Source organism: Paramisgurnus dabryanus, chromosome 24, assembly GCF_030506205.2.
Source record: "Paramisgurnus dabryanus chromosome 24, PD_genome_1.1, whole genome shotgun sequence".
Taxonomy (NCBI): Eukaryota; Metazoa; Chordata; class Actinopteri; order Cypriniformes; family Cobitidae; genus Paramisgurnus; species Paramisgurnus dabryanus.
Window position 1 is genome coordinate 24,947,268 of NC_133360.1, and position 62,935 is coordinate 25,010,202.

General features: G+C 38.7%; 1 protein-coding gene and 1 long non-coding RNA gene across 2 annotated transcripts; one reads left to right on the plus strand and one right to left on the minus strand.

Annotated features, from left to right (window-relative positions):
- Window positions 1-18,650: 18,650 nt before the first annotated feature.
- Window positions 18,651-45,134, plus strand: LOC135741008 (calpain-2 catalytic subunit-like). Its single transcript, XM_065259615.2, has 21 exons — window positions 18,651-19,556; window positions 20,060-20,129; window positions 27,391-27,509; window positions 28,113-28,246; window positions 30,415-30,583; window positions 30,722-30,805; window positions 30,904-30,989; window positions 38,211-38,285; window positions 38,852-39,012; window positions 39,091-39,260; window positions 39,435-39,446; window positions 39,575-39,783; window positions 41,340-41,376; window positions 43,261-43,326; window positions 43,421-43,478; window positions 43,563-43,627; window positions 43,771-43,839; window positions 43,945-44,023; window positions 44,122-44,238; window positions 44,341-44,396; window positions 44,487-45,134. Exons 1-21 carry the CDS (start codon window positions 19,320-19,322, stop codon window positions 44,508-44,510), a joined length of 2,097 nt encoding a protein of 698 aa, XP_065115687.1. The 5' UTR covers window positions 18,651-19,319; the 3' UTR covers window positions 44,511-45,134.
- Window positions 35,311-36,312, minus strand: LOC141281580 (uncharacterized). The gene is made up of 2 exons (XR_012335918.1): window positions 35,775-36,312; window positions 35,311-35,569 (listed from the first exon to the last, which is right to left on the minus strand). It is a non-coding gene; the product is annotated as an uncharacterized lncRNA (long non-coding RNA).
- Window positions 45,135-62,935: the final 17,801 nt, after the last annotated feature.

Below are 62,935 nucleotides of genomic sequence, written 5' to 3' on the forward strand. Positions count from 1 at the left end.
GCTTGAGAAAACAAGAGCAAACACGTTATAATCATTTTTAAGAAGGCTGATGGGTCTCCAGTTATCTAAGGAAAGTGTGTCTTTTTTAGGCTTAGGTATTAAGCAAATGACACCCTGTTTCATAAGCTCAGATCAGTTTAAGCTCTCTACAGGGCTCCAGACTAACTTTTTCACTAGGAGCACAGTGGTCCCCAACTGAAAATTTTAGGGGCGCAACCAGAAAATTTAGGGGCACACAATGTAAATGTAAAATGCTAAGTTGCTAACCAAATATTCACATTTCTACTAATTTCCACTGTACTTTTACTAATAAATGCTTTAATGATAGATGCAGAAAGTACAATGTGCTGTTTCAAATTCAGTGTCACATCACAAAAAAAAGGGTCAAATTTACTGGTCTCAAATGCGACAAAATTTGGTGGCAGTCTGGAGCCCTGCTCTATATACACTTCAAGGAGGAACGGGGAAATGATCTCAGAATAAGACTTAAGACTGAAAGACGTAAAATTCAGCCGTTATACTGTCATTACCAGGTGACTTGTTACATTTTAGTTGAGAAATTCCTTCCTTAAACTCATCGACACTAATTGGTGAATCACAACTATAGAGTTTTGAGTAAAATTTGTAACAATATTGGGAAATTTCTTACAAATATTTTCCTATTTCAAACTTTAGCAGTTCCCAATTGGTACCAAATTCATTTTCTTTTTTAGCTTTACTCCAATAATGATTATTTCCAGCTCTGACTTAACCTCATTATGGCTTAATGAGCTATTCATCTTCCAATAAGAAGAACCCCTAAGAACTAGCTTCAGAAGAAAGCAAAATTTTATTACAAACAGCCTTATGATCTGTTAGTGGAGTCGCCAAGATATCCACACAAATATTGTCCTTGTCGAGACTTCTGGAGATGAACCAATAATCAATTTGCGAAAGTCTGGATTAATTTTTATTGCTCCATGTGTACACTCATTTATGTTCTTAACCCTCCATATATCTATAAGATCAAACCTATTCATAAATGCTATCAAAGCAGAGTTTGAATTTGTTGGTCGACCAGGTGGCCACCTATCAAGGGTTTAATTTAAATCAACTTTAAAATCACCACCAATCAAGTAGGCGTTTGGAAATTTTGACTGCCAATAAGCAAGTTTATCTTCCATAACAAATAATAACTGATCATTCTCAGGTCTAGAATTATACCCATAATAATTAACAATGATAAGATTCACATTATAACACTTTAAAACTAACAAAATAAAGTGCCCATGCTCATCACAGTATGTATGTAAAACATCCCCTGCAAAATTATTTTTTAAACAAGAAACTCCTGCTGAATGCTCCGAACCATGAGAGAACCATATCTCGCTACCCCACTGAGATTTCCAAAAAGCTATATCAGTATCTTTAGAATGTGACTCTTGAAAAAATACAAAGTCAGAACCAAACTGTCTGGTAAACAAAAATAAGGCTTTACACTTAACAGCCTCTCTTACCCCGGATTTCCACCGACTGCGGAGCGGCTGCAGATCTGCTCCGCTGCGTTACGGCTCCGCACTCCGCCGTCCGCCAATACCCAACAGATCCGTATTTGTTGCAGAGCGGCTGCGTGCTGAAGTGACGAGGACCCATGAGGTCTCGCAAATTCACGTGATGATCGCGCGATACCTAGTTCTGTCTCTGCCCATTATTCCGTTGAATTATGACGTTTTTACAAACCAGCCCAGATCACAACACGAGAACTCACGTAGACAGAGCAGTACATCATATCCATCCAAAATTCAAAAAATAAGAAGGCTGCTAAAACATTTATTTATGCTCTATCTTTAATGTATTTATTTGAAACTCCCCCTGGCTCTGTTCTTGTCTATTATTTGTTGTTTCTGTATTAATGACTTTATTTGTGTGTGTTTATAATGTTTGTATTGCAAATATTTAATAAAAAAAACACGAGTTCTCGCGTATTCAGGTATGATCACGCGATAAAGTCATGGCTCCGCCCTGCGGAGCTGTCCGGCATTCGTCAAAAATAGAAGCTCTGCGTATTTGTGCCGGAGGGCTGCGGATGGCCGGAGCTGTGACGGATTCGGAGCGCAGTCAGTGGAAATACACACATTGACTTGAATGGAAACCGATTGACTCCGCCGCCGTTCCGCAGCGGATCCGCAGCTGTTCCGCAGTCAGTGGAAATCCGGGGTTAAACCCCTGGGGCCGTATTCACAAAGGATTTTAAGGCTAAAAGTAGCTCCTAACTGGCGAATTTAGGAGCAACTCCTAAAAATACTGGGTGTGTCACTCCTAAATTTAGGACTCCTAATTTTTTTCACTAAGAGTAATTCACAAAGCATTTTAGCCCTAAAAGTAGCACCTAAGTCTGGGACAGCTTAAAAGAAGTCGAGAGGACTCCTAACTCACTAAGACCTATTCACAAAGGATCTTAAATGTCTTAGGTGCTGATCCTCCTTAACATGGACAGTTTCACCAACTCAAAAGCATTGCACATACTTAAAAGCACACTTTAATGTAAGCATAGGCCTATTGTTTTTAACATTTGTTTCATAATTCATTAAATTCATGGCAAGTAGGTAGTTTTTTATAATTACATGAAAAAATAATGAAATTAAATATTTAATATTATAGGCATACCTGTTGCCATGCTAGTCTGTTTAAAGGCTGAAATCTCAACCCTCTACTGCGATTGTAATGCATACCACCGCCTCTCGCAGTCGTCCGGGGTCCGCGACACAAGCGGGAATGCTGCATTGATCTGCAACAAATCCTCTCCCATCAGTAATGCGCGGGTTGATCCGAAATGAGCGGATGCCTGAGGTCACCCGCGGATTTTTTGCGGTCCGACTTGCGGGCGGGTTATTTGAAAACGTTGGTCGGGTGCCGGTTGTTTTGTACATTGACCCGCGCATCATTGTCTCGCATGTCTCACGCTTAGTTTTGCTTGATATATCAGTGCCGAATTTCACTTTTATTACGTTTCTTTTTTCCAGCACCAACTGGAACAGCAGCAGTATCTGATCCTGCATCAAGTTGGGCTTTTCTTTTCCGGTTTGGCGAGTTCATAATCCACCGTCATTTATTTATTACATTAGGATTCTTCAATATGGGCAACATTTACTTGCTTTAAGTAGTCTATTTAGGCTAATAGGATGTCAATTAATCAAGCAAGTGTTAATGTAATGTCGTTTTTTATTATTAGGCAATTGGCGGTTTTCATTTGGGTATTAGGCTACCTTGATTTAATTTAATTTCATTCACGACTTTTCTTTAATATATGCATTTTGATGGCATTACTATTATTATTTTGTGTAGGACACAGACATATTTCAATGTTGTAATTCCATGATTTGGTGCGTCTGTGTTATGTTACGCATGACAGCTGTCATCTAACAACCAATCACCGTGGTCATTGCGAGGCAGCTCGTGCATGAGAACTGACGTCATCCGTAGCAACGAAGACTCACTCTTAGTTTAGGAGTTATCATTTTTCCTTACTAAAAGTAGGTCTGAAAGGCGTTGTGAATAACTTTTAAGAGAAAACTCTTAGCTAAAATCTTTTAGTGCGATTTAGGAGTACTCTTAGTGGTAAGATAAAATGCTTTGTGAATACGGCCCCTGGCGTTTAAAGTAGGGATGGGCATTTTCCAGTAATTTACTATTCGAATATTTAAGCTCATAAAGAACGAATATTCGAATATTCGTTTATTTAAATTATGTTAATTAAGACATGCGTGTTTTGTATTTTTCATTTTGTCATAATTATACAGAATGCTTATAATTAGGAAATACCCACAACAAGCTAAACTTATATTCTGTATGTATATATATGTATGTATTTTTAAGTTGAAAACAATGTAAAAAAAATATATATTTTCTTAAATTCTGCTTCAAAATAAAGGCGTTAAAACCCCAAGCGGAGCGAAGTCTGAGTCAAATCCTTAGTTTCAAAGTCGGTCAGTATGAATTAATTACTGTTTGATCTTACATACATTATATTATACCAAATATTATATACTAACCCCAAATCTAAGCGAAGTTTTAGGACTTGCGAAGTTTAAAGTTTGAGGACTTGACAAAGTAGGCTATCATCATTTAAACAGACTCAAAACACCAAAGAGCCCGGAGCAAACGAAAAAAACACATCTACATAACCGACTGCTCAGTCGCCATATAAATATCTTCTCAGTTTAGTTTTACGTATTTGTGAATAAAAAAACCATATTTATCCTACCTTTTTCGGTGAAAGCCCGTTCTTCTGACTAGATACAATAATGACGGTGCTGCGGAGAAAACTCTTACTTGTGATGATGGTTATCCGATAAAAACAACAGATGGATTGAACAAGATTGAATATCTGTTTTTAACATTATTTTACAAATAACGTAAGCGGATCGATACCTTATTGTTGACTGTGCAAAGTTACTAACATAAGCTTAATTTAACAACATTTCTCAAAGACAGAGCTTTGCTTTCAAACTGCCATGTGCAGTTATCCGCTTCATTTTCGAAAGAGCACCACATATAATAAATGTTCTCCGTTTCATTTCGTTCTCCGTGTCTGTCTCGTTATTAACAAAATAAAGTAGACTTTATAACAGAAAGCTTACAAATCTCTCATGATGTGTTGACGCGGGCGGCGGAGAAGCACGTTTAATAACACGTTTGTTTATGATCAAAGTTACACAGCTCCAATTTAAGTTATTTTTTGGTGCAATACATTTTACATTGAATGTCAAGTCTGTATTTTAGCAAGAAAAGGGTATGTGTCTAAAAACCAACATGATCTCACAAAGTTCCGTGGGATAGTCACGGAATTTTGTGCTCATTTTTCCGTGGCATTCTCACGGATCTCCGCATTTTTCCGTGGCCCTGCTACGGACTGTCTTTTTCCGTGGCATTCTCACGGATTGGTTACTCAACTGCTTTTTCCTATTTTCAAACCATTTTCGCTTCGGTTTAGGGTTAGATTTGGTGTTTGCGTTAATATGTCACTTTAACTATTGGTTTATACAATTTTTTCTAAATTATTATTTTATTTTTTCTAAACTTTAAACAATTGTCGCCTGGCGTTGGGGTTAGAGTTGGGTTTGGGTAGGGATGTCATTTCATGTAAATCTAACCCTAAACCGAAGCGAAAATGGTAAGAAAATAGGACAAAACAGTTGAGTAACCAATCCGTGAGAATGCCACGGAAAAAGACAGTCCGTAGCAGGACCACGGAAAAATGCGGAGATCCGTGAGAATGACACGGAAAAATTAGCACAAAATTCCGTGACTATGCCACGGAAATTCGTGAGATCAGGTTGCTAAAAACACATATTGAGTAGGAGTTACATGGCATAGGCTAAATTGTTTACATCTCTGGTTCACCCCAAACAAAGATAAAACCTTACAGTAATCTCACAAAATCACGTATTCCATAAGTATGTAATCATGTCAGTGCAATTTAGACAAGTCCAATGGATTCATAGACCCATAAATCATGGGGTAAGACACCAAGATTACTTGGCTAGGTCAAATAATGAAGGAATTAGGGTATTTTAAGGGCTTCCTGCCTGTCTTGGAAGCCATCTTTAAAAATTACACCTTTCTAGTGGTCAAACTTTGGTAAACTTGTCCTAAATGTTATTAAGGACACCTAATACTACAAAAAAACAGCTGTGAAACCTTTTGTTAGAATGTTTTTAGGGTTAGGTGTATTTTTTTTTATATTTGCAGCCGCCTAGTTAGCCAGACTTGCCCTGTGAATCTGATGGGGAGAGACCTCATGTGTAAAATGAATGTTCAGTTAAACTGCAGCAAGGGAGGGGTAAAGATTTCGTGCTGGGAAATGACAATGTGTGAAACCATGGTACCGAAATGGCTGTATGTATACGAGTGGGCATGCCACTAGCAACTCAAAAATGCATGTTTCATGATGGCTACAGATTTACACTGCACTTTACACATTTCTGTGGGTTGAGAGAAGGGTTTATTATGGGGAATGAGGAACTGAAACTAAGAAATTGGGATGACTAAGAATATGCGTGTAGCTCTCGTACAACTAAACAAAACCCAAAAGATGATGTAATGTACAATGTTTAAGGAGCTGTCCCACTAAACACAGGATCATGTCTATATTGGGTCCGTTGGTCCATGACCAATTGTGGACATCTATTCGAACCATGACCCTACTTGGATGTCATATTTACGGGCAACATTTGACGTTTGAACTGGGTAATTTGGACGTCATTTGGACGTCTATGACAGGCCTATGTCTATATTACATGATTAGGCCTATAAAAATGTGTTTATTTACAAATATCAGCATTTTTGTACCAACGTGATTAATACATACGAATAGTCTATATTATTTTTACAGACGTCGCCTGGCGTTACAAAACAACCCCTTTTATGGACCGGATTCGGACGTCCAAAAATTAAATAAAAAAGACGTCATTCCAACTTCACTTTGGGCAGTGGGGTTGCACACTGTCAGGTTTAAAATACTTATGAACCTTAACAAAAATAAGACACACTCAGACCACGAATGGGGTAGCATATATTCTGCAGGGAGAACCCAGATTGAGATGTCTCATCAGGAAACACTCAACTGTCTTTCGACTTGAGTCTCTTTGCGGACTGTATTTTTTTAGGTTTTAATCACTGGTTCACTTGGTTCATTCAGAAGGTCGAACCTCACAGACTTTCACAATTGTAAGAACATCACACATTTTGCTAAGTCTAGAAAAATAGGATTGACTACATTTTACCAAAACTAGTAACTTGATGATGCAGCTTGATGATGCAGTTACCAAAGGTCATATGATAACAAAATAACATTGTACGCACTATTTTACCTTGGCAGTTTTTCTAAGCTTAATATGATTCTAAGCAAATTATTATACATTCATAAATGGTAACATAACATAAAACATTTCAAATATGTAATAAGAAATACATTTTCTCCAACATTCCCTCCTGTTTATCATTTATAATGTCTTTTACTTCTGGGGCCGTATTCACAAAGAATTTTAAGGCTAAAAGTAGCTCCTAACTGGCGAATTTAGAAGCAACTCCTAAAAATAATAGGCGTGTCACTCCTAAATTTAGGAATCCTAATTTTTTTCACTAAGAGTAATTCACAAAGCATTTTAGCCCTAAAAGTAGCACCTAAGTCTGGGACAGCTTAAAAGAAGTCGAGAGGACTCCTAACTCACTAAGACCTATTCACAAAGGATCTTAAAATGTCTTAGGTGCTGATCCTCCTTAAAATGGACAGTTTCACCAACTCAAAAGCATTGCACATACTTAAAAGCACACTTTAATGTAAGCATATTGTTTATGACATTTGTTTCATAATTCATTACATTCATGACAAGCAGGAAGTTTTTTAGAATTACATGAAACAATAATGATATTAAATATTTAATATTATAGGCATACCTGTTGCCATGCTAGTCTGTTTAAAGGCTGCAATCTCAACCCTCTACTACGATTGTAATGCATATACCACCGCCTCTCGCATTCGTCCGGGGTCCGCGACATAAGCGGGAATGTTGCATTGATCTGCAACAAATCCTCTCCCCAGTGATGCGCGGGTTGATCGGAAATGAGCGGATGCATGTGGTCACCCGCGGTCACGAGTCATCCAAAAATATTTTTTATGATATTCGGGTCGCGTTCGGTCGGGTCGTTTGAAATAAAGACGGCAATTAACTATTAAACAATTACTACTTAAAAAAAAATGCTGGCCAGGGAGCGGGTCGGGTAGGCCTACACTATTTATTTTTTATTTTTTGCGGTCCGAGTTGGTCGGGTGCCAGTTGTTTTGTACATTGACCCGCGCATCACTTTCTCGCATGTCTCACGCTTAGTTTTGCTTGATATCTCAGTGCCGAATTTCCCTTTTATTACGTTTCTTTTTTCCAGCACCAACTGGGCCAGCAGCAGTAACTGATCCTGCATCCATTTGGACTTTCTTTTGGCGAGTTCCACCATCATTTATTTATTACATTAGGCAGGCTTCTTTAATATGGGCAACATTTCCTTGCTTTAAGTAGTCTATTTAGGCTAATAGGATGTACATTAATCAAGCAAGTAATGCAAAGTCGTTTTATTATTAGGCAATTGGCGGTTTTCATTTGTATTAGGCTTGATTTAATTTAATTTAATTCACGACTTTTCTTTTATATGTGCATTTCGATGGCATTACTATTATTATTTTGTATAGGACACAGACATATTTTGATATTGTAATTCCATGATTTGGTGCGTCTGTGTTATGTTCCGCATGACAGCCCTGTCATCTAACAACCAATCACCGTGGTCATTGCGAGGCAGCTCGTGCATGAGAATTGACGTCATCCGTAGCAACGAAGACTCACTCTTAGTTTAGGAGTTATCATTTTTCCTTACTAAAAGTAGGTCTGAAAGGCGTTGTGAATAACTTTTAAGAGAAAACTCCTAGCTAAAATCTTTTAGTGCGATTTAGGAGTACTCTTAGTGATAAGATAAAATGCTTTGTGAATACGGCCCCTGGTTGTTACCCGTTACCTGCTTAGGCACTTTAGGATTTAACCTTCATCAATAGACAAAATAAAATTTCTTCTACACAGTATCATCATAGGCTTTAGTAGTTTTTCGAACAACAAATTTATAGTCTTCTCCATCTGCAATATTACCCAAGAAATATTCATCAGTAAGTACAGATTGAATCATTTTCTTTGTCATTTATGACACACATTGTATCACACAAGTCAAACACATGCATATCAGCAAGAGAGCAGATAATATTGGAACAAATATTATCAACAGTTTTTTCCCACCAAGACCCTCCAAACAACCATTGCGTCATATCCTCAGTTGTAACATAGTCTTTTTTCATTGCGTTACTCTTAAACTGGCGTTCAGGAGTCCTGGTGTGTATGCAGATGTAGATGTTTGAAGAAAATATTGACATACCCAACAATTGGAAATATTAGGCATCTTATCGTATGTATGAGCTAAAGTTACTGCCTCATTAAAAATACTTTGATGTTCTAAGCATGGATGGAATAATGGATCTGAATTTTATATCAGAATAGAAATCAACACAGAAAATAACATTGTGTTTTGTGTTAGTTTTGCTCATACCCTTCAGTGTAATAAAAAAACTACCATTAAAAATAAAATGTTATATAAAATAGTGTTATAAAAAATAACTTTTATATTAAAACCATTTGCCCTGGCACAATATTATGTTGTCATATTAGCCATAAAGGCAGCAAAGCCTTTCTTTGTGGGGAAAAACTTTACACCAAATGAAAAAAACTATTAGTTAAAACATCTTGATAACCCTTATATTTAGGTTTAAGGTTATAAAGTCACACTGCAATTCACAAATTCACAAAACAGCCCTGTGGTGTTCTGCTTACAACTCATATAATTTGGGGTTCCAAACTGTGTTTTTGACAAGTTACGTATCCACAAACAATTTCTTTTGCATGTTTCCTAAAACCCCCTCGCCCAACAATTTGCATTAAAATGTAAAAAAAACGTCTAAGCGTCCAACACTGTGTATCTGTGTGACCAAATAAGGAAAAGGCTTTTGGAGTTATGAATCAGTGTTAAAATTACTATTTTCAATCCGTTCTCATTTCTCCTTTCTGGAGCATTACATTTGAAAATCAGCTATGTCTGTGAGCTGTGAGTAGTTTGTCACCATAGATGACACATTTCAGCTGTAAGAGTCTCTCTGCCGTTTATGCGGCTGGCAACCGTAGCTGCCTGGTCAGCAAGGGTATTCCCTTCAATCTCACTAGAATCTCCCATCAGGTGGGCTTTTACCGCAACCTGTTCCCGGGACATCTCAGGAAACCTCTCTGCTGCCAACCTGCTCGAGAGTTATGCACAGCTCCGCAGACATAACAAAAAAATTAAAGATAAATGTTAGGTTTTCTGTTACTAGTCAATTCACATGTTTTTTTGTGATTTTGCCGTTTATTTCCCTTTTTGTCCACAAAAGATAAACATTATTGTAACAATCAAATTGGAATTTTTAAGTGACAGATTGTCTAAGCATTCATCAACACTTAATGTTTGTATAATATCTACACAGTCACAATCATTGCTTCAGACAAACCAAGTAATTTAGCTGGATATGTTTTATACAAATGGTACATGCCTTACAAACATTTTTTAAGTAAATATTGAATCCATAGGCAATGAAATGCTCTTCTATTAACTTAACCATAACCATCCCCGCTGTTGAGACATGACAAAGTCAATGGCTCAAAATCGCTGCATTAAGTGCTTATCTGGCAGGGTCATATAGACCATGATAAAGGGTTTGGGCAGTGATATGGGCAGTGATATCAAGGGCTGTTGCAGGTACATTAGAGGCTGCTATGGGAACTACAGGAATTAATTCTGGGCTTTCGTTTTGTGGCAGGGGAAGTAAAGGAGGGGTTTGGCCTTGCTCCTAGAGTAGTTTCATTATAGCCATTATTTATCCTTCTTTCTTTTCCTCTCTTTTCTACCTTCCTTGTTGCCTTCTCACACTTAAATCAAACCATTCTCTAGCACTTACTATTTCTTTCTCTGCCTTCTTTCTTCTCTTTCCTGTTTTGAAAGCTGCTTTCATTTCTAACTTTTCCACCAATTACTTACTTTCATTTACATTCAATTTCCCTGACCACTGATATTTCTTTTCCCATTTCTTACCATACTTCACATTTTCACTTTCTTTACCACACACATATACTTCTCATCTCCCTCTAAATCCTTCTTAGCACAAACACTACTACAATTTCTCATCTTTAAAGGTGCCCTTCCTCTGGCGTTTTTATTGTTTTAGACTGTTGTCTGAGGTCTACTCATGACGTTTGCATGGTTTTTACATCCAAAAACATCAAAAGCAATAAGTAATAGGCTATTTTGTACCCTGATTTTGAGGCTGGTTAGAGAAGTGATCCGTTTTAATGGGCGGGCTGCATTGACGACTTGGAAGTAAACGCCCACTGCTATGATTGGATAACAGTTTTTCGTTCAAAGTACCTTTCAATTTAATCTCATGTGTAATCAGTTTAATGTTAAGTGAGTGTCTTAAGACACAGTGTCTTTCTTACACACGCATATTTTATCATAGACCCTTTTGACACACACACGCCTGTCTTTTATCGTAAACCCACGCACAAAAACACACACACAAACACAAACGTACACGTGTCTTTTATCGTAAACCCTTTCGTTGTGCGTGTAGCAGCACACGCACGCACGCACGCGCACACACACACACACACACATAAATCCTTTTACATAAACTCTTCGACGCGTGTGTAACGAATGCACAAACACACACATGTGTTTTTTTATCACATTTAATAACTCACACAAACACGAGTGTCTTTTATCATAAACCCTTTCAAAGAGTGTGCAGCATGAATTCGCGTCCCTCGGAAGAGAAAACACTGGCCGCCACAGTGACAGTACTAAAGCGTTTTACTCTCACACACTCGCGTGTCTTTTATCATAAACCCTTTCAAAGAGTGTGCAGCATGAATTCGCGTCCCTCGGAAGAGAAAACACCGGCCACCACAGTGACACATAGTACTAAAGCATTTTACTCACATAAGCTGTGCCACCATTACGTCCGGATCCAATATTGATAGAGGAGCATTGCTTTTTAATCGCAGTCTCTCTTCAAATCCAGCGTTCTTCTGAACATCCAAACATGTAGAAACTGGTATGATTACCTCGTTTAATAGGAATGATGTCTCTTGACGAAAAACAATGGCCCGAATATGGTACGGTTAACGTTTAGCCATCCTTGCAGTAACTTGTTATGAAAACTAACTCAACTACACGTAATATGTGGGCGCGGTCTCAAGTTGAAGAGCTCATGAATATTAATGACCTCGATCAGTTCCACGTCACACTGATAAGCTTTTTAAACTGACCTGATTTCTCCGCTTATTTCTTTTCAGTGGCTAGAGCTGACAGAGGAGGTGGAAGTTAATTTTCACATTCACGACACAACACAAACACATATGGACCTAACACATATCCAAAAATACAAGTAAAAACGGTTTTATGTGGAAGGGCCTCTTTAAAAACAAAAATTAAACAACATCCCCTTCAGCTACTGGGGGACTCGAAACCTCCATTCGGCTGACTGACAGTTACTGGGGGACTCGAACCCTCTCAATTCAACTGTCCAACAGATATTGGGGACTCTAACTCACAATTCTGTTCTTGGGCGACACTGTAGGGTCTTAGTTACCCATATTGGACTCAAACCAATTCAGCTGTCCCCTTTTCTTACGGTAAATATCAATTTAAATTACCAATCAGAAACTCACCTGATTCACTCCGTCTGAGTTGTCTTCTTAGCTTCGGATTCCGTCATTTCCAAGATCACCAGCCGAGGAGACCTAAATGCCGGCCTGGCGAGGAATTTTCACCACCCAGGACTTTCTTCGAATTCCTAGAACTCGTCTACGGGCTTCGGCATGTCTCCTCCACTGTTGATCACTGGATGTGTTGGAATGTGTTGAACATAACATTTTCCCAACACAACATAATGTCACATCCTCCCCCCACCACGCCTCTTCCCGAGACGTCACCTCTGTTACTTCCATTATACCACATCTCCCTTTTTTTGAGAACAAAGGGTGGACTACATTTGTCTCTGCAGGTCTTAAGGGGTTTATTCTGCCCTTTTGCTGAAAGACCTGTCCCTGATCTGTCCCTGTTTCACACACACAAAACAGAAACAAATAACTTACACATAACCATACTCTGAACTATTACTTTAGCAGGCTGTGTTCTTCGAAACTTAACTCTCAGGTTCCCGGCAAGTGTAAACAGTAAAGCAGAACAATTTCACACTTTTTTTTTACAAATAAAATCACAAATCAAGTCTCTGCTGCTTTCTAACCTCTCTCCTACACCTGGTCCGCACAGTCTTTGTGGTGGCACCCTCTGTTGGAGCTGGCTCTGGTGATGTTGTCACTGATGGATTTTCTCCCACCAGTGGCTCGTCAGCGTCGATAACCCCACTTTTGGTCTGCAGTGGCACCAAGTGATGCCGGTTCCTCCTCAGTGTCCCCTGAGGCGTCTGGACAATATAAGAGCGAGGGGTGTTGTGTGTATCTAGCACAGTGCCCTGGACTCATGCGGTGATCCACACATCCTCCCCAGGTACGAGAGGCTCTAGATTTCTCGCACCATGTCTCTTGTTGAAGAATTTTGTGTCGTTCCTCCCTTTCTTTGGCCTCCAGCACGTTGTAGTCAGGCAGAACTGGATTAAGCAGGGTTGGAAGGGCGGAGCCGCCCCATCAACAGCTCGGCTATAGCGGTTCTGAAGAGGGGTTGCTCTGTAGGCCAGCAAAGCAAGATATGGGTTTGATGCCTTTGTTAGCAGGTTTTTTATAGTCTGTACAGCGCGTTCCGCCTCCCAATTGCTTTGGGGAAACTTGGGGCTGCTCTTGATGTGCACAAAACCATACTCTGCTGCAAAGGCTTTAAAGTTGCTACCAGAGAACTGGGGGCCATTGTCACTTTTAAGGAATTCACAAATCCCACAATGAGAAAATATGGATTTCAGGTGCATCACCACATCTGTGGACCTTGTGGGTGACAGCAGGGCAGTTTCCACATACCTTGAGAAGTAATCTACTACTAGTAGATAGATCTTGCCTTTTAGCCTGAATAGGTCAGCTCCCAAAGTTTGCCAAGGCCTGTCCGGCATCTCCGTTGGCATCAGCGGCTCTTTGACGTTCTTTCTCTCCTGAATGCAGGTTCTACATTTCAGTACCATGTCATTCAGCTGGCTGCTGAGCCCTGGCCACCATACAGTCTGTTTGGCTCACCCTCTGCATTTTGTGACCCCCAGGTGTTCCTCCTGCAGTATCTGCAGCACATCTCCTTGTAACACGAATGGGATGACAAGCCTTGTGCCCGGCAGCAGCAGTCCATCATGCACGGTCAGCACTGCTCTGTCAGGCCAGTAATGTCTCAGCGCTCCCTGTAATTGGCTTTTGTCAGGCCAGCCGTTTGTGCAGTACTCCATCAGTGCAGAGCATGTGCTGTCTGCCTTTAGGTGCTCGTGTAAGCTGCTTAGATAATCTCCACTGACAGGAATGTTGCTGATGACAGAGTCAACATAGATGTTGGTGTCCTCAAGTAGGCTTGTATCTGTGTGTGCTCTTGCGGTTCTTAGGGGAGCATGCAACAAGGTGTCGGCTGTCCACAGGTTCATGCAAGGGACATGATTGACTGTAAAATTGTACCTGGTGGTGGTTCTTTTTGGATAGCAGGTCTCTTAGCACCTTGTCACCTTGGAATTTGACTGTATGGCGTGTGAGCTCACATTTGTCCATGTTGAGCGTAATGCCGGCCTTTTGTGCCTTCTCTAACACCTTATGTAGCCGCCTATCATGCTCCTCTTGCCTCTGTCCCCAGACCAAGATGTCATCCATATGACAAACAGAAGGCAGGATAAACTTTTCTCTGCAAACTGATTCATTCATCCTTGTGAAATCCACACAAATACAGTACCTGCTTTTTTCGGCATCACCACCATCCCGGCGCACCAATCAGTCGGCTCCTCAATCTTTGTGTTTACGCCCATCCTTTACATACGGGCGATCTCCTCTTTCACTTTACCCATAAGCGGCAGAGGGACTCTGCGTGGTGCATGGAGAGAGAAGGGCACAGCCTCTGGCTTTAATTTGATTGAGTTTGGCCTCCGAACAAGACCAAGGCCACTACACAACTCCGGATACTGTTGTTTCACTGATTCCAAAGTGATGCTGTCAACCCTGCGCACAAGCTGGAGCTGTTCTATAGCCGGCCTTCCCAGCAGTGCAGTGTGTAGGTTTTTTACAACATAAATGTCCTCTGTGGATGTTCTTTTGCCTCTGCGCAGCGTTTCCCTGGCTACACCTAGGACAGAGAGCACATTGCCACCTGGCCCAAATAATGGGCGTGTCGACACTGCCGTCACATCAGGTCCCCCCTGTAATGTCATGGTACACCTCGGCTGACAGGGCGGTGAAATCCGCACCAGTGTTAATTTTAAAGCACACTTTTTTGCTTACTTGTAGCTGCACTGTCAACGGGTCTTTTCCAGCGTCCACGGCTCCCAAAAATAAACTCTTCATCTTCTGTAGTGACAGCATTCAGAGATTTTGCAGAGTTTCTTCACACTTTGCTAAAATGTCCCATTTTGCCACAGTTGTGACACAAAGCATCTGCAGCAGGGCATTCTGATTTTCCATGTGGCGGCATTTTCCCACATCTATAACAGGCCTTTGAACTTTTCTGTGACCGGGTATTAGGTTTATATTTGCCTGGTGTTTGTGCTTGCGGCCGAGGCTTTGAGGGAAATTTGGGTTTTCTGTAATTTTCAGCATGCACAGCATCAACATTGGAGCATTTGCTAGCACCACCATTTTCTCCTCTTAAGTCACACTGCTGTCGTCTAACTTCTTCAAACTGCCTTGTCTTTGTTAGAGACTTAAGACTTTAAATTGCTATGTCTTAGCTGTAGCTTTTCTGACAATGAGACGTTTCTCAGCCCGACCACTAACCTGTCGCGTATCAGCTCCTTTTGTAACTCCCCATAATTGCAATGTTCAGCTTATCCATATAGAGCAGTGATAAAGGAATCCACCATTTCTCCCGGCAGTTGCACACGCTGATTGAACTTGGCTCTTTCATATATTACATTCTTTTTTGGCACAAAAATGCATAAAAGCCCACCTTAACATCCGTATACTTCTTTCTCTGATCAGTTAGCGTAAGCCCTTTAAGCACATCTTCGGCTTCATCGCCCATACAATACACTAACGTGTTTACCTGGTTTTCTTCTTGTGTTTGTTAGTTCAGTTTGTTAGATCAGTCTGAATCATAATCTAATGCTTCCTCATTTTCCTCATTTAGTTTTTTTAGTAAGATGTCAGACACTGAAGTTGCAGTATTAATTAAATTGTTTTAAATACATCCTATAAGACATTTGCAAGCAAAATATATATCTGAGGGGGGCGTGAAACATTTTTTGAAACCAAGAATTTTTGTCATACCGAGCTGTAACAATTTAGTGTTATTTTAATCAGTGTAAAACAAAATAAACACGCTTTATATATATCTGTCAGGATCCTGTCTTGTCATAGTTTCTAGCTCCTTGTAACAGGGTTCTGGCAGTACCATGTTTTATGTTAAGGCACTTGGCTTTGTTTATCTGGCCATGTGCCTTGCCTGTCTTGTCTAACCCCGCCCCCTTGTCTCCTTGTTAATCACCTAATTATTGTTTGATTCATGTCACCTGTTCCCTCTTGATTTGCTCCCCCATTTAAGGCCCTTGTGTTTGCTGTCCTGTGCTCGTTCGTTTTGTACTTATCCTGTGTGTTGATTCTTATTAAATCTAGTCTAGTATTCTGTCAAGTAAGTGTAGTTCCTTGTGAAGTTTATTGTTTAGTCTAGTTTGTTTGGTGTTTTGTTTCCCTAGTGTGTTTTGCCCCCTCGTGGGTTTTGTTTTCTCATTTCTGTTATAATAAAGGTTTCTGTTATACTGTCTGCGCCTGGGTTCGTCTCCTGTTCCTGACAGAACGAACGAGCCACTAAGAACCCAGCAGACAGTATGGACCCAGCTGAGCGAGCCCACCACGCTCACCGCTTATTCGGTCTCCGCCAGAGGGAGGCCGATGTCTTGAGTTTTGCGGAGGATTTCAGGCGGGCAGCGAAAGACACTCTCTTCACCCAGGATGAGCTAAAGGTAATCCTCAATCGATGTCTCGACGAGCCTCTTAAGCCGAGTGAGATGAGGATGCTGAAACCCCTGGAACTGGAGGACATGATCCGCTTCGTCGGAAACCGGCCGAAGTCTAGGGTCTCGGGCCAAGGCTGCACCGCCTCCACCCCTGCCTCCTATTCCGGAGGGTCTTGCGGTAGGGGTTCTGATGTTTGAGGACCCGGTGGTCGCCACTCCGGCGCCGGAGAGCCCCGCGCAGTCCGCCGACATCCGAGGGAAGCGCGAGCGGAGAACATCCTGGGAGTCGGCATCCGAGGGGTCCTCTACTGAGCTTGCCACTCCCACCACAGCGCTCACCCCACCTGGCCCGCTCACCGCACCATGCCCGTGCAAGAAGAAGAGGAGGAAAGGGGTTGTGGCATCCCAGCCTCAGTCTCCACCAGGGCTCACACCACACCTCCAGCCCGCTGCGGCGCCCCCTGTCTGGGCTGTCCAGCCCGCTGCGGCGCCCCCTGTCTGGGCTGTCCAGCCCGCTGCGGCGCCCCCTGTCTGGGCTGTCCAGCCCGCTGCGCCGCCCCCTGTCTGGGCTGTCCAGCCCGCTGCGGCGCCCCCTGTCTGGGCTGTCCAGCCCGCTGCGGCGCCCCCTGTCTCGGCTGTCCAGCCCGCTGCGGCGCCCCCTGTCTCGGCTGTCCAGCCCGCTGCGGCGCCCCCTGTCTCGCCTCCATTGTCTATTGCTGCATCTCCTGCACCCTCATCACCCTGCCACTCAACCTGGTCCTCAGCTTCTATGTCCTCCCTGAACTCTTTTCCCTACCCATTCAGCCCTGGACTTTTCCTGCCTGTTTCTTCTCTGACTCCTCCTCTGCCCTGGAACCCCGCCTTGTTTCCTTCTATTCCCCCCATTATTTCAGGTCCTGCCCTACCACAACCTGCTATCCCTGTCATGCCCTGGCCCCAGATGGTGGCCCCCCCTGAGACTATCCCATCTCGTTTACCCTCCACCAAGCCTGCCCGGACTCCTCGCCCCAAGTCCTCAACACCCCCTGGACCTAAGACTGTCCAGCCCATTCCCACCCTGTCTGGACCTCCCCCCATGAACTCTGTTCCCCCTCCCCCCCTCCCCTGTTTGTTGTTTTTATTATGTAACCCCAACCCATTTGTTCTGTTGTATTGTTTACCATTGTTGTTAGTTGTCATGTTTTGTTGGTTCTTGTCTCTGTCTCAATCTTGTCTTATGTCTAGGGTGTTCCCTTGAGGGACGCCAGGTGGCGTCCCTTGGGGGAGGGGTACTGTCAGGATCCTGTCTTGTCATAGTTTCTAGCTCCTTGTGACAGGGTTCTGGCAGTACCATGTTTTATGTTAAGGCACTTGGCTTTGTTTATCCGGCCATGTGCCTTGCCTGTCTTGTCTAACCCCGCCCCCTTGTCTCCTTGTTAATCACCTAATGATTGTTTGATTCATGTCACCTGTTCCCTCTTGATTTGCTCCCCCATTTAAGGCCCTTGTGTTTGCTGTCCTGTGCTCGTTCGTTTTGTACTTATCCTGTGTGTTGATTCTTATTAAATCTAGTCTAGTATTCTGTCAAGTAAGTGTAGTTCCTTGTGAAGTTTATTGTTTAGTCTAGTTTGTTTGGTGTTTTGTTTCCCTAGTGTGTTTTGCGCCCTCGTGGGTTTTGTTTTCTCATTTCTGTTATAATAAAGGTTTCTGTTATACTGTCTGCGCCTGGGTTCGTCTCCTGTTCCTGACAATATCTCACTTAATTCTATATACTGAATATTATTGTTGCGGAATTCAATTGAAAAACCTTGGCCAATGCTGGGGCAAGGGGGGCCCTGGTTCTTGGACTTTGCATAGGGCCCCAAAAAGGGTAAACACGTCACTGCTTCCGAGGTTGCGTTTAAATTGCTTGCAAGCCGAAAGCGGTCAAATCTCCTAATCCAACGCTCCCATTCTTGAGGCTTGGTAAAATCGAATGGCTCTGGAGGTTGTATTGTGAATGCAGCAGTTGTGGGTTGCCCCACATCTGCCGGCTCGTCTCCCATTCTTCGCCAAACGATACGCTTTGTTTTCCTCTTCCGCCTAAGATATCCCACTTCTGAAACCATGTCACGTTTCTCACGTCCGAGGACTGGAATTGAGAACCACTGCTGTAGTTAAAAAACAGTTGCAGACTGTTCTTGAAAACATGAGAGATGAGCTGAGCCAGAAAGCAAATGCATGGTTGGAGGAAGAGAGAAACCAGGCAGTCAAACAAAGAAAGTTATTTTCAGATGCAAAGGAAATAAAGCTTGTGCATAAGCCTTAATACAGAAAGAGGAAATACATGTTTAATGTTTGCAGATGTCACATGAATAAAAGGTATCCCAAGTAAAATGAGCTGATGTTTTACATTGCTCAACTGTGAGATGGAGAGAAAATTTTAAATGTTTAAAAGGGAGAATTGTCATGAAAATTTGACCCCGCCCCCTCACCACTCCTATGGCAGACCTCACACTTAAAAACCAGCAATCTGTCCCCATGTTACCACTCACACACTATACAGAACTGAAGAACACACTGCGCTTGAATTGAATCAAACACATAAATAGGCAGAATGAGCAGCACTGCAAAGTTTCTTGCTAAAAGACAGGATAGAGAAGAAGGTATTGGGACGAACAAGAAGGCGATACCATTCCACAAGCAGGACTATCAGAGTCTGAAACGTCAATGTTTGGAGAAAAATACATTGTTTTGTGATCCGACCTTCCCTGCGGGTTCTGAGTCTCTGGGCTACAAAGAACTGGGACCGAATTCCCCCAAGGCACAAGGAGTGGAGTGGAAAAGATCAAAGGTAATAAAATGTTTGTGTATTTACATGTTTGGATATAAAGGATTTTTGGAAACGGTCCTCAAAGCAGACTTACACATCATCTAACACTGCAAGAAAAGCACATCTATAATTACACCTCCAGCATTATGCTGTCTTGTGCTATATCTGCCAATCAGCAGCTGTCATTTACCGTCATCCATTTTGCTGTTATCTCAGTAACTTACCCATTGTTGTTATTTACCACCTGCTTTCGGTCTTGTTGTGGCTGAATCAGTGACCTGAAAACAGTGCGGTTGAGAATCATTTGAATTTTATTAATTTTGATTTTTTTTTATCAATTTCCCAGTTTCGATTCTTATGTTGTAAAAATAGTTGAATAGATACCATATGGTGTGAATTTGAGTTTGACCAAAGAAAATGTGTTTAACCATTTATGTATGTTTGATAAAAACAAAGATTGTTATTCATGTTTGCCATTAGGCACAAAAAGTTGTAATTGTGTTTTAATCTTTCCTCGTTTAAAGGAGCTGTGTGCAAACCCTCAGTTTATTGTGGATGGCGCCAAGCGGACTGACATCTGCCAGGGGGCTTTAGGTAAACTTGAGATACGTGTCATGCAGTGAGCAGTCATGCAGTGATCCCACATGCACATTTACAACCTGATATTCATGAAAAAAATCAACTAAACTAATAAACTAGCGTCAATTACATTTGCAAAAATCACATACCTTGTGTTAACAATAAACCTAAAAAGAAAATTAATAAATGTAGACTTATAGACTATAAATAAACCTTTGCTGGGTTGTCTCAACCATGGTTGGGTTGACAACAACCCAGCTTGTCTAACCCTTGTGCATTGTTCAAATTTGACTACCCTTTCGTGCTGCTTGGGATGAAAACATCCACAAAACTGCTGTAAAAAGCATGCATCCCTTCGTGCCCCCCCCCCCCCGCCCCCGCAAAAAAAGAATTTATCCCATAAAACATTCCAAAACTTGTACATGTTTGTATTTTTGAGAGAAAAATGTTTATGAGTGGTTTTTGAAAAAGCAAAATTTTTAAGTCCACAAAACCCATACTAAACATGTTTTATCAAGACTTTTCTAAACAGAATCTAGTAGTCTAGAGTTTTTTCTTTAAAATGATGTGAAAATCATCCTGCCTATTCATTCACATAAAACAATATATTGATTTAGAAATTGTAAGACACTTATTGTTTAGAGGGGCCAAATGCGAGAAGGATTGATTGACAGCTAGCAAACAATGAGCTGCATAATGAGGCAGGAATATGAGAGGGAACTACAGTAAAGAAAGTGAGGACAAATAAATGTATACATGTTTGTTTGATGTTTATTAAGAAGTTTACAATATAATCAAAATAGAAATGAAGGTCAGTAGGACATTTTCAGTTTATTTGGAAACAAACCCTATTCAAAAACTTAACTTGTATAAACTAAGAAACTGATACACAACAGAGCTGCTCATGTGGCTCATGTTACCATATAACTTTATGTCCAAAAAGTGTGAATATGTTTTTCCACTTCATAGTTTTGTACTGATGAGAGGGATGCAGACCTGTAAGAGAGTTATAAACAGCTGTTAGCATAAATTGTCCACAGAAATACCCTTACATACATAACTGATGGGTAAATATCACTGATGGCACTACATTCAGATAAACTATCATGTACATAAACTAAATTCAGAACATCTCAGATAAACATCTGCAGTGATTAATTTTATAAAAAGCTGTTTCAGATGCCCATCGCCTGATCGTATTGTTTCTGTTTTTAACGCGTTTCTGTAAGCGCGTATGAACTTTAAAAACACATCGCAAATGGCAACCACGTGCGCGAGCTCGCGTCTCTGCGTAAACAACGCGGCGCTCATAAAAAACGATGTCGCGTGTAAAGCGCATTGTATGGAATCATATTACAGCACACACTTAAAAGAGCCTGCAGTGCAGGCTCACTGAAAGTTTCCATGAAGGATACGAAAGTAAATTACTGTATAGCATGTAACACAGTGGTTCTCAAACTGGGGGCCGCGAGATGGTCTAAGGGGGGCCTTAGTTTGAAACTTTCTAAAATACATTAATTTATCACGAATTCTGTGTAATGAAACCTAAAGAAATAAGGCTACTAACCAACAGCACTACTTTGTATGTATATTTTGTTAATGTTTAATTAAAATTTTTCTTTGGGGGGCCGCAAAGGGATGTGCCGTACACAAGGGGGGCCGCATGCTGAAAAAGTTTGAGAACCACTGATGTAACAGATGTGTTGCTGAGATAAACATCTGCAGTGATTAATTTTATAAAAAGCTGTTTCAGATGCCCATCGCCTGATCGTATTGTTTCTGTTTTTAACGCGTTTCTGTAAGCGCGTATGAACTTTAAAAACACATCGCAAATGGCAACCACGTGCGCGAGCTCGCGTCTCTGCGTAAACAACGCGGCGCTCATAAAAAACGATGTCGCGTGTAAAGCGCATTGTATGGAATCATATTACAGCACACACTTAAAAGAGCCTGCAGTGCAGGCTCACTGAAAGTTTCCATGAAGGATACGAAAGTAAATTACTGTATAGCATGTAACACAGTGGTTCTCAAACTGGGGGCCGCGAGATGGTCTAAGGGGGGCCTTAGTTTGAAACTTTCTAAAATACATTAATTTATCACGAATTCTGTGTAATGAAACCTAAAGAAATAAGGCTACTAACCAACAGCACTACTTTGTATGTATATTTTGTTAATGTTTAATTAAAATTTTTCTTTGGGGGGCCGCAAAGGGATGTGCCGTACACAAGGGGGGCCGCATGCTGAAAAAGTTTGAGAACCACTGATGTAACAGATGTGTTGCTGAGTTTTTGAAACATTTACATATTTCCATACGTGTCAATATAAGATTTGTTTCCAAAAATCATTCAAGTTGCTGAAACACAGAAAGTGGCCAAATTAAGACTCAAAAACACCCTTTAGTGGATTAAACATCCCTAACATTAAATAAGGGTTAAGAAACCAACAAATGTATCCTCTATATTGGGAATACAGTAACATTATGTCAGTTTATAATCACCACTGAGAAATTAACATTAAGGAGCTAAAAGATTTTGACTGAATTTAATCAATTCCAAAGAAATTACCTGATGTGGTTAGTAATGTGTTTTTACATGTTGCTTTGTGATTGCTAAATACAGGGTTTGTATACATTTCCATGACTTTTCTAAGACTTTTCCATCAAGGCAAAAATCATGAACCAAAAAATTCATGTTTACATAATAAAGAATTAAAAATAAAAGCATCCGCTAAATGCCCAAATTTAAATGTACCACCTAAACTAAATACAATGACAGGCCATTTGTTTTCTTACATGAACCAGTAAGACAGTTACCAGTGAATAGGTTTACATGCCTACAGTAAATAAATGGGAGGCAGCAGTATTAATACATCAAATTAATAAAATATCCAGTAACACTGACATCACCTTAAAAAGGCTACAGTGATGAAGACAAACTGTCTTTTGAAGATTTCAAAAATTATTTAATAATAATTATTTTAAGGCCAACTCCTGACGGCCCAGGATGGTCTGATGCAGGTGATGAAAAGTTTGGATCAGATCTGAGTCCAAGATGTGTTGGGCTGGTATCCAAGTGCGTTCTAGGTCCATATCCCTCCCAATCAACAAGGTATTGAAAACCACGACCACAACGTCTTGAATCTAACAACCTCCTCACTGTATATGTGAGACCACCTTCTATGATGCGAGGGGGGGAGGAGCAGGCACTGGAGGAGACAAAGGAGAGGTTATTAGAGGTTTCAACTGAGACACATTAAAGATAGGTCTTACTCTTACTACTTTTCAGCACTAGGGACTCCTACCTCTGTCTCTTGGCTGAAGAACAATGGTGATTCAAAACCGAATTGACACTTAAATGGAGATAAACCAGTGAAGGAGCTGCGCAATGTATTGTGTGCCAGTTTTGCCCAGACCAGGAACCGACTCCAGGAGGATGGTTGATGGGATGTGAAGCAGCGAAGGTACTTCTCCAGTGGCCGGTTTACTCGTTCAGTCTGGTAATTAGACTGGGGGTGGAAACCTTATGAAAGACTAACAGAAGAGCAAAATAATGACCAGAATGCTTTTCAATAACAAGACATACATTGAGGACCCCGATCACTAACAATGTCCACTTGAATTCCGTGGATCCTTACGACATTCTGAAGGACTGTGACAGCTGTCTCCTTAGCAGAGGGAAGTTTAGGTAAAGGAATGAAGTGTGCTGTCTTAGAGAAGCGATCCACTAAAACAACAGTGTTACCATCTGACACTGGCAAACCGGTGATAAAATCCATGGATATGTGGGACCAGAGGCGTTGTGGGATGGGTAATGGGTGTAGAAGACCAGAAGGCCGCTGGTTAGATGATTTTTGTTGTGCACAGACCGGACAGGCGAGAGAATAGCCTCTTTAGTCTGTGAAAAGAACTCAAAGCCTCATTTGTCCAGTGGATGTGAGTGGGTGTGCCTTTAGTGAGTGAACATATAGGAGCTGCAATTGTACTAAAGTTTCAGACAAACTTCCTATAAAAATTAGCAAAGCCAATTAAGGAACCTTTGTACCTGCTTGAGGGTTTTAGGCTGGGGCCAGTCAGTAATGGCAGATGCCTTCCTTGGTTCCATCTGGATGCCTTTTTGGGAGATAACATAACCTAGAAAGGAGACTCGGGACACATGGAACTCACACTTCTCAAGTTTTACAAAAAGGTGGTTCTAGAGCAGCTTCTTTAGAACCTGTCTGACATGGTAAACATGTTCCTGTAGAGAATTGTAGAAGATTAGAATGTCATCCAAATATACAAAAACAAAATGGTTCAACATCTCCCTGAAATACAGCTGGAGCATTTGCTAATCCAAAGGGCATGACTTGGTATTCCCAGTAGCCAGTTGGGGTACTGAAGGCTGTCTTCCACTCGTCTCCCTCTCTTACAAGTATCAAGTTATATGCATTCCACAGGTCTAGTTTTGAAAACATTTTAGCTTTCTGAAGCAGTTCAAAAGCAGATGCTATTAGAGGAAGAGGGTAACGCTTCTTCCACAAATGCCTTCAAAGAAATGACCCTCTCTTTGGTATCCCGGCGAGTAAGGGCAGCGGACAACAGTAAACGGGAGTGAGGAGAGTCAATTTGGGCAGTTCCACTCGCTAAGGTCCCCTCACCCCCTAGCAAGCTTTGGTTTTTAACGCTAGTTGAGGACATGAGAAGCGCATGTGACCAGAAACTTCACAGTAGAAACAACGGCCTTCTCTCATGAGTCTTTCTCGCTCCTTAGGTGATAGGCAAGTCCCTCCTAGTTGCATAGGTTCCTCCTCTGTTGTCTGGCTGAGAGATGACGATTCCAGAGCGTTTGTGTGTGATAACATGGGCGTAACTTGAGGAGGTTGACATTCCCGTCTTCTCTCACGAACACTGTTGTCGATGCGGATAGCCAAGGTTATCAGATCCTCCAAATTTGAACCCCAATCTCTACTGGCTAGTTCATACTTTACCTCCTCTGAAAGACAAGGATAGAAGGTTGAAAGAAGAGCCTCAGAATCCCACTTGCTCTCAGACGCTAGGGTACGAAATTCAATCTCATAGTCAGCCACAGCATGATGTCCCTGATGTAGTAGTAACCTTCTTGCCACTTCACAGCCAGTGACTGGATGATCAAAGACTTGTTGAAAAGTGTCAGTGAACATTTTTACATCTTTTAATCTTGGCTTTATCAGAAGCAAAAGTGGAAGGTTGAAATTCAAAGATGAGGGAAACTTGAATCAGAAAACCCTTGCAGGTTCCAGGCTTACCATCATAACACTGGGGGGCTGGGATCTTAGGTTCCTGGGAAGTAGGTACCATCAGTTCTTGAGGCAAGTGTACTCAAAGTTGTTGTAATGTCTCACCAATCTATCGCACAGCATCTGTCAGCCTCTGAAGCTGAGCCTCATGTGTCCCAAGCAAGGCTCCTTGTTTGGAAATGGCTCCATGAATCTGCTCAGTCTCCGCTGGATCCATCTTTTATTGGCTCCGTCTTGCTGTCACAGGTGGGCCTTGAACCCAAGATGTGTCATTGAAAGCTCAACACACTGTAAGGAACCACCCACTGGACCAATGACGCAATCCAATGGTGTGGGTGATGGGATCACGTGTTCTTTCCGTCCGTAGCGCATCTAGAAGAATATTTCCATATCAGGATTAATTTAACTTCTTTGACCTTTGAGTTAAAATTATAATCTGACTCCAATTTAATATAGTAAGAATTTAGTGCATGATTCCAATTATCTGTTGATCATAATTTAGATATTTGATTATTTATAAATTCCCATAGTCTTAGTTATTCGTTCATTAGGTACCCGATATCGCACAGGATATACGCCGGCCGTTGTGTATATCTCACAGACACAAAATTGTCAGTCTGATTTTAGTCAGAGGTTGCCGGGTAAACTAATACTTTTACGTCAGGCCGCCCCATGCTTGCTCTTATCATAAAAATAGTTACTTTAGTCACGATCATGCAACTTGCTAAGTCAGGTGATAGACATAAATCTGAGAGTCCTGGTGAATGTGCTCCATGCTCCATTCAACATCAAAACACTAGTGTGATCATATCCTGACAGAATAATCTTGCGGTAATTTCAGACTCCTTCTAATCTACTGGAAATAATAATTTCTGAAAGAATTAAAATAAATCAATACAATTTCTGAAGAATATGAATATGATTCAATTCCAATTAATTAAAATGATCAACAGTTGCAAAAGTTACAAAGTCATACCTGGCAATAGACACTCTGGCTACAGAGAACTTACATCGTTGATATAATACACCCAAAATGGTGTAGGAAGATTCTTGTTAAAGATTTCTTCCATAAGGTTTGAAAACACACAGAGTGTGGGAGCTTCTGGGTACACAATGGCTCCCAGAATATTTTGCCAGGCCACCTTTTATACACAGCTTGGGACAAAGACATCGTAAAACTACAAAAATCCGGTTTGACCTGTACCAAGTGATAATAAAGAACACCTAGTCAAAATCCAGTTTGACCTCTTCCAAGTGACCTGGTCAAACTAACCAGAAGTATCAAGGCAAACCCCCCCTCTAAAAAAATGCACCTTCTATCTTAAGTTCTAAAACCTTGATCCATCTTATCTTAGACTTATAGAAATTAGACCTTTTACTCACAAAGACGAATGGCACTTTAGTTTATAAAAAGTCCTCTACCAGTGGTAAATGACAAATATTAACCATAAATTCTGTCTATATTACTTGCAATATGGCTAAAGTAAACATCTGTAAACAAACAATATTACATACATTTGTATGAGTGCATTGGTTTAAGATACTAATAATGCTCTGGGTCCACTAGACCCACAAACATCGTCTAAGTAACAAAAATATGAACACCACACAAGGGTTAAACGCGACTCAAATACCCGATGCCTGGATTACATACACCATAAATACAAAAAATATGTGAGAGAATGCAAAAGCATTTAAATATATTTTGTTTTTCCTAAGAGTCAAGATAACCCGACGAGCAGGGCGGAGATGATACATTTTGCTTTGGTAGCCCTGAGCGAGCATTCCCTCGACGTGTCTGATCGCAAGATCACCTGATTAAAATTAACATTTATTATATTTTACTGTACTATTTTATATTTTACTGTACTTTAAATGTATTCTTTGGAAAAATTCCATTACTTTTCCATAACGTTCTGGGTTTAATGCTCCTAAATGACTGTATATACTGTTAGTGACTTTGCATTAGTTAAGTATAACCAAATAAGAAGTCTTTATCTCATGACTTTTTTTCTCTGTGCAGGTGACTGTTGGCTTCTGGCAGCCATTGCCTCTTTGACTCTAAACCACAATGTTTTGGAGCGTGTAGTCCTGCCTTGTCAGAGCTTTTCGGACGGTTACGCCGGCATCTTTCACTTTCAGGTCAGATTTGTCATGAACATTCTGTGGGGTCCATAAAGTCCATAAAGTGGGGTTACAATCATTTGCAAGATATTTACATTAAAATATTGAAAAGCTTGTGTGGCTTATAGGTATTTTATTGTATTTTGAATCCAGAGATATATGTCCGGCACTGACCTGACAATGATGGTCTGTTTTTACTTTCTCAATTATAGAAAATAGGTTCCTGAACCGAATAAAACAAGAATCATTGTGTGTTTCTGTACCTAAAGTAAACACAGATATGATCAAAATGCTCAATGCTTTGACAAAATAATAAAATGCAATAAAGTCAATTTGAGTATTTTTCATGTAATAATAAAAGATTCAGTATTGTATCTTGAAACTTTAGTTTAGAATATATAATTAATTGTAATAAACATATATAACATATTTGTTATTTTACGGTCATGACTACTTTGACTTAATATCAAAATTTGATTTTGCGACTTTAAACTGCCAGCGTCACATCACATAAAAATGGTAAAACCTAATTGAACTTTAAAAGTCTGATTGTATGAGTTTGGTTCAAAACATGTCTGACAATAAAAGAGGGTCCGACTGATGCCGATCTGCTCTCTGTAGTTCTGGCAGTATGGTGAATGGGTGGATGTTGTCATTGATGATCGTCTGCCTACCAAAGACGGAAAGCTGCTGTTTGTTCATTCAGCAGAGCTTTCAGAGTTCTGGAGCGCCCTGCTGGAGAAGGCCTATGCAAAGTAAGTGTGTGTATGAAATATAGAAGATGTACAGGTTATGTGTTTATTTAAAATGAAAAATATTTGAGTCATTTAACCCTAATAAGACCCTTGGGGTCAATCTTATCCCCAAGCCACTTTTCTTAAGTTAAAAAACATGGTTCCCTTCATCTCAATGGAATAAGTTTTTGTGACTTTTCCAGATTATCTGTCAAGATTCATATAAAAAATGGGCTTGATTCGGTCAAGCACACACACACACACACACACACACACACACACACACACACACACACACACACACACACACACACACACACACACACACACACACACACACACACACACACACACACACACACACACACACACACACACACACACACACACACACACACACATTCTGGTTTCCATGTTTTGTGGGGACATTCCATAGACGTAATGCATTTTATACCATACAAACTGTATATTCTATTCCCCTTACCTACCCCATTCCCTAACCCCAACCATCACAAAAAACTTTCTTGTACCTTAGATTTTCAATAAACATCATCTTGTTTGATTAATAAGCTTGTTTCCTCATGGGGACATCAAAATGTCCCCACAAGGTCACAAAAACACTGGTATTCCTTTGTGGGGACAATTGGTCCCCACAACGTGATAATTACCAGGTACACACACACACACACACACACACACACACAATCTGCCAAAATGGCGTTCAGAATTTTATTTTTCCTGCTTAAAAACGTTTCCGTCAAAAACTTTATGGTTAACTCGAACGAACACACACAAAAAGAGACACTAAGTTGCCTAATAATCACAGGCCCGTACGTTTCTTTTTCCTTTAATAGCAATAGCACACTAACTTACATTCAATCCAACAGCTCATTCAGTTCTTGAAGTTATCTTAAACACAGTGGTTTTCTCGTGGGTGCTTTTTAAAAGTCTATAACAACAAAACTCTAACAACACAGTTGACCAAGCCACGGAATATACCGGATTATATGAGCTCTCGCTCTCATTATGTCCACGCAACACAAGCTCAAACGCGCCACAAAATTTTGTGCAGTCTATAACGCATGCAGACTTTAAAACAGGGAAAAAAGAAACAGATCTCATGAATTTCCATGGGATTGTCACGGAATTTTTTGCTCATTTTTCCGTAGCATTCTCACGGATCTCCGCATTTTTCCGTGGCCCTGCTATGGACTGTCTTTTTCCGTGGCATTCTCACGGATTGGTTACTCAACTGTTTTTGTCCTATTTTCTTACCATTTTCGCTTCGTTTTATTGTTAGATTTACATAAAATTACATCCCCACCCTAACCCAACTCTAACCCCAATGCCAGGCGACAATTGTTTAAAGTTTAGAAAATATAAAAGAATAAATGAGAAAAAAATAGTACAAACCAATAGTTAAAGTGACATATTAACGCAAACACCAAATCTAACCCTAAACAGAAGCGAAATTGGTTTGAAAATAGGAAAAAGCAGTTGAGTAACCAGTCCGTGAGAATGCCACAGAAAAATGAGCAAAAAATTCCGTGAATATCCCACGGAACTTTGTGAGATCAGGTTGAAAATAAAACTCAGGACTTACATGATTTTCAGCTAGCCAATTCGGTTTGCCATGAGAAGTGGTGGAGCACACTTCATTTGACTCCCTTGGTCGATCTGGTCCAAGCTTCTTAATCCTTTATTTATTCATCAATTAAATGCCTTGTAAATGGTGATTTTGTATGGTGATTTTAGCCCAAATAGACTTCTGTTGTGCTCACTGTGTGAAGAGTTTTGCAGAAGTAACCTAAGTATTGAGAAATGTGTCCTAGCGTCTGTAAAAATCTGTATTTGTATCATTAAAAATCATTTTTACCCCCATGGAACTATAACATATAGAGGAAAATCGGTTCTTATGAGGGTTAAAATGATGGGAAAGCACTACAAAATACAATTTACATTGCCTACAAAACATACAGACTGTGTCTAAAATAGCCCCCTGTAGCCTTAAATAATGCACTATTTGAGGGAACATCCATTTTTAGTTGTGTCCAAAATCACAGTGGACATTAATTGAATGCAGAGTTTTGTTTTCTAGAAAACACACATACAGATATAATGGTGTATCTTTGGTTAAGTCGCTTTGGATAAGAGCTTGACAAATGCATTAATGTCAATATATTTTGTAGGCTCAACGGCTCGTATGAAGCTCTGACTGGTGGCTTTGCCACTGAGGGTTTTGAGGACTTTACTGGAGGTATTTCTGAGAACTATGAGTTGAGTATAGCCCCTCCACATCTGTTTAAGATCATTCAGAAAGCACTTGGGTTGGGCTCCCTGCTTAGCTGCTCCATTGATGTGAGTATTTATATTTGACTTGTACTGGGTTTATGTTACCATAGCATAAAGGCAATGACAACATAACTTTTATTAAATAAAAACCATTTTATCCTGCTGAAAACAACTCAAACTATTATTATTTGTCCTGTGTTCTAGGCTACCAGTGCAAATGAAACGGAGGTAATGGCCAGCCTAAAGCTGGTAAAAGGACATGCATACTCTGTCACTGGTGCAGAGGAGGTGAGATAATGTTTGTAAAGCTATGGTAAAACTTACTACAATGCTAAAATATGAAGTTTAATTGGAAGGAGTGCTGCTGGTTCCCCTTTTAAATTCAGGTTCACTACCTCAGGCGTCCGGTGCAGCTGTTGCGTCTTAGGAACCCGTGGGGTTTTAAGGAGTGGACGGGCGCATGGAGTGACAAGTGAGTTTATTCCTGGCTTGTTTGTTAGATTTCAGCCACAAAAGCCTAAATAGATCCCAAGTGGATGAGTATTAAAATGGGCTTTTCTGGAAACACAGCAGGCAGTTAATTTGTTTCAGTCCACCTTTAAAGCTGCATACAAATTCGAAGGGTGCATCCTGCAAAGGCTGCATGGAATGGGGAACGCATTCACTGAAGTTTTCACTGTTAAAAAATGGCACATTGTGCGTCAAAGTCTTTGAAATGTACAACACATACCGCTCAGTGGAAGAGTATACGATGCAAATGTTTTATAAAGTAATTATTTTTTATGCCTATATGTTAACTGTTAGTGTTATATGCCTATATTATTACTATAAAAAATAAAACATATAAAAAATATAAATAATGAATAATATATAGCATTGAAGATAGTACATTGTTCTTCTTCTTATTATTATTATTAATAAATTATAATATACAGTATTAAAGATCCTACACTGAAAAAAACAACTTGTAAAATTTACTTTAAAAAAGTTTGTGCAAATTGTTACAAGGATTTTTTTAAAGAAAAATTTACTGCTTTTTTAAAGTACAACTTACCTACCAAAATCAAATAAAATCTACTAAATTAACACAGTCTCACCCCATGGCGTCAATATTTGACGACACTTGACCATGCGTCAATATGTTGACGCGGAGGGTATACCTTTCGCGTCATTTTTTGACGAACTGGGGACTTCAATACTATTACGTCCGTTGCATTCTCTTTCCTATTTTCTTACCATTTTCGCGTCGGTTTAGGGTTAGATTACGCAAAATTAAACAGTGTACGCGAAATTAAACAGTTGTCACCTGGCGTTGGGGTTAGAGTTAGGTACGCGAAATTAAACAGTTGTCACCTGGCGTTGGGGTTAGAGTTAGGTTTGGGTAGGGATGTCATTATGTAAATCTAACCCTAAACCGACGCGAAAATGGTAAGAAAATAGGAAAGAGAATGCAACGGACTTAATAGTATTGAAGTCCCCAGTTCGTCAAAAAATGACGCGAAAGGTATACCCTCCGCGTCAACATATTGACGCATGGTCAAGTGTCGTCAAATATTGACGCCATGGGGTGAGACTGGGTTGACTAAATCATACATGAAACATTTGTTAAATAATTAATCAAATGTCACTTAATTATTTTTTATTTTAATCGTTTAGAATAAGTATATTACTTGTTTAAATTCGAAAGCATTGTTGTCCTAAAAATATTAAATACATTTTATTTACTTTTGTATGGTAGATTGTTGTATGCTGCTAGTTGTATGGACTCTTACCCCCCAGTCACATTAGCTACAAGAGACAGAGCGACAGGCTACCATTCATTTTCAATGAGAGGGGCCGTTTGTCAGCGACAAGCGACAAGCTTGCCGCTGCGCGAGCAAGGTGTGGCCAAAATAGACAAACAGGCTATTTTATGCAAATGTTGAGCGATGCCTCAAAGCGTCTGCCAATCGGAGTAAAGGGGCAGCGTGACGTAGGTCTGTAGCCGTGTCGAAGAAAATAATTCAAGATGGCGGAAAATGCATATTTTTGTATATATCTGATAAGTTTGGCATTTTATCTCATATATTTTGTTACTTTTATCGAGAAATAAATACTTTTAAATCCAAAAACCTAGTTCTTGTAACTTAACAATACCTCTGAAGTGACTTTTGATACCGCTTTTAGATAATAGCTAAGGAACGCCCGTCAAGTGGGTGCGTGTCGCTCGGTGTCGCTCACTTTTGTAGCTAATGTGACTGTAGGGTTAGGGCCCTATGAACAGCGCAATGCAGCGCAATGCACAAAGCAAGTATATTTGCTAGTTTCAACCCTGTGCAATTATCATTTTCACGTTTAGCGCCACGTTGTTTAAATATCAAATGCATTTGTGTCTTAATTTTGCGACCATGGGCGTTCTGGTCTGAAAACAAGGTGTGTTCAAGCGCATTGTTGGCGCGTTGCTATTTTGATGCAACTAAAATACTACACCATTGACAATTGACCATTGACTCGTGATTCGGAGTGTAATCACTATGCCAATTTTTTTCCTAGCAACCAAATACAGTACCCTAACAACAGAGTAAACAAAGCCTTATATCTCCGCATGAAAACATTGTAGAGACACGGGGGTTGGACCGTTTGACTTGTGACTTGGAGTGTAATCACCAGTGGATGCCAATTTCCCCCCTAGCAACCAAATTTGAGCACCCTAGCAACCGAATAAACAAAGCCTTATATCTCCGAATCAAAACATCGTAGAGACACGGGGGTTGGACCGTTTGACTCGTGACTCGGAGTGTAATCACTAGTGGATGCCAATTATTTCCCTTCTAACCAAATTCAGTACCCTAGCAACTGAATAAACAAAGCCTTATATCTCCGCATCGTTTGGACCGTTTTACTCATGACTTGGAGGGTAATCATTAGTGGATGCCAAGTGGTATCAAGCCACGCCCCTAGCAACCAAATATGAGCACCCAAGCAACGGAATAAACAAATCGTTATATCTCTGCATCAGAAAATCATAAAGACATGGGGGTTGGGTCTTTTGGTCATGTTAGCTTCATGCTAGCTTCATGCTAAGTCATACTACCTTCATGCTAGTTTCATGCTAGCTTTTTGCTAATTTAATAATAAATCTTGCTAACTTAATGCTAAATCATGTTACCATCATGCTAGCTTCATGCTAATTCATGTTAACATCATGCTAGCTTCATGCTAATTCATGTTAGCACCATGCTAGGTTCATGTTAATTCGTGTTAGCATCATGCTAGCTTCATGCTAATTCATGTTAGCATCATGCTAGCATCATGCTAATTCATGCTAACATAATGCTAATTCATGCTAACATAATGCTTATTCATTTTAGCATCATGCTAGCTTCATGTTAATTCGTGTTAGCATCATACTAGCTTCATGCTAATTTGTGTTAGCATCATGCTAATTCATGTTAGCATCATGCTAACTTCATGCTAATTAGTGTTAGCATCATGCTAGCTTCTAGCTAATTCATGTTAGCATCATTCTAACTCATGCTAATTCATGTTAACATCATGCTAATTCGTGTTAGCATCATGCTAGCTTCATGCTAATTTGTGTAAGCATCATGCTAGCTTCATGCTAATTCATGTTAGCATCATGCTAGCTTCATGCTAATTCGGGGTGGAGCATGCTAGCTTCATGCTAATTCGTGTTAGCATCATGCTAGCTTCATGCTAATTTATGTTAGCATCATTCTAACTCATGCTAATTTATGTTAGCATCATTCAAGCTTCATGTTAAATCATGTTATCTTCATGTTAAATACTGTTAGCATTATGTTAACTTGGTGCTAAATCATGTTAGCATGCTAACTTTATGTTAAATCATGTTTACGGAAAGTTTGACTACTAAACTAAACTTATTTTAAGTTTCTCTCAATCAGTTTTAAACGTTCAGGCCAGGCTTTGTCAAGCCAACATAAAGTTTGTCTACAAACTTTTTTATCTAGTTAATCATTGCTATCGTTGTTTAATGTAGAAAATATTTCTCTGCTGTCATTATTTCCAAAAATGTTATGCCATTTATGCCTCCAAACATGTTAATAATGTTAGGTATGATGAAGATTACACTTTTATATATGTATCTTTCTCAGTAACTGTTGCTCTGTAGAATAGTGGGTTAAGCAAAGGACAAGTGTTGCACACTTCTTGCACACAGCAGGCTTTTCAAAAAAAAGTGGTAACACTTTATTTTACGACCCGCAAAGTACCGCGTAATTAAACCGAATTTACAGCGTACCTATTTGTAACAACAGAGTACCTCTACAGTACGTACTTGTAGTTATAAGGGAATAATATTTTAAGTTTGGGGTAATAAGGGGGTAAGAATATATGGAAAATTATTCTCTAAGTATTTCATAACTACAGGGTACCTATTGTAATATTACGTGGTATGTATGACTTACGTCTATGGGTAATATGGTCTATGTGTAATAGGTTTTTTTTTCATATTTGCTACTTACCTGATGAAGTGTTTTGTATAGCCTACAGTTGATGTCTACAAGCCACGTCGGCAAATAAAATATAACACACAATAAAGATAATAGCAACTTGTACCTCTTTGATCTGTATATGTATACAGGAGTTACCAGGTAACTCTTATATTTGCGGGCTGTAAATTGAAGTGGGGCTTATTCCCCGATTGTTCTGTGTATGTACCAGGTAACTCTTATATTTGCGGGCTGTAAATTGAAGTGGGGCTTATTCCCCGCTTGTTCTGTGTATGTACCAGGTAACTCTCATATTTGCGGGCTGTAAACTAAAGTGGTGCTTTGTTCACCTCTTGTTAATAAATGTTATAGGGTAAATACCATAAACATACAGAATATTGTTATTTTTATTTTAAAACAACTTATTTCAAAACATCTTTAAAACACTATAATTAAGCCAACACTTAATGTTTATTATCACATAACTTTTATTTAAAATAAAAAGTCATGACAATTTTTCATTGTTTTTGCGGCTTGGCTTCCTCTGTTGGTGTTCTTGTCCACTCGGATGATGAGTTGATGTCGTCTCACAAATGCTGTTCTGCATTACATATAAAAAACATAAATGAAAGCCTTCAGTAAATGTTTCTTCACTGTGCCTTGACAGAAACAGAGTTTTCTAAGCCAGTTACGTTTATAAATTTTAGGCTTACTTATGTGCTAGCTAACCTGCTACCGTTAGCTAGCAACTTTCTTGAAAAACATTGTTTGAAATGCGTGAGTCATGTATTAACAAAACCAGTCACCTTATCCAGCATGCGGAACCTGCTAACATCACTCGCAGCTGTACTCCACAGGGTAGAACGTTTTTAAAACCTCTTAAAGAAATTTCATCTCAGGATCGCGTTCCAGCAAACCTCCTGCAGACGACCGCGCGCTCTACACCTGCGCAGTAACCTACGCATGTAGTCGTCTTTTGCTTTAGCGGGAGCTGATATCTGCTGTTGTTTCATTCTGGTTTGCCATTGCATAAATTATATTTGGCTAAAATACTTGTGTTTACAGTAAATAAATTGCAAAGCACCACTTCAAATATGTCCGCAAATGTAGGAGTTTCCTGGTAAATAGGGAATAAGTTGCTATTTTTATTGTACTTACCTTAAAAAAAAGATAACCACATTAAATCAGCTTGACTTTTGTTATTAAAAGCAAGTAATATAGGCTACTAAAATAAAAGTGATATGCTGTTATATTTATTTGCCGATGTGGCTCGTAGACATTGACTGTAGACAACATTCAGTAGTCAATATGAAAAATTCACAATAAAAAATAAATAAAACATAATTCCCCCATAGACTTGACTAAGTCATACATACCACGTAATATTACAATAGGTACCCTGTTGTTATAAAATACTTAGAGTATAAATAATTTATAATTCTTCATATTCTTACCCCCTTATTACCCCAAACTTAAAATATTATTCCCTTATACCTACAGGTTACCTACCCTGTTGTTACAAATAGGTACGCTGTAAATTCAGTTTAATTACGCGGTACTTTGCGGGTCGTAAAATAAAGTGTTACCAAAAAAGTCAGCAAAAAATGGGGGGCCTGTGCCCCAGTAGAGCTTTATGTCTAGCGTTGTAAACTTGTGGACCTATTTTTCCAAACACCTCACACCTGTATATTCTTCCATTGGGAGCTTAAATAATAAACACCAGTTGGTGGTGATAATTCACCTTTGCCAATTGCAAGAATACAAACAACGTTCCCGGCGCGGAGTAATAACGTACCTAACAGCACATCTAATACAAGTCAATGGAGTTGGACAAAAACTACGATAAAACCTGTTGGAAAACATTTTTTGCAGCGATTTTTGTGTGAGCATATCAGTGAACACCTCTGACCACTCGGTGAGTTTCACGTCTTTGTAAACGAAAGTTTATTGCATTTTAGGAAGGATTGTTCCTGTGCACCTATACCCATTGTAGAGGTGGGAGGTGATACAACAAACACCTGAAAATTCTCGGGCCAGCATCATATGTCCAAATTTCAGTCAAAACCGTTCTATTTCATCATAAACAATCTGAAAACAGGGCTTTAAGTGTAAAATACCGAACTTGTCCTTTAAACCTATATGACATTGTATTAACAAATCTTTAAGTAGTGAAAGTTCTTATTAGTTCTTATTCTGTAAAAAAACTTAAATAATTAAAATATTCAGGCACAAAGAATTATGGGAATTTCCAACAACATGTACTGATAATTTTAAGTTTGTTATTTTATACGCTTAAGAAAAAAAAATTTTAAGCAGACTTGAACACGCTATTTTTTAAATTAAGATGTACTTAATTTTTGTAGGACTATATGCAGTGACTATAAAACTAAAAAAATATGTAATACAAGAAAATATAAAATGTGACTTACTATTTCCACACAGTTCATTTTGTGCATTAATTATTGTGTATTGTTTTGCATTGTTTATTTATAATTTTACTTAAGAAAATCTAATTCTCAATAAATGTTGAAATTACTATGTAGAAATTATGAGGGTTAATGTAATATATTACACCAAAAAGTTTGTTTTTTCAGGGTACTACTTATTATTATTAGTTGTATTATATTAATAAATAGAATATACAGTATTAAATATACGAATTATTATTATCATCAAAATGATGGCAAAGACCTTGACAATTTTTGTGAGGCTCGTGAGGCTTGTGCCTAGTCGTTAAATGTGTCATATCTTTTTTATAAAATATAGTAGTGTTTTTATAAATTATACATTTTGCACTTAATTATTATTATTTTTTATAAATATATATTTTTTTTGTAGCAATTTAAAGAGTGAAGCATTAAGATTGAGTAATCATGGTCATTTTGTACTTTGTAGACAGCTGCTATTCCCCAATACAAACTCTTTATCACTGCGGCACACACATGCAATACCGGGTCCTCTTTCTGTTTCAATAAGTTATATTTCCCGCAAAATCCAACCCAACAGCTCAAATTATAAATCATTATTATAAGCTTACCATTGAGAAGGTATAGTTTTGAACACTGATTTTTCTGTATTTACTCAACATCTCATTTTTAACTGAAGTCAATTATATATAAGCTATTAAAGATTTCCGAGGCTGAATATCTGACAAAAGTCAAATATCTTTTATCTTGGTTTATTCCTGACACGTATTCCTGAATCATTACTGAAAACTTTGTATAAAAATCTCTTTTTTTTAGTTCCAATGAGTGGAAAAATGTCCGACCGGATGAGAAAGCTAAACTGAATTATTCAGCTGAGGATGGAGAATTCTGGTAAGAAAACATTCAACTGAACAGTAAAAAAAAAACACATTCACCCCTTGCATCCGAAATCACATACTGTGAGAGTACGTATTGAATTAGGTGAAGTTGTTGCTTATCGACAGCCAATCAGTATATTTTATATAGCATTATACCAATAAAGAGAGTGTTACAGAAAAATAGAGAACAAAGAATGTGCATCAGGCATGTTTTGCTTTTTTATCCATTTTAACTGGATCACTTTCTTGAATGTCGCAGATAACTCCAGTGGCTTAATGGGATAGAAAAGAGTCCATCCCATGCAAACTGAAAAATCTAAGTGGATGCAGTATACAAGCCGGGATTTTTTTTACATATGATTTTGGATATATTACTCACTATGCATTCTTCCACTATTTAGTACGGACGATTTCAGATGTTTTTAGCAACATTCGAAATAAAAAATGCAGCATAAGAACACAGAAGAAGCTTTTTGTGGTTTTGAGGCCAAAAATATGTAGCAAATACATATTACATTTAGTTTGTCTTCATTGACTTTTTGTAAATATACCTTTCATACATCTTTCTCTTCCTGTCAGGATGGAATATTCAGACTTTGTGCGGCATTTCACAAGGCTGGAGATTTGTAATCTGACTCCGGACACTTTAACCAGCGAAGAGTTGAGGCACTGGAACTACTGCCAGTTTGACGGCAACTGGATAGTAGGATCCACCGCAGGAGGCTGCAGTAACAATAGAGGTATCTTAAACCTATCAAAAGATCACATCACAACATAAATGTGTGTTTTCTAAGTCTTCTCTATTTTTCTCTCTCCAGCTACGTACTCCTCAAACCCTCAGTTTGTGATCAAGCTTGAGGATGTTGATGATGACCCTTATGATGGAGAAGATGGTTGCACTTTGGTGGTGGGACTGATGCAGAAAGATGGGCGCAAAGATAAACGCATTGGACGAGACCTGAATGCCATTGGCTTTTATATCTATGAGGTAACCCAACACTGATTACACACAGCCTGCAATACTACACAGATATTAACACTGAAACTAGTCTTATCAAAAACATTACTAATAACATATTTTGCTTGAAATTGTGCAACCTTGATATTTTGTATATGACTTTTAATATTAGAAAAGTAATATCCTGTCGTATGTGTGTTTCAGGTCCCAGATGAGGTGTGTACATGCTCTATTTGTTTTGTTCATTAGGGTAACAACTTTTTTCCAAGTTTGGAGATATAATCCATCTTGATATTTTCATCTCATATGTGTGTGTGTGTTTGTGGCTATAAATGTTTTTGCAGTACAAGGGTCGCAGTAATGTTCATCTCGGCTCGGATGTGCTGCTGTATAAACGATCAGTTGCAAAGAGCGAGTTCATCTACATGCGAGAGATAAGCAAGCGCTTTAAGTTGCGTCCTGGAGAATACGTCATCATCCCCTCCACATATGATCCCAATCTCCAGGGAAGTTTTATACTGCGTGTGTTTACAGAGAAAAAAGCGACTGTCAGGTTTGTCCAAAATGTTTTTTTAATCCTATGATACTGCCAAGTGCTTGTTTCAATATGTACGTGTGCTAAAGGAATAACTGAAAAAGCAAATTCTCTCATGGTTTACTCACCCTCATTTCATCCGAGATGTATGAGACTTACTGTACTTCATTTGAAAACAAACAAATAATTGGGTCGCACTTTATTTTACAGTACGTGTATTACCTTGTACATATATGGTAAATAAGTTGTACTTACCGACAAATGTGTGGTACTTACTTTTAGGTATCTACATGGTAATTAACTGGTATCATTACTGTACTTACCAGTGGTACATACTTGGTAGTTATTTACTCACGTTACTGTAATTAAGTAGTTGTTTGTGTACTTTTACTTTTTTGAGTAGTTTTTAAAATCTGTACTTTTACTTTTACTTAAGTATGTTTTGTTTAAAGTATTGTACTTCGCTACATTTTAAATCGTATCCGTAAAAAATATTTTAAAAAGCAAGGTGATAAAGACGCGCAACGGATGATTGATGGGCGGGGGAACGTTCAAAAAGAATGGAGACGGACGAGAGACAGGCGCGCGCTAATGCAGACCCGCCTCAGTTCAAATCTTATGAAAGAAACCCCTGGTCATATGTAAGCGACCACTTTCCACTGACGCGAAGCGAGTGTTTCTTTCATATGAAAGGTAGGATTCATGCTCTTGAGTACGAAATTGCCGAGCGTGTTTTTACCACTCATTTGCACGACGAGTTTTTAATATAATGCGCATTGTTATGCGCATGTTAGATGAAAAGCTCAAGAAATACTGAGAGGATATTATGCAGGGAAGGGAAAGCCCCGTATCATAAGTTTATACACTATGTTGACATCGCTTCAAAAAGCAAACGATGAAAGTGTGATAGTGGACTATATCATCAGAGCACTGTGTAACGCAGGTGAAATGTTAGGAGACGGACTTATAGTGGCTATGGTCTTAAAAGGACTGCCTGATAGTTTTAAGCCATTCGCAATACACGTGGCGCATACAGATGACAAAATCACGTTTGCTGAGTTCAAGACTAAACTACGCAATTTTGAAGAAACAGAAAAGATAAAAGCAGCTGATTTGAGCGACAGTGTGATGAAAACTCATAGAAAAGCTGGACGGCGACCCGCAAAGACGAATGCACGTGAGTGGAGCAAAGATGATGCTGAGATAGTGTGTTTTAAGTGTGGTAACAAAGCCCATAGAGCTAGAGCATGTCGACAGAAAGTGTGGTGTAGTATATGCAGAAGAGACAGAGACAAAGACGCAACATGTAGTCGTAAGGACATTAAAGACAAAAAAAGATGGTGTGAGTAGAGCCTCAGAAGATTTTAAGATGAGAGACAGAGAGACCGGTATCCAGCGGCAGCCAACGTGCAGCATCAAGGAAATGGCACTTGTGGCACCGGGCCTGCCTCACGATAACATCAATATCTATCCTTATACATGAACTTGACTTCAACTTAAAACCCAAAGTCCCAAGTTTTAATTATTATTTACAAATGCATGATGGATATTTCTCTTGTCTCTTTTCCATGCAGCCCAATGGATGTTAATATCACTACAAATATTATAAAGGTAAATTAATCTATTAATTACAAATAGTGTGTAAGGAAGGAACATGGGTGGTTGGATATTATTGATGTACAACAATTTTAAACAAAAGATTTCACGTTCAGACCTGGTGATACCCATCAGCAGTGTACATTTAACACTAGACTTACAGCGGGGAAAATAAGTATTTGACAAATCAGCATTTTTATCAGTAAGGGGATTTCTAAGTGGGCTATTGACACAAAATTTCCACTCCTATGAAGAAATAAGAACATTTAAGTATACAAGTTGAGTCATAATAAATAAAGTGAAAAGACACCCGGAATAAGTTTTGAACACACTTTATTTAATACTTTGTAGAAAAGCCTTTGTTGGTGATTACAGCTTCTAGACGCCTCTTGTATTGAGAGACCATTCGTCTGCAATCCTCAGGAGTGATTCTGGCCCATTCTTCCACACAAATGGACTTTACATCTTGAAGGTTTCTTGTGCCTCTTTTATGAACTTTGATCTTCAGTTCTCTCCATAGATTTTCTATGGGATTTAGGTCAGGTGATTGAATGGGCCATTCAAGCAACTTGATTTTTTTTCTTTAAAACCACTTTATTGTTTTCTTGGCCTTGTGTTTCCGTGTGCATCATTGTCTTGCTGAAATGTCCACCCTCTTTTCATTTTCAGCTTTCTGGTAGATGGCAGCAGATTTTTATCCAGAATGTCTTGGTACATTTCTCCATTCATCCTGCCTTCAATAATATGAAGTCTGCCAGTACCCCTTGCTGAAAAGCAGCCCCAAACCATGATGCTTCCACCCCCAAACTTTCCTATTGGTATGGTGTTCTTGGGGTGGTGGGCAGTGCTATTTCTTCTCCAAACATGGTGTGTGGAATGACTGCCAAAAAGTTTAATTTTGCTTTAATTTGACCATACTATAGTATCCAAACTATGCAAACTTTAACCGAGCTGGTTTTTGTTCAGCAATGAAGTCTTGCATGATGAGCGTGCATGGATGCTATGGCGGTTCACTTCATTGCTTATAGTTTTCTTTGAAACAACAGTACCTGCTGATGCAAGGTCTTCCTGAAGTTCTGCCCGAGCAGTTCTTGCCTCTTGGAGAACTCTCCTGATTATTCTTTGGACTCCTCGGACAGGGATCTTGCGTAGAGCACCTGATCGTGGCCAGTTTATGGTGAAGGGATGCTCTTTCCATTTCGGGATAATGACCCCCAGAGTGCCCACAGGAACATTCAGCATTCTGGAAATGTGCCTATAACCATTCCCATCAAAATGCTTTTTAACAATAAGATTAGGAAGATCTTGAGAGAGTTCTTTGCTTTTTCCCCATCATAAAGTATTTCCTGTGTGCCTCTTGGGTAATAATAAGCATTTATAGGCCATCAGTTAGGACTAAAGCAGCTGATATCAATTAGTACTGATAGGGGGCAGGGTTTCTCTCTCAATACTGACAGATTTCAGGTGATCTCCTGGCTTTCTATGCCATTTTGCACCTTGTTCTCTTCATGTGTTCAGTACTTATTCCCTGTGTCATTTCACTTTATTTATTATGACTCAACTTGTATACTTAAATGTTCTGATTTCTTTCTTTGAATTCAATATTTGGCTTGATGGCTACATCTGGTGGAAATAGCCCACTTAGAAATCCCCTTACTGATAAAAATGCTGATGTGTCAAATACTTATTTTCCCAGTGGTAAGTACTTAACCTTATAAACTAATTTAATTTTATAATTATAGTGTAAACAAAAATGTAAGATTTACAGATATATACCAACTATTCACATAAATATATGAATTCATACTCTTTTCCATTTCTTCTGAATTAAACAAACCAAATTATTGGATAAAATGTATACATTATGTACAATATTTAATATAATTTTATTTCTCTCAGAATCGCATATCTGACAGTGATGTGGACCCAAGTTGTAAAGAGCTTTTTATGCAGTTTGCTGGAAATGTGGGTTACATTTTATTTTTTTATCACCGTTTTATTTGTTTACACAATATTGATCACAGTAATGTTGAGGTGTAATTTTGTCTTTTCTATTCAGGACTCAGAGGTGTCTGCGAAGGAGCTACAGCAGATGCTGAACAAATTTGTGTCTGAAAGTAGGAAAATTCACATTTAAGCTAACTTAAGTATTCTCACATCACTTGTTATTCTCAGTAACATTGTATATTGTTTTCACAAAGGAACTGATATCATTTCTGATGGTTTCAGTAGGGAAACGTGTCGTCACATTATCAGCCTGCTAGATGTATCCTTTCCTCACTGGATATATGAACAAATGATACATTACTGGATTTTATATTGTTTAGGATATCTTTGGATAAATTTAGGCAGAGTCACTTTATCATGAGACTATCATAACCCCATCATGACCCTTGACTCTAAATCCAGAAAAATGGCAGTGGCAAACTTGTTCTGGTGGAGTTTCACAAACTGTGGATAAAGATCCAGAAATATTTGGTAAATCACACCAAATAATTCATAGTTATCTAGTTCAGCTGATAAATTCATCATTGTGTTTAGTGATGTTAGTACTAAACTTTATTTTTTGTGATACCTCTTTAGGATATTTTTAAGAACCGTGACACAGACAAGTCAGGCACTATGAGTTCATATGAGATGAGAGATGCAGTAAAAGATGCAGGTAATTATTGTTTATACTAGTTTGTCTATAGGACAGACTATTATATATGTTTATGAAGATGGAAAAAGTGGTCACAATGAAATTTGTTTTCTCCAAAGGGTTTCAAGTGAACGGTGAAGTACTTCAGGTGATAATCTCACGTTATGCCAATAAGCAACAAGCCATTGACTTTGATAACTTTGTGGGCTGCCTGATCAACTTGGAGATGCGCTTCAGTAAGTTTATCTGTTAATACAACAAGAAAGATTATCATGTATCCAACTTAATCTGTCAAGCTACCAGAAATGGCTTCCTTATTTGCTTTTTTATCTACACAGCAATTTTTCAATTATTCGATAAGAACACCGGAAGAATTGAGCTGGATATCCAGCAGGTGAAGTGCAAATGTTAATTCTGATTATAAATGGGGATGATTTTGTATATTAGCCAGTTTTTTATTGTGTCTATGTGCTTTGTTTTGTAGTGGCTTTGCTTGACCCTCTGTTAAAAATCCACAAATTTCCTGCAAAAACAAAAGACTCACAGGAGAAGGATGGTTTGGCTGATGGAGTAAAATCAGCCCGAGTGTGTTATCTAAACCTTGAATTGTCTTTCGATATGCAATTTGTTAATGGTGATGAATCTAAAGATCTGAGTTTTGAGTATTCATTTAGCATTTTTTTATTAAAAATGTAATTTTCTTACCAATAATTATATTTACTAACAAGGTTGTATTTGTTAACGTTATTAAAACAAACTAACAATGAATGAAACGTCTACAGCATTTATTAATCTTAGTTCATGTTAATTTCAGCATTCACTAATACATTTTTAACATCAAAATTAGTAACTGTTCACATTGGTTAATTCACACAATTTGTATTATTATTAACTAACAATAACAAAGATTTAAAGTGTTAGCCTAACATTTACTAATTTGTACATATTAATTCAATAAATTATTATTTTTCTTATTTTTATTACTGTTTAATTTATGTCGGGTGCTGTATTGTCTTCACAGGTACAGGTACTGTCTTTGCTTGGTATAATAACACCTGTTGAATCAGTTTATATTCAGATTAATTTAGACTTTGTATTGAAATGCAACTACCTGTAAAGTTATTCAATAAACTCTTTGCTTATTTTATTCTATCATCACTTTGTTAATATAAGATATTCCTTTATTCGTCCCACAATGGGGAAATTTCTGTGTTTCAGCAGCAAAACAAAAAGACGACATAATAATATAATAAACATTATATGCAAAATAAGTTTTTATAGTGTTTACACTAAAGACATATTGCACCTAGGAGACATTGCACGTTTTTCAAGATCCCTATTATTGTCCATGTTTAAAAATACTTTATTAAAGGAGTAGTCCACTTTAAAGATGGGGTCCATTGACTTTTTATAGTAGGCTGGGATAAATAATCCTCGTAAATGATGCTCTGCGTCACCATCAAGAGTCTTCGTCTTGGTTTTGCCCTGTCTGTTATTATTTAATTCTTGCCTTGTTAACCCCTCGAGGGAGTTTTTTTTACATAATAAAAGACTTTTTGGTTAAGAGCTGTCTGTCATTGGGTTCTGTCCTCCCAATTCCGGACTGAGTCCATCCCATGCAAACTGAGAAATCTTGGTCGATGCAGTACTGTATATTTCACTTCATTTAATTTCATTTATTTATTTATTTCAAGCAAATAGTATAACAATGGAAGAATACTCAATAATAATAATAATAACTAGCACTTATGCTTGAAATGGAGTGGGGAGAAGTAAAACTTATTGCACCCCACCCCAGTCTATTAAAGAATTTATACCAACCGAACAAAATGCTTCTGTCTTCTATTATATCAATGGAAAAAAAGAAAGAGAAAAAAACCCAAAATAAATAATGGTAATAAAATAGCCTTTTTGAACAGACATCGTCCCAGAATTCAAAACCAAACTTGACATTTTCTGAAAAACAAGCTCTTGAAGAACTATGTCAGAACAAAGACATTATCATCAAACCTGCTGATAAAGGAGGTGGTCTGGTGGTTATGCCTCGTTCACTCTATATTAATGAGGCTCTTCGCCAACTCAATAACAGTAGTTACTATCGAGTCCTGCCATCAGACCCTACGACTCAGTTTCAAAAGGAGATTGAGAAATTTATTCAGGAAGCACATGCTCATCAGCTAATCTCTGATAAAAAGAGAGGCAATATTTACTGAATAGCTCTCCGACCAGACCTGTCTTTTACATCTTACCCAAGGTACATAAAAGTTTGGTTGATCCACCGGGACGACCCATAGTTGCAGGAAATAATAGTCTGACTGAACCACTCTCTAACTTTGTCGATTTTGTGCTGAGACCTTTAGTTACTTCCCTTCCTAGCTACTTAAGAGACACTGCTGACTTTTTACAATGTATAGCAACTCTACAATATGTTTATTGTGATGTTATACTGGCAACCATGGATGTGACCTCACTTTACACAAACATTCCACATAACGAAGGCCTTTTGGCTTTAGAACATTTTCTTGACCTGCGCTATGATGATGAGGGTCTGCCGACCAAATTTATCACTGATATGGCCAAAATGGTGCTCACTAAAAACTACTTTCTATTTGAAAACAAATACTATTTACAAGTTGAGGGCACAGCCATGGGGGCCACTATGGCTCCTGATTATGCAAATTTATATTTGGGTTTTTTGGAGGACTTGTATGTCTTTAATAACAATCCTTTCCTTGACAACATTATCTTATTCAAGAGATACATTGATGACTGCTTTGTTATTTACAAGGGATCTGAAAGTGACTTTGAAGCATTTGTCCTATATATGAATTGTCTCAGGCCCTCTATCAAATTTACCTATCATGTGGGGATCACAGATGTCAATTTCTTAGATACCTCTATTTCAATTGTAGACAACCATATAGTCTCTTCCCTCTATAGAAAAGATACAGCCAAGAACAGTCTTCTTCATGCCAATAGTGCTCATCCAACCCCCTTAAAACGTGGCTTACCATATAGTCAATTCTTGAGACTCCATCGTATCTGTTCCAGGAGAGACGACTTTGAGTCGAAAGCCCAGACTATGTACATGGACTTTAAATCACGGGGCTATCCTACCAAGTGGCTTGATATTGCTCTTAAGAAGGTCTCTAAAATACAAAGACACGAAGAGACCAACTTGACCAAAGATACAAAAAACAAGAGTTTTTCATGTACTTTCAAATCCACATATAGTCCATTGAGCAATGATATCAAAAACATCATCAAGAAACATTGGCATATTATTCAAAGTGATCCTCAATTATTGAATATATTTAATGATCAACCACTTTGTGTTTTCTCCAGGAGCTCTAATTTGAGGGACAAACTGGTCCATGCTGATACCCATATTTCGTCTCCAACCACTCTCATCGATGCCCAAGGCAACTTCCCATGTCACAATTGTTCTTGTTGTACTAAGTATGTTAAATGTAAATCATTCACACATCCTCGTACACTAAAAACATACAAGATTAGACAATTGATTACCTGCAAAAGCACACATGTGATTTACATCATCGTTTGTCCATGTTCACAACTGTATGTTGGGAAAACTACACGTGCATTACGCACAAGAATAATTGAACACACTAGTGCTATTAGAAGACAGGATGATACATCTTCAATTTCTCGTCATTTCAAGTCTGCTAACCACTCTCCAGCTGACATGAAGTTCCTGGGCATCGAGAGGATTCTCCCCCACAGGAGAGGTGGTGATAGAGACAGAAAATTACTCCAAAGAGAGGCTTTTTGGATTTTTGAACTGAAATCTTTATTTCCTGAGGGTATGAATGAAGAACTTGAACTATCATGTTTTTTGTAAAATTCAACTATTCTCTACAGTTTATGTCTCATATTTCCTTCTAAATGTTGTTGTAACTGGTTGTGAATTTTGCTTAAGTGATCAATGAGGTAATCACTGAGATAATTGTTCACAAATTACTTATTTGAGATAATTGCTTTCAGCTGATTGACCTCAATTACTGACTTGTTCAAAAAGGGTGAATCTTGTTTGTCAATCGAGCACTGAGGAAAGCAAGAGCTGAAACGTTTGCTTGCCTTGTCTGTTTTTATATTCACTTGCACTCTGCACTTTATAAATAAAAACCATGTTTTTGTAGACTTTTTGTAGACTTATTGTCACAAGTGGATCAGTGTGCGGTTAGCCACTCGCTTTACTCAATAATAATACCTCGTCAATAAACATTATTATGTGCACAACCATACATACGGACATACTATACATATTTATAATATCCAAATATTGCCGCAAGTAACATTGATTTATCAAATACCAACAATGGTAGACGGAATACCACAAGGGTAAATAGAAATGATGAATAACTACCAACAATGGTACATAACAGGGACGAACAGCTACCAAAAACAGCAGAAGGAATACCACAAGTTAGATACACATGTTAAATAACAACACTCCAGTCATTGATACAATCAAACCTCGTTATCATTGTAATGGGACCAGACCAGTGCTGGACTGGTAATCTGGCATACCGGGCAAATGCCCGGTGGGCCGACGTCCTTGGGGGCCGGTGAATATAATATGATATTTTTTTATTGGCCAACGACCGGCCCATAAAGCAGGGACAGCGGCCCATTGGTTCATTTTCCATACTGACACTGGGCTGGTCCAATCATCTCTTAACAAGCTACACCCCTCTGTTTCTTGTATCAGATGGACAGAGCGATGATCTGACACAAGAAACAGAGAGCGAGTATCATACAGACGTAACATACATCTGACACTATTTTTGTCTGACCAGCCCATAACACTCGTACATCGCGCAATGCAGCCCGTTGCTTTCTTTCTGTGTTTTAATGTAATTCATTAATGGCGCTAAAAGGCGCGGTGGCAATGTACTGCATTTTTTTTTTAAAGTTAGCGTAAGATGTTTTTTTTTTTGAGAGACCGGCCCAGGAGACACCTAATCAGCAGCCCATTGGTTCTTTTTTGTTTGACATTTGGCTAGCCCAATCACAACTTTTAGGGCATTTTATGAAGCATGCAGCGTTAGTGTGTGCGTCTGTCAAAATAAGAGACGACTGAGAACCGAGTGGACGTGTGGTAAGCAGAACTGCATCTAAAACACTGTTGTTAGATATCCTCTTCATAAAACGCAGTCAAAAACACAAGTGATAGACCAATGGCTGTTTGCAAAATGACAGTGCAATAAAATACAGTGTGGGCAAAATTATTAGGTAGCTACATCAAACTTTTGATCACAGTTTTTATCAAACATATTTACTAATTCCAAACCAAATTAATCTTAATAACTACCATTCATTTTGTAAATAAGGCATTTATAAGTAATACATTATTGCTTATGATGTCTGGGTGGAGAAAAAAACACCTTATATTCAAGTGTGCAGAATTATTTGGCACATTTTCTTTTACATTCAAAATTAGCTAAAAAAAAATGTTTATTACACAAACTGGAAATTCATTATTTAAAGTCTATAAGAAAGATGCCATGCATGGAAATTGCAAAATTGAGGTTTGACCATTATACAAGAAATCCTGATTCGGGCAGCAAGGGCATAAAAAAGGATGAAAGGAAAAGATATACAAAATTAATGTTGGGTATTAAAATTACTGTGTTTTGGAATCGGTAAAAGGTGTTCAGAAAAGAGTGATTAAAATATTCTGCACACACTGTAATGGGACTCGTGGCTCAGAGAAGACTGCAACGTCATTGTAACATTTATCAGGTCCTGGTGTTATCATAAGGTGTTCAGAATGGTTAGTTTAAACATTGTGCACTACCTGGCTAACACTTTTATTTTAAAATCTGCAAAGCCTTTTACAGCGCTTACATTTTTGTAATGTCACGTGTCTGCTCTTATACTTTTCTACTTAATCATTATATGGAGTTGGTAGTCAAGGTTGCACAAAGATTTGTGATCCTATGTAGTGGGCCGGTCTGGGCCAAAATGCCAGGGCCAATTTTTTGTCCCAGTCCAGCCCTGGACCAGACCTTTTGTTTATAAAGACGTTTGAAATGATGAATGCTTTGACATTGCTTTAGTTCAAGCCCCAAATTATTCCACAAAGTAACCCCACATACAGACATAGAAAAACTCCTCCTGGTAGAACCCGCCATTGGGACCACAAAGTTCCCAGATCCTCTCAAACTGTACAACTGCTCTTTATAAGAAAACATATTTTGAATGTTCAAAGGTAGTAAATTTTTAAACATAAACAGGGCATTATATAATTTTACAAGATCCTGCATTTTTAATAAGTTTGACTTAAGAAAGAGAGGATTGGTGTGCTCAAAATAGGCGGCCTTGTGTATAATTCGTACAGCCCTTTTCTGTAACAGAAAAAGTGGCTGTATTACTTTTTTGTAATTATTGCCCCATACCTCTACACAGTAGGTTAGATATGGCTGTATTAAAGAACAGTACAAGGTATGAAGTGCATTATGATCAAATATATTTTTTAAATCAACTAATAGCAAGGCTTTTTGAGACTTTGGTTGTTATATGTCTGATGTGGGCATTCCAACTTAACTTATGGTCTATCGTTACACCTAAACATTTTATTTCCTGCACGCTTTCAATGTGAACCCCATCTATCTTAATCAGTTTCTGTGAATCAGGTTAATACTTTCCAAAGAACATCACTTTAGATTTATCTAAGTTCAATGATAATTTATCACCTTCCATCTATTTTTTTTAATTTATTTAATTCTTTATTTACAACGCTGATAAGTCGTTCCAAATTGTCGTCACTATAGAACATTTTTGTATCATCAGCAAACAATACACATTTAACCAAATAAGAGACATTGAAAATATCATTAATATACAAATTGAATAACTTGGGGCCCAGTACTGACCCCTGGGGCACACCACAAGCAATGTCAAGACATTCAGAAGATAACTCACCCATTTGAACATACTGTACTCTGTCGCTCAAATAACTTTTAACCCATTTCCCTGCCACCCCCCGTATTACATATCGTTCTAATTTCTTTAGTAGTATATCATGGATGATGGTAATGCTTTTTTGAGATCAATAAAAATTCCTATTGCATGTTTTTTATTTGATAATGCCTGTGATATTTCTTCAGTGGCATCAATTATTGCCATTGAAGTGGATCTATTGGGTCTGAACCCATATTGTCCTTCATTAAAGTGCCCGTATTATGAAAAACTCACTTTTTCTGGGTTTTGGGGTGTTATTTTGTGTCTCTGATGCTCCCACACGCATACAAACTTGGAAAAAAATCCATCCATGCTGTTTTGAGTGAGATACAGGTTTCTGAATGTCCTCTGCCTTGAGTCTCAGATTGCGCGAGTTAAAACTCAGCTCCGTTGTGACGTAACAAAAGTTTCGTCACATTCAGTTTAAATTTTCCCGCCCACCACCCCACTCGCAGGTCTCCACCCACCAGGTAGCTAGAGAGCATAGAGCAGTCCCTTGAATGAGACCCTCTGTGCTGTTATCATCTTTCACGGAAATAACAGCGCTATTTGGATATTATGGATTATACTCCCACCTACTTTTAAAAACAAGTTTTAACGTGTGGTTATTGGAACCCGGAGTAATCTTATATACAGTGTGTTACGACGCATACAGTCCTCAGATTGTAGGCGATAAGACCTTCATGCGAAATCTGATGTAAACAACAGACTATGTATCTATATTTCACGGATTATAAGCATTTGTGGACAAAAATGGTAATTGGATGAATTTTATTGGACTTTCATGGATCATTCACACATCTGAAACAGACTGGATTCGATTCGCGATCGCGTTGTTTCATCACAAAAGGTAAGAAGTCACGTTGTATTTTGCATGTTGTCATCTTCTGTCACAAAATACTACATTTATGATGCTAGAGCTAAAAGCTTTTTGCCAAACTAACCGAGACCGTACGCCCCGGCTTTTCTGACCAGGCGAGCCTCTAATAACTTTAAGGTCCGCATAGATATATAAGTTATACGGTCCGGATCTCCCGCTAGCTTCTAGCAATTAGCACGCGGTCCACAAGCAGTATACATCCCCCGCCGGGTCTTAATTTCTGTAATTTGCGAAAATAATGCGTTTGAAAATGTTTTATAATGGGAATATGTTAGCATTGTCCAGGGAAAACGAGTTTATTGTTGTGACTGCTAACGTAACATCACAATTTACTCTGGAATCATTGTGTGTCATGAGTTTCTTCTCCTGTAGTGTACTTATTAGTGATACTTTTCTGCATGATTTGTCTGTTGGCAACATAAACCGTTAATAATAATATATAAAATAATAACACAGTATGGTCTGTACTGCTCACGATACCACTGAGCATGCGCACGATCACATGACGTTAGTAGTGGGGCGTGATCAAAGGAGCAGTAGCTCATAAATATGTAAGACTAGCTCAAAACGGCACAATCTAAACTGCCCTGAAAAAGAGGCTACTAGAGATGGGTAACAATCTTTTCCTACAAGCTATTTCGAGCAAACAACTTTTGAAACATGCTTTATGGAACTCATACACCTATATAACTTGTGGAAAAGCAGTCATAAGATGGGCACTTTAATTAACTTATGCTTATGTATGAAGTTGTCTAACCGTTTGTCAAAAACCTTTTCAAGAATTTTTGAAAATTGGGGAAGGAGTGAAATGGGTCTATAATTTGTGAAGTGATTCCTATTTCCATTTTTGAACAATGATATAACTTTAGCAATTTTCATTTTTCTTGGCACACAGCCGTTTTTAAGCGACAGGTTACAAATATGTGTTAAAGGCTTTATGATACTATTAATTGTCTTCTTTATTAGTACTGTACCAGTTGCCTTCGGGTTTCTCCGGCTCTCTCTTTTTCGTGAGTGGTAAATCCAGGTATCGCTCATTGTGGATTATATGATCTCTATTGACTCTGATCGTTTCTCGGAACAGCTGGGGCACGTTCAATCTCACACCGGTGCGCAACGTTTTGCTACGGTTTCCAGGTTGAACGACATGTTTCCTTGAAACGGTGTGCAACGGAATCCAACAGGTTTTAGAAGCGTTTTCTCTTGTTTGGTGGGTGTGTCAGAAATGTCGGCCCAATCAGCGGCAAGATGTATAAAACCACGCGATAGTAAAGAGACAGCTCTCTCAATGGGTTCAAGTTGGAATGTTGTCTTTCATTCTGGACGGCAAGGTCAGTGACTGTAACATCGAGGTATTTTACAGTATTAAACACACATTTAAAACGATTTCATCAGGCTTCAGAAACATTTAAAAAAGAACACAAAGCATGGCCTCTCAGCAACCGTAGTTGCAACTCTTGCGTCATCACAACAGGGTGTTCAATGCATCACCGTTTCTGTTTAATAAACGTTGTGCAACGTTTTGTCGGGGCTGAACGCAGCCCTGGTTCGCTTCGTATTCAGGCGGTACACCAGCCACTTCCGGGTTAATTATCTATATCTGCATCCGCAGTGGATTACCTCCAGTCTGTACATTGGATTAAACATCTTCCATCTCCGCCTTTTATTGCCGTGTGTGGTTCTAGAAACATTGACTTTGCTCTGCTTCTATCTCTTTTTCTAAATAAACATTGTTAACTTGCTATTGACTCCGAACCCTTCATTGTGACAAGGGTAATGTCACATTGATTGGCATCGCAATCAATTTGGCGAGCTGCTCCATTTGTTTATATGACGACAACACCAAGGTAACCACTAAAACGTACATTTAAAAATATCTGACATGTCTGTCTCAACAAAAATTAACCAGCCACACAATGTCGCAAGCACTCTTGGCAAACATAACCCGAGACCCGATTATTGTACCCGACCCATTTCCGAGGCACGCGTGAAACTTTTAGACCCGAACCTGATCGGTTCTCGGTTCGGACCTCAGGTTTTCGGACACATGAAGACCTATTCACACATGGGACTATGCTTAGTTTGACGATCCACAGAACCTAGCGCCCCCTCCTGGTTGGGAGTATTTACGTCCTAATACAAAATCAACATTATTTAATTGAGTATAATATGGTCCTGCGGGCCGTATTAAAATTTACCCCGGGTCGCCAGTTGCCCATCCCTGCCCTAGGGCAAACAACTGTATTATCGCTCTATGTCTGATCTCTACCAATAGAGGGTATGCATTGACATCACTTTACCACCGTAGCACAGCGGAGCACGCCCTCTTGAGTGGCAAACGTTCAACAAAATGGCTGCTGCGAAAATGCCAGTAAACCTGACTATTATCAGCTTAAATTGAATTTAGTTGGACTTGATTGCAGAGGTGGACAATACTTAGTTACATTAGTTACATTTTTCAAGCATCTGTGCTTTATTAGGGTGTTTGTCTTGAGAAAAATGTTACTTCACTACATTCTAAAGCATAGGATCATACTGTGTTTTCTTTTATATTGCATATTAAAATTTATTTAATACCTAACTAAAAATGTGTACTTTTACTTGAGTTAAAATGTAAATGTAAAACAAAAACTTATTTTTATGAATTGTAATAGAGTAAAAATTATGAAAATATGCTTTGTAATGTATGTTTTCTAAAGAAAAACACAGATAAAATACAAATACTTGAAAAAATACTTTTAAATAGAAAGTAAAACCTCTGCTTCATAGTGATTCTAGCAACTTGTCAACCCACCTGTGGTCTGTGGACATTGGCATGAATGATCGATTTACCTCTCCTTTGTGTTTTTTGGCAGTCTGTAAAACGATAGCTCCGAGTATCAATTTACTAAATGTACAAAATGTATTTTTCTCTCTCTCTAGGACAATTGGATTTTCTCCTGTAAGGATTTGTTTCAATTAAACAACAATGATCAAATGAAACGTAAACAATAAACAAGTAATTTTTTACTTTCCATAAACCATTGAGATGAAATATTAAATTTAAATATCAAAGCACTCATTAACATAAACAAGTCAGATGACTCACTGAATTATACTCTTATAGCTCAATTCAAATAACAGTACAAGATAACATTTATGAACTTGTCCAAACGAGTCTTACAAATCAATTCTCTACTCATAATCAAATGTCTAAGGATGTGGTTTTTATTCACTCACCTTATACAGTTCAGTCAAGCGCCCAGTTCATTTAAGTTTATATAAAAAAATGTTAATTTATGCATGAGTTAAGAAAGGTTGTACCACCCAGAAGCAAAAATGGCTTTTGATAACTTGCTGCGACGTGCAAAAGACTTGGATTAAAGCACAAAAGAAAGATAAGATTCTGAGACAAGTCGTGACATGTTGTTAATAAAACAATCAAATAATTAATAACACTGTTTTCATTCAATAAACGAAGCGCAAAGAAATTATGTGTTTGGGTGGACAAGTTTCAATCTGGTTTTAGAGCACTTCACAGTACAGATGTTGTCCATTTATTCAGGGTCATCTGCCATTCTGATACTGTTAGATCTGAGTGCAGCCTTCAACGCTATTGACCATGACATACTCCTGAATCGACTACGACTAAGTTATGCAGTAGGGGTTTGAAGGCACGGCATTACAGTAGTTCACCTGGGACGTTTTCAGTAAATTTGGTTCGTTCACCTCACCATCCCTTATGGCGTTCCTCAGGGTTCTATTCTCGGCCCCTTACTGTTCTCGCTTTACATGCTTCCCCTAGGCTCCATTCTTCAGAAATACAGTTTTAACTATCACTGCTATGCTGATGACCTACAACTCTATCTCCTTATTAAACTTGAAGGCGACTTCTCTTTACAACCATGCTTTGATGAAATAAGAACCTGGATGGCCAAAAATTTCCTGCAATTAAATGCTAATAAAACTAAGGTGCTTCTGCTAGGCCCCACTGCACTTAATCTTACTCTCACAAACAGGTTAGGCTCCATTGTTGACAACCTACAACCTCATGAAAATATCTAGGGGTCTATTTTGATCCACTACTACAATTTGGGGTTGATTTTAAGGTCCTTCTTTTTGTTTATAAGGCCCTGCATAAGTCAGCTCCGGACTACATTTGTGACCTCATCCAAGCATATACAACCTCTAGGTCTTAAAGATCCAGCAACCAGCTTCTTCTGTCGATCCCTCTCTCTCGTTGTAAATCCAAAGGAGATAGAGCTTTTACTGTTGCCGCACCTAAACTTTGGAATAGTTTACCCTTAACCATCAGAGCCTCTCCATCCCTCAGTGTTTTTAAATCTAACTTAAAGACTTATTTCTATACCCTTGCTTCTGAGTGATGTTTTAATTGTTTTTGCTATTATATATATTTACATTTTATTTCTATTTTTATTATTTCTTTTTCATTTTCTATTTTTTTATCTCTATTGCTTTTAATGCAACTTTTTGTAAAGCACCTTGGATTTTTTTGTCCATGAGTGTGTGTGCAACAGCTCACTTTAGCATCTTTGTCGCTCAAATAGTCTAAAATCACTTAAATATTTACATTTGCATTAACCAATTTGTATTAACAGTATTTCATGCAATATTTTGCAATTTTAGCATGTTTACATTTATGCATTTACAGTAGGCTATCTATCTATCTATCTATCTATCTATCTATCTATCTATCTATCTATCTATCTATCTATCTATCTATCTATCTATCTATCTATCTATCTATCAGTATGTACTATACACTCAAATGCGTTGGGTAAAAAAGGGATGAATCCAAGTTAATCCATAATTCCTGGAATTATCAGTATATAAAGTGTTTTTTTCCAATGAAGTCAATTAGCTGCTGTTAGGTTTATTCAATTTACCTTATTACAAGACACATCAGACCAAGAATAAAGGTTTAAAACTCGCGAGGGAAAGAACCAGAAAGATTTCTTCTCAAGAAATGCTCAAGCTGTCTCTCTCTGATTCTTTGTCTGCAAGCTCATTTTATTAGATGGGTTGACACCCAAAAAAGATAAGTGCAAGACATCATACGTCATGAATGTAACACACACATACACACACATCTAAAAACATCTTTAAACTAGACTATAGGTGAAAGATGTGTTCTAAATAGATAAGCAAAACTTTCCACCAGCCCAAACTAAGAAGGGTGGGGGGTTTTAAAACTTAAAGGACAGCACATACTCTTTTTATTTTGCTATAAGGAAGAAGCAAAGTATTGGTTATACAGAAACATATACATAAATGATAATAAAATTATTTTCTCCAACATTTCCTCCTGTTTATCATTTATCCTGTTTCTTTTCCAGGTACACCCTGCTACCTCTTAAAGGTACTTTAGTAATCAACTATCTTTAATAGGAAAAAATAAAAAACATAGCAAACAAAAACATTATATCATTGTTTCAGTTTTAACTGAAGCATTGACTCGTGAAAATACTTCATAATCATCCACTGCAAAGTTTCCCATAAAATACATGTCTGAAAACGTAGAATGAATCATTTTTCTCATTAATTTCACAACACAGGGTAGCACACAGCTCTGATATATGCAAATCAGGAACAACACACACTTTCAAAAGGCGTTTACCCGACAACCCTCCAAACAACCATTTGGAGACACCATCAGCTGTAACATAGTCTTTCTCAACGTCTTCACGTAGCATGGTGAGGTTGTTAATGGCCTGTTTGATTACCTGTCCATCATGCCTATAGGGCTGTTAGTTCTTCTTTGATATCTTTCAATGCTGCTGTGGTGCTACTAAGAAATACCTCAAATCAATGGTTTCCATTCTCAAGTTTTCCAGTTCCTAGCCAAGGAAAAAGCAATGCCAACTTTCTGACTGTTGGTCCACAGCTTGTGGTCGTTGGGTACATCTGTTCCCCACAGGTGGTCTTGCTTCTTGAAGAGATCTCTTTTGGTGCGATGTTGAACTTCCTTTGCGGTGATGATGAAAGAGTGATCTGTTGGTAGGGTGGGGGCACACCGGCCCTTCCACCTAGCTGGAAGATGATGATAAATGTCTAAGCCACACAACCACACAAAGTTCATCTTTTGGGTGGTTCCCATGACATCGGGTGCGTTGAAATAATTTGTACCACAACTCCTCTGTTAGCTTCGGATTGTCTGAAATGTCCTGTTTGATTTTTAGTACAAGTCGTGAATATGCGTTTACAGTTCTGTTTGGGCACTTTTCCAAGATAAACCTCATCTCCTATAGTCACAGTGTTCTCATAAAATTCTTAAAATTCAGTTTCTTAATATCCACAGGAGGTGGCAGGCAGTTTTGCAAAGTCATGTTCAGAAACTCTGGTGAATATGCTGATACCAGACATTCAGGAAACAGGTCGGAAACGTTTATCACAGGTTCAGGAACTACATGCGGATTCATTCCTGACTTGGGCATCTTTGAACAGACATAACAGTTTGGGCGGAGCCGAAAACGGAGACGTGAAGTCGGACGCGCTGTGGTTCCCGTAGTTTGCGGCATTTACGTCAAGCATGGCTGATCACGTGCCGTTTGCTTGCTTAATAGCATTAAACATGATTTGTAAGATGTAAACTACATAAAAAGTGAATTATACTGTTTTGAATGTCCGTGTATGAGCATGAGTGGAACTGAAGAGGCTTACAGCATCTGTTTTTACAAGAATAAAGTTCAACATAAGCATATATTATTTAAATACCAATGTAGTGGGGTCAAGATGACACAATATAACATCGCTACTACATGAAAAGAGCTTTAACTGTTATAAAAATACAGATTTGTGAGCATTTGTGGAACTGAGGGCATGAAAATAAACATGAAATACACGTGATTGTTGTCATGTGGTGAATCCGACCAATCGTGAAACAGCTGTGTCGTCATTACAGCCCGTGCAGCTTCTCTTCGCGAACTGCGCTGGCTAACTCAGGCGGCTGATCTCAAATCGCTCAAACCACATGACACAGTCACGTGCCTGCAGCGCCAGGTTAAGTCGGACAAAGTTACTAACCGGAATGCACTGCTTCAAGTCAGCCGCCGATCGGTCTGCGCAGCGCCGCATGAAGTCGAACACACCTATCATCTCTTAAGGACTTCACGTTTTCGACGGTGCTGTTTTTGGATTATCTATTATACTACCTCCCTATTTTAAATACAAACTTTGAAGGCGGGTTCATGTGTTTAACGGAACGTAAATACCGGAGTGTAATCTCATATACCCTTACATGTTACAATGTAAATAGTCCTCAGATTGTATATTATATTGTATTACCAGAAGTTCATGCGAAATCTGATGTAAACAATAGACTATATATACCAATGGCAAAGCAACAGATTTTGTCAAATTAATCTTATAACCAGCTGCACCCACCTCAAAAACTTCTCCCCAAACACAAATTTCTGCAGAGTATAAACTAAATAGGGCCATTCAAAGCATCAAATGGCTTTTCGGCGTAAAGATGCGATGAGCTCTCTCCAGTTTAAGCATCCCTGACTCAATGCCGAGGATCTCTGGGATCCATATCTGAAGAAAAGCGGTCGGATTAGTTCCTTAAGCATTTTCAGGAAGGCATTTTCCTGCGACCTCTATTTTCTATATCATCCAGGTGTTCGGCGAGTGATGAAACTTGGAGCGTGAGAGACTGAAGCTGGGCATTCGCTGTACGAACTGACGACTCAACCTCAGCAATTCTGTTCTCGGCTTCATTAAGTCTGCCCATCGTTTGATTAAGTTGTTGGGAATGGGTTTAAATAGTCTGCACAAGCGACCCCAGCTTATCATCAATCATCATTGTAATTTTCTCAGTCATCTCCTGTAGCGCTCTGGAAAACGCTGGATCAAGCTGGCCACCATCGTCGCTCGCGTTGCAGCGCTCGCGCCTCTCCAGCTGTGTTTTCAGGTAGATCCTTTCTCTTCTTCGTTGGTTTCGGCATTTTCACAAAAGAGTCAGGCCAAAAAGTTTCTAATATCATAATACCTCAGGTTGCATTGCCAAAATTGTTTAAATTAAGTACTCAACTGAGCAAATAATGAGTTTTATATTGAGGAGCATCAGCAAAAGTGTCCACCTCTCATGCCGCCATCTTGGCCCCCAATATATACATTTTTAAATAAAGTTTATTTTGTCCCCCGAACATTTTTGACTCCTTGCCACCATTTCTGCTCATGCCCTTTGGTTTGTTACCTAGGTTTGAGGTAACTAAGAGTATCCCAAACAAAATTGACTGTTAAAAATCACTATACATGACTACACATGTTTGTTTTTTAGCTTCAAAATTCAATAGACAGAAACATAAACAGCACACTAATGCAACGGCAGCTGAGGGGTAAGTGGCAGGGTTCCCACGCGTCCTGGAAAACCTGTAATTCCTGGAAATTGAATGAGTAATTTTCCAGTGCTGAAAAACATATGGATAATGAAAGAAAACAGAAATTGTACTTGTTGACCTGGATTTTACAAAGCTTTCTTATTTAAAGGGATACTTACAGTAACACAAAACTTTTGTAATCATATACATTTAATAATTTGGCAGATGCTTTTATCTAAAGCGACCTACAATTAGTATGCACTTGGCAGCTATCACTTCAAAGCAAACGGGGGTAAAGTGCCTTGCTCAAGGGCACTTCAGTCAGTCTGGTTCAAACTGGATGTGCACGAATGTTCGACTGAGGAACAGACTTATATGCAAAATCAGGTCTATATGCAAATCTTTTTTTTTTCAAGAAAATGAAATGCTGTAAACAAGAGAATTGTATACCACAGACTGTCAGTATACACCGATATTATATTCTCTCTATATAGTTTGTGTTAAAACTATTCAATGATAATTATAAGCTTGATGTTAAATTGTGACTTAATAAAAATGTAAAAAGTGACATTTTAACTGAATTTAAATAAATATTTAGTAAATAAAGTTTGCTTTTTATGAGCTCAAATATTAGAATATGAAAACTACCCATCCCTAGTTGGAACCAGTGACCTTCTGGTTACCAGTCTGACTCTACCTGACCTTCACTGACCTGCAGATTGTTCCCAACCTGTATACATTTCTTTGTTCTGCTGAACACAAAGGAAAATATTTGGAAGAATGTCAGTAACCAAACAGATCTATTTATTTATTATATATTATATCAGTAATTATTTTACCTACGATGGCAGTAAAATTAGGTCTGTTTGGTTACATAACTGATGACAGAATTTTTGTTATTAATGGACGATCCCCTTAAGTAACAAGCAATAACATTTAGAGTTTGTCTAAAAAGATGCAGTGTGACCTGTCATGATCTTATAAGATTGAATTTCATTGTCTGTAGCAGGCTTTACGCTTTGAATTCTCCCTACGCCATAGTGATGTAGCCATGCTGGATGTTGCAGGGTCTTGGACAGGGACTTTACTGTGTACAAGTTATTTGTAAAATATATCCTGTCCGGATTGAGCTTACTTTAATGATATTTAAAAGATCTCTGAAAATTGATCTCTGAAAAAGAGTGGGAACCCGGAGTGGATTTCCCAAATTTTAAAAAAGTACATATAGTTTTAGACTAGGTTTACACGTGAGCGGCTATTTTCATAAATTGACATTTTAACATCTCCTGTTTTAAAAATAACTTCGTGCACACATGTTTTCAGAAAAGTATTCATTGACATGTACCCGTGTATATATGCCGTCAAGAGCATGCCAAACTTCTAGGTTGCGTTGAAGACGCAAACGTGAAGCTCAAGCTGACGGAAGCCAATCAGAATCCCGAAAACAGCAATGAATCACTTCCTGTTCCTCTTTTGAACAAGGTCACACTTTTGGCGTAGGTGCGAGCTCTGTCGCATACTGTGATGTGGCTGCCTAAACATCTGTTTGTCTCACTTTACATGAAACCGTGTTAGGGCTGGGGTAAACGACTATTTATTAAACGACTAATCGGGCAATTATTTTTCCGATTAGTCGACTAATTGGACGATTAATCTAACAAATAGTTTCTGTTGCTTGATTAAAGGCACACAATGGAACTTTTTGTCCACTAGGGGGTGCTAGACATGTTTTTTCACCTCTAGCTCCCCTAGAGGCCACAACCGTCACAGCACTGTCGCAAAGGAAAAGAATACAACTCTCTAGGTCACAAAGTGTGCCTTCCAGCATGTCATATGAATATTATTTCATGGGTCTTATTTTTTTCATACCCCAAAAGATTGCATAGCTCAAGTTTATAAGACAGCTGTAATGGTGGTCGCTTGGTTTAAGTTTATATAAAAACAAATATTGGTTTAAAGTGGAATCGAACACGGATCGCCCGTGTTGTAGTTTGCGCAAATGACACGAATTGAGCGTTGCCACTGGAAACGCGCAAGTTGAATTTTTTTTAAATCGAAATCGATCGAAATTAAGTCACAACTTCGAACTTCAAATAAAAAAATAGGATCGGCTTATCTTTCGCAATCTCCGAAAATTAGAATATTGTGAAAAAGTTCAATGTTGAAGACACCTGGTGCCACACTCTGATCAGCGAATTAACTCAAAACACCTGCAAAGGCCTTTAAATGGTCTCTCAGTCTAGTTCTGTAGGCTACACAATCATGGGGAAGACTGCTGACTTGACAGTTGTCCAAAAGACAACCACTGACACCTTGCACAAGAAGGGCAAGACACAAAAGGTCATTGCAAAAGAGGCTGGCTGTTCACAGAGCTCTGTGTCCAACCACATTAATAGAGAGGCGAAGGGAAGGAAAAGATGTGGTAGAGAAAAGTTTACAAGCAATAGGGATAACCACCTCTCACCCTGGAGAGGATTGTCAAACAAAACATATTCAAAACTGTGGGGGAGATTCACAAAGAGTAGACAACAGCTGGAGTCAGTGCTTCAAGAAGCACTATGTACAGACGTATGCAAGACCTGGGTTTCAGCTGTCAAATTTCTTCTGTCAAGCCACTCTTGAACAACAGACATTGTCAGAAGCGTCTCCCTTCTGGACAGCTGCTGAGTGGTCCAAAGTTATGTTTTCTGTTTAAAGTAAATTTTTCATTTCCTTTTGAAATTAGAGTTCCATAGTCTGGAGGAA

Bases quoted from the DNA above. Each gene is read 5' to 3' on its own strand.
- LOC135741008 (XM_065259615.2), top strand. From the start codon at position 19,320: ATGAGCAGCACTGCAAAGTTTCTTGCTAAAAGACAGGATAGAGAAGAA. The intron at 27,510-28,112 runs GTCAGATTTGTC...TGCTCTCTGTAG, and splicing joins CCGGCATCTTTCACTTTCAG to TTCTGGCAGTATGGTGAATG. The intron at 43,327-43,420 runs GTGGGTTACATT...TTTTCTATTCAG, and splicing joins TTATGCAGTTTGCTGGAAAT to GACTCAGAGGTGTCTGCGAA.